Consider the following 68,013-nt stretch of genomic DNA (forward strand, 5'->3'; position numbering starts at 1 on the left):
CCCTTGGCCCCAATCCAGGCAGGCTTCTCCTCTTCCTGGAAGTGGGCTGGGGCTAGGGCAGGCCAGCCTGCGGCCAGGACTTGGGGCATCTGGGGCTGACCAGCACTGGGGGGCCCCCCCAGGCACTGGGAACGTGCCACCCGGTGCTTCAGGGCTGGGAGCTCTGGGGCAGCCTGCCCGGTGCTTAGGTCACCCAGCATTGGGACTGCCCAGCACTCTGGGGCTGGGGCTGCAGTGCCCTGTGCTTGGGGGTGCTGGGGCTGGCCACCCTGTGCTTGAGGGGACTGGGGGCTGGGGTGGTGGGGCCAGCAGCCGCGGGGCCTTGGGGCTCCAGCAGAGGAGGAAAGGGGTGGCAGGGCTACGGGCAGAAGGGTGGGGTGGGGCTAGCCGCCCATGCCATGCAACCTTAATTCTGCCCTCTTTCAGCAGTGCCCCAATATATCATGTTAACACACACACCTTTACACTGCCAACCCCACAGTTGATGAAAGGTACAAGTTCTTCATCTCCTTTTGATAACCCATTCTCTCTCACCCACAGGATTCCAGCTAATACAAAGTACAAAAAGGAAAGAGAGAGAGAGACACAATGACTCTATAGTTCAGTTGTTAGGGCACCTACATGGCAGGTGGGAGACCCTGGGTCCAATCCCCCTGCTCCAATCACTCTTTCATGATTTATCCACAGTGGAACAGCTTCAACAGAGAGACTGAGGGTAATCCACATGAGACTATCTCAGAGCTCAGTGATTAAAGCCCTCTTCTGAGAGGTGAGAGACCCCTGCTCAAATCTTTTCTCTCTCTCTACCACAGGGAGGGGAATTAAACCTGAGTCTGCACATTCCAGGCAAGTGCTCTAACCACTGAGCTACAAGTTGTAAGGTGGCCCACCACCTCTGGCCAGATTTTGAATGGGACCCAATCCAGTTGGTGTGCTCAAAGGGCACCTATTGGATTGGACCCCACACACAAGGTAAGCAGCCGAACATCTATCTTCTGTTTCATGATTCCCTCTGGGGTGTAGGTGGGAGATAGGTGTCTAGAGGTCTAGAAGGAGGCAGCAGTGTGCATGCTCCGAGGCAGAACCGTAGGTGCCAGGGGAACATTTACCCTGAAAACTTGGGCACTGAGTTTAGGCACCTACATGGTTCAGTGGGAGTTTTGTGGATTGCAGTGGAGCCAAAACTGGCATTTATGAGCCTGAACCCAAGAAATAGATGCCTAAAGCCAGGGTTTAGGTACCTAAGTACCTTTGTAGATCCCACCCTATCTCAATTATTTTCAATTCAGCAAAGCACATACCTATGGTTTAATACCACAGTCTGATACTAATACAAACACATGTAACTAAGTGAAGGACTAATCTGTGAGAGTGCTTTGGGAGCTGGAGGAGCAAAAGGGAAACCTTGTTTGACCTGTGAAGTCTATTGACATGAGAAATAAATGTAGCACTGACAAGGGATGAAAAAAGTAAAAATTAATGACTGGTAAATTCTGATACCATTGCAGATAATGCAGTTGTAAGATAAAGCCAAGCCAAACCCCCAGCAAACAGGAAAAGATCATCCAAATTCAAGAACAAGTGATACTCTATGAAGGGACAGGTAGGCCGGTAGTTATAACAAGTTGTGTGAGTTTAAAGGCAATGTTTACTATAGGTATTTTACACAGTAAGTATGAGAAACCTCTTTGCCAGTTGTCAACATAAGCTGATATCTTTAAATGCAAGATGAAGGTATGTTAGCATGAAGTTCTAATGCCTAGGTAGGAGGCGTTATTTTGGCCTTTTTTCTTTAAACTGAGGCAGCAGAAATGAATGTAATTCCACATATTTTTCTCCACTCTGCCATTTACTGAAATCTATTTTAAATCAAGGCTAAGAAAGAAAATTGAAATCCTAATTCAAATGGATAGACTAATGTTGTCATGTAACTGACCAAAGTTAACATAACATTTTACTAGTTGGACACAATTAAATGTTTTGATTCTCCATCAGACTTTCCCCTGCAGAAATTGCAGCCAGCATTATATGCCTCATGCAGTTATTTGGATGGAGGTCAGACATGAACTCAGTTAGGCTCAGTTCCCACAAGGGCATACAGGAGCATTTCAAACCAGTTTGGCTTCAGTCAAATAGAGTTGTAGAACAGTTTGTAGCCACTCTAAATAGTGTTCACAGCAAAGAGTCCTGTGGCACCTTATAGACTAACAGACCAACTAATTCACTGCTGATCAAATCATACAAGACAGAGGGCCAATGAACAGCTGATGTCATTTGCATGCAGAGCATGCAAGAAAGGGAATAATGATTCTGTACAATTTGCTGAGAGTGGTGACTTTGGAGCATCTTAAGTGGATAGGGCTTGGTTGAACCAACTCATAAGCACATAAGAATGGCCTTACTGGACCAGACCAATGGTCCATCTAGCCCATATCCTGTCTTGTGACAGTGGCTGGTGCCAGATGCTTCAGAGGGAATGAATCTCATCTGGCAGTTAGAGGTTTAGGGACATCCAGAGCATGGGGTTGTGTTTCTGACCATCTTGGCTAATAACCATTCATGTACCTATCCTCATATCTAATTCTTTTTTTAACCCACTTATACTTTAGACCTTTACAGCATCCCCTAGCAACAAGCTCCACAGGTTGACTTGTGTGTCGTGTGAAGAAATATTGCTGTATGTGTGTTTTGCTGCCAATTAATTTCATTGGGTGACCTCTAGTTCTTGTGTTATATGAAGGGGCAAATAAAACTTCCTTATTCACATTCACCACACCATTAATAATGTTATAGACCTCTATCATATCCCATCCTTAGTCATCTCTTTTTTAAGCTGAACAATCTCCGTTTTTTTAATCTCTCCACATACGGAAATTGTTCCATACCCTTAATCATGTTTTTTGCTCTTCTTAGTGACTTTTCCAATTCTAGTATCTTTTTTGAGATGCGGCAACCAGAACTGTACACAGTACTCAAGTTGTGTGCGCACCATGAACGTATATAGCGGCATTATGATATTTTCTGTCATATTATCTATCCCTTTCCTAATGGTTCCTAACATTCTGTTAGCTTTTTTGACTGCCATTGCACATTGAGCAGATTGTGACATACTATACCCTGGGGGAGCGTCTTGTAACCATGTTCCTCATTTGTATATAATTGTGATATTGCATGTAAAGCGTGCCATGTGAGGTATCAGGGAAAAGGTTATGATTGGCTGAAGGTCACTGTTCTATCTAAATATGTATATCATTAATGCATATGAAGTTATGAGAATGTGTTGTATGGTTGCCATGAATTTGCCATGTGGATTTGGGAAGCACCCAGATACTAACTCTCCAGAGCTAATGACTAGGGAGGTAACCAACACCCAGGGGAGAGGGTGCACTGGGGGGGTGGGGGTGGTGCTGAATAGTAATCACCAGCCATTGTCCAGCAAGGGAACTACAATGCAATAATTCATCTCCATAAGGCCACACCAGGGGAACTGCTCAGCCTTGACTGGGGACTCAGCAATGCCCACCAGACATGCCTGGACTTGTGGTCTCCAAGCACACGGACTAAGTGTATAAAACAGAACACAGTGGCCACATGCTGGGCCTTTCTCCTGCTCCCACCTATGCTGCAAGCAACAAAGACACTCAGAAGACTGAAGACTTCAACAGAGGAGAATAAGATGGGTGAGAAACACCAATTCCCTACGTCCAGTGCAATCCCTGAACAATAACTAAAGAAAGAACTTAATCTCTGGGAGATAAGGTGGGTTCTGGTATTGAGAGAGACTAGCTTTTGCACTTACACAGAGCTCTCCTTCACCATCTGGGAGTCACATGGAACTATAAAACCAAGTGGCCCCAACACAGGGCAAACAGAAGATACACCACAGAGCTCAGATAAGAAAAACAACTCTTTGATCAGAATAATATTCCAAATACAGTTATCAAAAAAACCCACACTCCCTCTTCCCATATACACTCCCAGGCAGGCACGTTCAACGAAACCAAAAATGATCTCATTAGCCCTCTCCTTTGTCTTGTCTTTCCCTCAGTGAGGCATGAAGAGTCTCTCTTTCATGAGATTTCCAAATAGTTTGTAAACCCCAGTTACAGTGTGTGTGTGGAGATCTGGGCTGGGGGAGCACTAACTGCAGACAGGTAGCCTATGGTCTTTTCCTTCTCACACAGAAGACTAGCCATTTGTTCATCAAATGAATGAGCAGTATATAGGCTGAGTTTTTTCCTTCCTTCCTCCTAGGTGGAATTCCTAGGTTCACGGGGCTCAGTTTCATCTAAACGTAAAAAAATCTCTGTTTTCATGAGTAAGCCAACTTTGTGAGGCCTGTTTACCCTCTTTTACCCCTTCAGATTATTTCTTTTAGCTAGACAGCCCTTCTTCCAGGTTTGACATTTCTGGCAGTTTAGTGGAACTAGAATAGTCTTTGGCTTACCGTGGCAAGGTGCTGTTATGAATGCAATTTACAGTAGGAAAGCTTTTGGCTCAGAGTGGAATTTTCACTACACCATAAATCTGACTTGTTGGGGAATCTAATGATTATTTTCATCCTTGATTGTTGGGATTAACACAGAACTGTGGTCTTAATCAAAAAATTCTCTGTTGTCCAATTATTTACAAAAAGGACAACAATGGGAAGTTTCACTATTACACTAGCAAGGGGGGAAAAGGTATCGATTTTTGAATCCATGGAATAATTGCCCCCCTGCATTGGATTTACTTTAATTACAGTTCAGAGACTGACTATATCTTAAATCTGTTCTGAAAATAGTTGCAATACGTGCCTTTACTTCTGGCCACCAACAGATGGCAGCACTTGAATATCAAAGTCCTCATCTGGGACTGAATCTTCAGTCCTTCCACAAACAAAATTCTCCCTTTAGATCAGGGACCTGATCGTGGGTGGAGTCTGCACTCAGCAAAAAATCTCCCTATTGAAGTCAAGTTTTGCCTGAATGTGGATTGCAGAATTAGGTCTTTGAATTGGCTGGTTGTGGGCAATTGGTAATTACCAGACAGCAATAACATTATAATACCAAGCATTTGCTCTTCTTCAGCAGCATTTATCCAAGGAGTTCACTTTACAAACATTAATTCCTCCCATGAGGTAATTAATCAGAACATTTTACAGATGTGGAAACTGAGGCTCAGAAAAGGCGTAACTGGCAAGTATTGTATTCCACATGTGACATTTTATGTAGCTTACAAATATATGGTATGGCTCATTTAGTAAATTGCACATTTACAAGTAATTCCTATATGACCATAGCCTTGGCTTCATCTTAAAGTCAATGCACTCCCCCATCCATCCCCCCCCCAAAAAACACAACAAAAAACAGTGGTAGGGGCAAGACATGGAGCTGCACAAAATTTGTCAGCTGTGACTGATGGTTACATGCTGAAAGGCGGGGGCTGTGTGGGGAGGAAGCTGGGATTGTGTCTGGGAACTGTGGCAGAGCAGAGATGGCGGGAGCAGCTAAGGGAAGCTGGATTTGTGGGGGTTTCCGGGGACAGATGGATAGCTTTGGGAAGCTAGGGCCAGCTACTTTTCTGCCGGGCGTCGAGGGGAAAGGCTGGGGTCACGCTCTGGGGAAAACTGGAGGTGGCCAGGAAGGACGTTGTGGGGAAGACGGGGCCAGCTGGGGTTGTAAGGACTGGGAGGACGGGCTGACTGGATTCAAGTGTTTGAGGGGTTCACTCGCTGGCGGTGGGGCTGGAGGGGAGCTTAGGGCCCGTACTGCCCCCCCCCCCGGCTGCTTTCCCTGCGCGGGCCCAGTAGGGGGCACAATGAGACCGGCCACGCGGCTACCGGCCCCAGCAGATGCTCCAACAGCTGCTGGTGGCCACATCGCCGGGGGGGGGCGGCCGCGCGCCCGGCCGCTGACATCCCGAGAGCGCGAGGCTCCGAGAGACGCAGGCACGCGGCAGCCTGGCCACAGGCAGAGGCCGCTAATGCGCGGCAGCCGCGGGCGCCTCCCAGGCCGTTGTCTAAGCTCCAACCCCGACTCAGGGCCTGCAGGCTGCGGGGAAGCCCCCTAAGGCCGCTGCGCTGCGCTGCAGCGGGCGGGGTGTGGGCGGGCCGGCTCCCTCCCTCCCTGCAGCGACGGGCTGGAGAAGGGGCAGGGGCGACGAGCGCTGCCCGGAACTGCCGCGACCCCCGGCGCAGTCTTAGCAACGCGCATAGCAGGCAGCGCCTGCGCAGTGTGAGTGGTGCAGCGGGGCTGAGATCGCTGAGGCGGGGATCGGCCATGCTCCCTGAGCTGCGGTCTCAGTTGTGGCAGGCAGCACAAGTCAATCGACGATCTCAGCCCACCGACAGAGCGCCGCCTCGCAACCTGTTTCGGCATCCGAGCGCATGCGCTGTAGGGACGCGTCGCTCCTCTCTCAGCCACTGTCACCAGACCCGAGAGGAGGCTCCTGCCGCCGCGTCCTGCGGGCGTTGAGGGGGGCGGGCAGGCAGGCGCGCGCAGGTGTGTGTTGGGTGCCGCGCGGGCGTTGAGGAGAAGGGGGGCGCGCGCGCAGGGGGTGCCTCGCAGGCCGCGAGGGGTGTCAACATGTCCGGTATGGGGGCTGGTTCGTGCGGCTCGGGCTCCGGGGCCTGTGGCGGGGGGGTCGCCGCCGCCGCTGCCTCCTCTCCGGGCGGGGGGGTGTCGATGTTCCGCTGGCTGGAGGTGCTGGAGAAGGAGTTCGATAAGGCCTTCGTGGACGTGGACTTGCTGCTGGGGGAGATCGACCCCGACCAAGCGGACATCACCTACGAGGGGCGGCAGAAAATGACCAGCCTCAGCTCCTGCTTCGCCCAGCTCTGCCACAAGGCGCAGACCGTGTCCCAGATCAACCACAAGCTGGAGGTGAGGGGGAAAGGACTGGGCATGAAGGGGGTGGAGCTGGGTGGCCGGGGGTTGAGTCGTTAGGGGAGGTGGGAAGGAAAAGGGCTTGATCGGCTGAGGGGAACTTTTTCCCAGTGCCCTGATTGCTGCACTAGCCTCCCATTGGATAGACTGGGATTCAAGGTGTCCGTTCTGCTGTTCAAAGTCCTCCCTGCACTTGGCCCTAGCTAGCTGGGACACCTCTTGCTCTCCTCAGCTGTAGCTAGGCCTCCCATGGCAGCTATGGGTTGCTAGACTAATTAATCCATAGACTAGTACAAAAACACACGACTTCAGCGGAGCTTTCTTAGAATATTTTTTTCACAACTCAAAAAAACAAAAACCCACCTAACCAGGTGAACGCGTTTAAGACTCTATAACCAAAAAAGCACTGTTCCCTATAGAAGGAAGCCGGGGAGAATATGTTTTAAAAACTCGAGGCACTCGGATGTTATGGTGATGTGCACTGTGTAAGAACCTGGATGTGTAGTTAGATTGACCACTAACTCTAGCTCTCTCTTTCCTCTGTATGATTCAGAAATAACTTAAATTGCCTTTTATGTGATCACTCCCTTACGATTAAGCTACAGCGTGGCCTATTGCAGAAATAGTTAGTTGACTGTAGGAAGAAAGCACCTTGGCCTTGGTTTTAATCCTGTTTCTTCCTGGCAGCAAGATATGGGTGTGCAGAATATCCCTTGGGTAGTAGCAGTAGCCGAGATGGAAAATATTTCAAAGTAGAGTACAAATTAATTCAGTAGATCGCGTTCATTGGTAATGAGCGAAGTTGTCTTCTATCTCACAGGAGTGCTTTCCAGACTGATGTTTATGGTTTTATTTATGTGTGTGTTGCTGTACATTAGATATGACAAGTTCCTGCTTGAAAAATGTAATGTATATAGCCATAATATGGTGGTCTACTGAGGAGTTACAATAGACAAAATCAACATGGATCGCATGTGATGGAAGTACTATTCAGTTTTATTGTACCCTGTGAAACAGGTGCGTTTTATGAGCTATTTGAAGGGGAAGGAAGATGCATGGCAAATATTGATTTGGAAAGCTGATCCACATATAATTACTGGGAAAAACAATCATTAAATCTTGAATGAGGGAAGAGAAAAAGGGAACATTTAAGAGAGGTTTAAGAGAGGTGCTTCAGTGCAGCATGAGAGGTGGGACTGAGACAGGGTATAAGAAGTAATGAAGACTAAAGGTGATATTGGAGTTGTGGAGTGAGTAGAGGCAATGTTCTTGATAGTGGGGGCAAAATTTAAAGCAGCGGTTTTCAAACTTTTTGAGCTGAGCCTCCTCCCCCAGTTTAAGTTACAATTTTTGGTTGCACCCCCCCCCCCGAAACCAAACAAAAGAGGTGAGTCAAGGGGTGAAGGTAGTGCTCCCTCCCAAACACCCCAGCTGCCAGATGCTGCTGCTTATCTCTCCCCTTTCCTCCCCCCGAATGTTCCTCCACAGCCTTCAGTTTGAAAACCTCTGATTTAAAGGCTCTGGTGGTATACAGTGGGGTTCGTGGTAGGGCATATAAACCCTGACAGAAATCTGGGTGTGCACCGTGACCTTGCATCCCTACATACACACACCTCGTCTCTGGGAGTGAGTGCTTGAAAAGTGAGGATAAGCTTCTTTATGTTAGTGAAATAATTTTCTATTGACCAATTACTTTTAATACATCTTTGATATATACAGTTGGTTTTTTTGTCTTTATCTTTTAAAAATAGCCATTAAAATGATTTATCTTGTGCACTGTAGTTTTCATGATATCAGTTTTGGGAAACCTTAAGTTTTAGAGACCTCTAGTTGAAATGGAAACTGCTTATTCGAAGGAACTGATGATACAGTTACAAGCTATGATGAGAATAAATGTCTTTGTCTTTATTACAGACCTTTAATCAAAAGACCTGGTGCTCAACATGAAGGATACAGTTTCAAATTTTGAAACAACTCACCTGGGTCAATATTGGTACTTGGAACATGATCAATAGACTCACTGCAGTTTAAAATTCATGTTACTCTATTGTATGTAGTAATTAAAACGACAACCTAGTAGCTGGCTACAAGGATTTAAAAGCACCTGCATATTTTAGTTTGAAGCCATCATTGGGGTCATGAAACTGCAGCAAAACACTGTTTGGTGAGGGTACCAACATTAGAGGGACAAGGTGGGTGAGATCATATGTTTTTTATTGGACCAAAATTGGTCAGAGAGACAAGCTTCCAAGCTTGCTGGCAGAGCTGTTTTGAAAGCTCGAAAGCTTTTGTCTCTCACCAACAGAAATTGGTCCAGTAAAAGATATTATCTCACCCACTGTGTCTTTCTAATACCCTGGACCAACATGGCTACAGCAACACTGCCTATAACATTTACTCAGATCACTTGTTTCAACTGTCATCTTAATTTTTACATGAGCTGTTAGCAGTAACAGAACACAAATCATGAATTCTGTTTTTATCTGGATATGAGTAATATTTTGATATTGAAGTACTACTGATTTTCTGAAACTAAGGCCCCTCAATTTGGTAGATACTTGTATGTGAGTTGTCTTATTGAGTGTGATGAGACTGTTTATTCATATTTTTGCCTGTGCCCATCACCATAGTATCTGTATAATGGTATATATGTGCAAAAGTGTTTGCAGGACTGTGCACCAACTGTATGTATAGAAAGGGTTGCTCTGTTAAGGTGGAAGGTGCTAATAGTGGTGCCAAAGTGCTACTTCTCTTCCTCCTCTCCATACTTTCCAAAAGGGTTTTCAAAGCATTTCTAAATTTATTTATTTTTTTCAATTCTCTTGAAATGTCAGTATTTTAGCATTGCATCTTAAACACGTCAGTAGTCTACTTACATACTATTTTGAAGAGTATAAGCAAGTAAATAACTAATGCCTGTATCATGTTATTTTGTTTCATTTTTTTTTTTGTTTGTTTGAAAACAGGACTCCCCTTTAGAGCTGTAGTGGTCATGTTATTGCCTTGCAGACAGGCAAACAGAGAAGTGCTGTTGAGTTGAGTATAAGATCTTGGTTTGTTTTTTCTTGTTAGTGAAGTTGCCCTTGAGGGCCACAGTTTAGTGCCTTGGGGGCCATGAATTGGACACTACTGCTCTAAGGAGTTTGGTACTTAAAACATGTTTTTATATTGCCAGCACTTAGATATTACTACAGTGAACGGCAGCAATATAAAATTTTAAGATAGTCAGTAATTTAAGGGTAAAAAACATTCCAGGGATGCTGTAGTAAAATAGGTACACCTCTACCCCGATATAATGCCACCCGATATAACACAAATTCGGATATAACACGGTAAAGCAGTGCTCTGGGGCGGGGGTGAGCCTGTGCGCTACGGCGGATCAAATCAAGTTCGATATAACATGGTTTCACCTATAATGCGGTAAGATTTTTTGGCTCCCGAGGACAGCGTTATATCGAGGTAGAGGTGTATTACAAACCCAGGAAATTCAGGTTATGATTACATTTAAAAGAAATCCAAATGGAGATGCACCGTTAAGACAGACACACAGACAACCTTAACTCTGCCCTATAGTGACAATATGCAATAGGTATACAATTATGATTAATCCATAATAGTGTCTGTTGTCCAACATTAGTTTAATCTGATTTGTAAAGGCATATTAGATTTATTTTCATTGTTTTTCTTCATATTAGTAAAGGGTAGAGTTCAGGTTAAGCAGATTAAGTAAGCCTCCTCTGGCTACCATCTTTCCAGAAGTCATCTTGGCTTCACTTTTACTGGGAAAAATGGACAATGGTGGTGGTTTTGAAAGAAGGTATCTTGACTGTGAATGTGTGGGGCCTCAGGCCCATTGAGAACAATAGGAGATGGTAGCCATTTTGAAATAGTTCAAGAAATTCTCAGTAGTACATTATTTATCAGTTTCTTCTGAAGAAGAAATTGTTATGAAAAATAACAGGGGGAAATGACCATTAATCATTAAAAAAACAAAACCCAATCTTTTACTGTAGTCCATGCATGAAATTTCAGTGAATTTTAGCTAATAGGAAGTTTCAAGTGTTGTTCCACTGTTGAGATCATTCTGGGTGAAAAGTGGTCTGAGATAGGGTGTTACATTTATTAAAGGATCTTTGTTTAATTAGGCTAATGGATTTATTTATAAATTCTTAAAATTTATTCTGTATTCCGGGTATATGTTGCGATTTTGGAGGTTACACTCTATTCTTTATATGTAACAAAGTGTTTGAATACCTGTACTTCCAGTACAAAACTGAATTCATCCTTAACTATGAGACTGTGACTTGCACTTCCATAAACTGTCTTTAAAAGTCCATACCAAAACCTCTAAGGTGCCCTGACAATCAATTGTACTTAAAGTAACAGAGGCCCCAATTCAGCAAAAACATGTCTGTGCTTAACTTTAAACACATGAATAGCCTCTTCTGCTTTCTCGTAGGCTTAAGTACTTTGCTGAATCAGGCCCATTATGATAACTGCTCAGCACCTTAAATACTCATATACAAATAACTTGTTAACTCAGCCAGCCAGGAGTATTAAATAATCATATATAGGTAACAGTAAGGTTTCTGTCTTACCAAAAAAAACCCAGAACAAACAAGCAGGTGTTTGGTTTCTATACAAACACGGAGTCCAGATTAAGATTAAATTACAGGTTTGGGGTCGTACTCAGCTAACGGTAAATCAAGGAACCATGTCTGTAATATTTATCTTTGTATTTTCAGTGCAGCCTAATAAAGAGCTCTAAAAATGTTGCCAGCATACATTCTTTTGAAATGTGGTTCTGAGTTTTCTCATTATTTAAAGAGACCATTTTAGATAAATCAGCACGCAGTTTTACTCCTAGATCTCTGTGTATGTTGGCACTGAATGTGATCTAGTCTTTTGAAATGTCACCTGAATCAGATTTGGTCAAGTTAACTTTATATCCAGGGATGTGACCTTATTTTGTGATGTGGGAAGTGGAGGTGAAGATATGCCTGAATTCTTAAATATCATCAATATAAATCCAGGTTCATAAGGATCATCAGCAGTATGCATGTTTAATTTATAAGTTTCTCACCCATCTTCGTGGCTGGTAGGGATTGTCTACACTTAATCCATATTCTCGTGCTTCTGAAATCCTAGAATTTTGTCTAAGAAGTTTTGTTTACATGACTTGTGCTTCAGAAATCAGTGTGTGTAAAAGACAATAAAAGAAAAGTTGAACTTCCAAAGAGTAAATGCTAGGGTGCTACTGTTTTATTTTTAAATTTTATTCACTGAATTGTAACATTTCTATACACTAGTTAATAACACTCTTAAAATAATGGCGTCAATAATAAGGAGTATAACAGTTTTTAGAAGGTATGGGTATTCTTGGAATACAATTAAAAAGAATAAGCAACTTGAAAAAATACTCCTGTGATACAGGCATAATATTGAAATTTCCAACAAGAGTTACAGTTGATTAAAAAGGAATTCTGAACTGTATTTTTATAAATAAGTATAAATAATATGATACAGTCAAGTCCAGAGTAAAACTACAATTATGTACAAAACAATGGCAGCAATCAGTACATAAAACAAAATAAAAACACAACGATAATAGCTTGCAGCAGGAACAGGTATTTCCATTCTAACAGTAGAGATGGAAAATATTTATTATAAATATGAATTTTAAGTGATCTCACCTATATCTACCAAAACAACCCTTGTGAAGTTTATATTTATTGTTAGCTTGTTTGTTATTAGTGTTCTACAAGGGAAAAAGAGTGAAAACTTGCAAAAAGTCATGTGTCTAGAATGGTTTTCAGCACAACAGACAAAGCTGATGCTGTCTGTCCCTTTAGTCCTCCAACCAATGTTTCAGCATGTTTCATCAGGACTTTCGACTGGACCTGAGGAACAAGCAAATCAGTACTAGTCACATACCATTTTTCATTGTGTATGGAAATATATTTAAATTGGGCCAAAGTGAGTCAGAAGTTAAGGGTACTTTCACTGCCATCTGTTGTATTTGTATGAAGTACTTTTACTTAAATGTTATTAAAGCTAGGGGACAATTCAATTCAACTTTATCTTTGTTTTTGTTTGGATTTTAGCATTAATTTAGGTCCTTAATATTTAGCTGCAGTGGTCTAAAATATTAGTATTTAATACAGCTGTTTGTATAGGCGTAGCATATTCTTCTTGGGGTTACAAGAATGGTGGAGCTCCTGTGTTAAACTTTAACTGAATGTTTTAACAGTTTGAAATCACTGAAACACCATAGTAAAATAAAGTTTGTCCTATTCTTTTATGTGGTTATGATAATCAGGACACAAATGTTATTTATAAATGTCATAATATTGTGTAAATCGGGGCTTGAAAAAATCCACTCATTCACCTGTGCAAAATGATAAGCATTCTCTGGAAAGTTGGGGAGCCTAAGGTTTCTTTTAAAAACATTTTTTACTGGTTATTGTTTTAAAGGTGTAGTGTTTATCTTTCTGAGGCTACAGACAGCTTGTGCATGGCTCCTGCTGCATCTATCTCTGCTAGGAACAGAGTGCAATTAACAAGACTCTGGTCAGTTTTTTAGAGAAAATCATGTCATTTTGATACTGTACTTTCTGAGAAGGTAGCAAAGAGAGGTGGGTATTGAAGGTATTCACTGGGAAAGAAGACTCAAATAATTGAGTCTGAGAAAGGAATAGAGTAGCTTCCATTGTCGCTTTTTTGGTGGCAGACTTGGGAGAAGGGTAGAGTAGTGGAGACTGTGGATGAAGAATATAGAGACAAAAGAGTTCTCTCTTCCAGCAGGTAGAGGAAGGTGACACTTTGAAATGTATCAGGTAACTATTAGTCAGGGGCTGATCCAAAGATGAAGCCCTCAAGCAGACTAGGTACACTAAAAATCCCAGCATCTTTGGGGTATGCTTCTCCTGAACACATTGCCTCAGGGTGTTTTTTAGGAGAGCCTGACTACACTCATTTCTTGTATCTGCCTTTGCTAAGTAAGTGTAGGCCTCAGACTAGTAAAGTCCTGATATATGTTGAATTTATTTTGTACTTGTGTATGTCTCCAAGTTGAGCCCATACTAATAACCGTATTGTTTCTGAAGTATAGTAGTTCCTTTGAAGAAAAATAGGTTAACCAGCACTCCTCCCTTCAAAAAATCCCAACCATAACAAAATGTGTGACATAAACAAAAATGTAGGCTATACAATTTGTATTGCCTTGTGTTGTGCAAGCCCTGTATAAAACTGCAATAGAAGGCACAGAACAGTTCCACTAATGTAATATGCACTGGAATGGGGAAGGGAAGGATTCATGCCCTGGAGGAACTCCCCAGTTTACAACATTGCTGCTTGATCTGCATAATAGGGTCAGGATTTGGGCTTTATGCAATTCATATCTCTTTTCAGAGTTTAAGACTAGAAGATATCACCAGATCATCTATGCTGACCTCCTGTACATCACAGACCACTACACAGCACCCAGCCACCCCTACGCCATCCCCAGCAACCAAAATTAGATTGAAGTATTACAGACCTCAGGACAGAGCCTAAACTATTGTGTGCTACAGGCAGAGAACAGAAAGGACTGAGGTGCACCAGTGCCTGAGGCTCTTGTACTGGCAAGGAATTGATTTAGTGAGATAATTGTGTTTGAAACAGTATTACTGTAAAAGGAGTCCGTGTGGCACCTGTCTAGCTGGATTGAGGCTCCTTGTGATGCCTAGTTACCACCACAGGGTTGGCTCAGTCCAGGCTCCAGCTTCTTAGTCCCTGCAGTGAGTCCCACCCTTGTGGGCCTGCTTACTTTGTTTATGGGGGGGCAAAAGTTTAGACACAACAGAGAACAAGTCCCTCCCTGGGGTAAGCAAAAAGTTCAGTGGCATCACGTTACTTGAAGGGTACCTGGGTAACAGCTTTACTGGACTCATAGCAAGGTAGCCAAGTCAGTCTGTCCCTACCAGGCTTGCCTCGGGGATTCTCCTTTTCCGACTGCAGCTTCCTCCTTTTAAAGCCCTCCTCCCTGCCAACCTACCTTAGCACACAGAGCCTCCATAACCCTTTCATGGAACATTATAAAGAGATTTCCTATCTGTCGTATACATTATACATCCCATCACAACAAAGTTAAAAAATACTACAAACTATATGAACAGATTATAGATAGAAAGTAATAACAACAAAAGATAGAAATAGAATTAAAAAATATTTGAAAAAAGATTAAAATGATATTACAAAAAAATCAGCAATTAACATGTTGCTTGATTTCCTTTTTCACACTCAGGAAAGATTGGTTTATAGTCTATTTCTTTTTTTATAATTTTTTGTTTTTGGTTAATGTTTGAGAATCTAGAAATTGTTAAAATTAAAATTTTGTTAAATTCAAATTTAGTTTGCAGAGTTGTTTTTTTGGAAAAAAGTCTTAGTTTTTACAGTTGTTATAGTTGTGGTATAGATTAAAGCTTAAGCCAAGTTTGTAGAATAGACACATCTTTTTAGTAAGATACAAGTAATATTAGTTAGTTGCAGGCCAAAAGACAATGAGTAGTCTGTGAAGGGTGTTAGATGTTACTAAATATAACTTATAAGAGAAGTATATGACACACAGTAAGTTTATCTACTGTCCTGAGCACACAAAAACAGTTGTCTCCACCTCTCTTAACACATGTGTCCTGATCCTGCAAGTTTGTGTCCTTTTTTTTTTTGTCTGTATCTATGTGAAAGTTATTGATGTTGACATTTTATAATTTTTTTTATTTTTTTATTTTTTTTTTTTTTTTTTTTTTTTTTTTTTTTTTTTTTTTTTTTTTTTTTTTTTTTTTTTTTTTTTTTTTTATTTTTTTTTATTTTTTTTTTTTTTTTTTTTTTTTAATTTTATTTTTATTAATCAATAGTATGTCTTAACTAAAAATTCACTTTTAAATAATAATTAATTAAATCCCTTTGAATGATGACAGAACTTAGTGTAAAGCATAAAAGCTTAATTAATCATAAAAGTAAAGGTATTGTTGAGTTAAAGCCCTAAGTTGGTGAATTACCAGCATTTAGTGTAGCTTCAGGTTAAGGAGTGGTTCCTTCTTCCCCTCCTGTCCCTTTTTCCCTCCTTCCTTCCCCTAAGCCTTCTCCACATCCTCCCAACTCTCCTTCCTATTCTCCTCTGTCAACCTCTCATCCTCTCTCTTGTAGTCTCTGTCTTGTGTTCTCTCTGTCTCTGTCTCACTTGACACTCTCTCTGTCTATGTCTCTCCCTCAGCTCTACCTCTCTTTCTCCTCTCAGCTCCTCTCTGTGTTCTCCTCTCCTTCCTAGTTTCTTCCTCTCTGCTAAAACAGAGCTCCTAATCTTCCCCCTATCCTCCCTCCCATAACCTCACCCCCCCTATCTGCCTCTCACTCATATTTAACCCTCACCATCACATCACAATCTGCATAACTCCTATGCATAACATATTTTCTATCTCTAGGTCCTCATCTAATCTATTCTCAACATCTGCTAGACTTCTCCTATCATCATCTCTCTCCTATCCATTCATACTCCATTCCATCCTGTCTTGCTGTTATCTGCTCCCTTCTCTCTGCTCTTCTCATCTTAGTTAGTGCAGTCTCTGCCTGCTTGCTTGATTCATGTGAAGAATGGTGCTGCAAAGATGTTTTGCAAGCATCCATTCAGAATGTAGTGAGTAGTTACTTTTAGCTGATGAGCTTCCAGTTCAAGAACGGTTTTGAAGAACCGGTTAAAGGCTTAGCGGTTTCCAGAACCGCCTTCCCCGACTTCAGCTCCTCCCCAAGCCTCCTCCCCCTCAGCTCTCCTCCCCCTCCCCTCCCTCCCCTCCCCTCCTTCTCCTCCCCTCTCTCTCCCCCCTGCTCCACCCCAGAGGAGTTTGCGGAAGCAGGGGAAAGCAGAGCACAGCGGCAGGGCCTGGGGCAGGGCGGCGGGGGAGGCAGCCAGGCCCCCGGAGGCTCCAGCAGCGGCCCCCCCCCCAGGCCCCCCCCCCCCTGCTCTCCGGCCCCAGCAGCCCGGCCCCCGCCCCCGCCCAGCCCAGCTCAGCCCAGCCCGCTGCCCAGCCCAGCCCGGCCCCGCCTCAGCCTGCTCCAGCCTGGCCTGGGCGCTGCGGTGCGCGGCCTGGTCCCGCGGCCCGCGGCGGCCCGGGCGGCGGGCGCGGGCGGCGCTCCTGCTGGCGCTGGGCCTGGCGGGCCCCCGGCGGCCCCCGCTGGCTGGCGCCCGGCCGCTCCAGCCCCCCAGCCGGCCCGGCAGCCCCCCAGCCGGCCCAGCCCGCCGGGCCCGGCCCAGTGCGGCCCTGGGCTGGTGTGCGCCGCCGGTGCCCCGGCCCGGCCCAGTGCCTGGTGCGCCGCTGGTGCTGGTGCTGGTCGCTGCAGCTGCAGGGCAGCTGTAAAAGAGAGCAGGAGTCGGCGAAGGGGGCAGGCAGGGAGGGGGGGAGGGGCAGGGTGGGTGGATGGGGGAGGGGTGGGAGGGGCGGGAGGGGGGGGAGTGGGGGCGGGGGGGGGAGAGGGGGGGGGGGAGGGGGCAGGTCCTGGGGGGGTGGGGGGGGGCAGCAGCTGGGGAGGGGTGGGGGGGCTGAGGGGGAGGGGGGAGGGGGGGGGGAGGGGGGCAGGGGAGGGGGAGGGCTGGGGGGGGGGGGGGGGGCGGTGGGGGGTGGGGGGGAGGAGGGGGGGGGGGGGGGGGGGGGGGGGCGGGGGGGGGGCGGGGGGGGGGGGGGGGGGCGGGGGGCGCGGGGCGGGGGCGGGGAGGAGGAGGGGAGGGGGAGGGAGGAGGGGGGTGGTTCACTGCCAACCTCATCACCACTTGATCTTTTGCATCACTTCACTGGCTTCCTCTTCTCTGTCACATCAGGAATAAGCTGTTTATAAACAGTGTCAAGGCCCATCACAGTCAATCCCCACCCTATCTATTACCCTCATCCAATTATTGAGCTCCCCCACCTCACTTGTGTGTTCCATATGTCACTGTTTTTCCATTTCTAAATTGTTCTTGTGTTCTCCATGCCATTCATCACACTTGCCCACTTCCCTAAATATACCCTCCTCCCTATCCCTCCCTCCCCAAATCCCCTCCTAAACCTCCTTCAAAATGCCTACAACACAAAAAAAACTTGACATACTGGCTGCATTTTGACTGCATTTGCGTATGTTATATTTTTTTATTGTTTGTTTTGTTTTGTTTTCTTGTTTTTGTCCATCTCCATGTATTTAATATCTAATTTTAAGGCCAGGTGTCTATACTTAGGTCTAGGATTAGCTGACATTTTGTAGGTGAAGAATGAGCTTGCAGCTGAGCTAGCCAGCTAAGCCAACGTAAGAAATGTATGGTATTTCAGATGGAAGAATTCTTCCTTCCATCATCATCTCTATCATTCTTGGGAAAGATTAGATTCAGGCAAAAAAGGGAAAAGGCCTCCTAGTGAGTGAGTGAGTGTCTACTGCAGCTGCTGCTTACGCAGCTGCTGCTGCTGCTGCAGCATTGCAGTGTTTAGTTAGTTTTGGTTTTGGCACATAGGACGGGGCTTAACGCGGTGTGGGCTGGTGTGAGAGATGGAGAGAGAGAAAGAAACCTCCGCTCTAAAACCCCAACTCCCCCCAACCAACAGCAGCCAGTACACACACACTTTACTACACTGGCACTTTTTTACAGTGTTGAACTTTTGGCACTTTTTTTTTTTTTTCCAAGTGAAAGAAAGCAGTGCTATAAAGTATAGTATAGAGTAAGACTTTAGACTTTGTTCTCTTCTGTCTCTGTTATTAGATGCTGTACAAAATACAATGCGGATTTGTCCATAACTATGGCTTCTACATGCTGTGTAGTAATAAAGTAGTAATAAATTTTCATTTTTTTTTTTTTTTTACTACTTAAACTAGGAAAAAAAATAAGTGGTGGACTGTGTGCTCTAAATTGATCTCTGAGAGAGGTCTGATGATGAGGTTGACACAGGATAAATAATAAAAAAAAAAAAAAGAACTGCAGAGTTGACTGAATAATGCTAGCATTTTTATAAAGCCCCACCTCCTTTCCTGGTAAAATGCTTATGGAACTATGCAACAATTTGAAATATAATCATCACAGAAATTAAAATAATTAATTAGAACATTGGCAGTTTGACTATTTTTCCACTTCAGAAAATGTATTTATACTAAGATGATTTGTTGATGTTATCTTATAAATGTTTGAAAATAGTAACTAAAGAAACCCATTTAATAAAAAATAGAACAATTTCTGTCTGAATTGTGTTGTCTAGAGAAGCAGGCTTTGAATTTTTTCAACAATGTTTTTGAATCCTTTGCGAAATAGCTTAGAATGTATTTAAACACTAGACTTTTAATTCCGAGATGATTTTGTTCCCTGTGCACAATAGGCAAAATTGTCATTTTTAAAACTTTAAGACTATTTTCAATGGGATAAATTTTCATTTATATCTTGTAGCTGTAAATGCCTTTTTAAGAAGTGCTGCTTAATTTCTGGCAAACAGTAAAAGTATGCCCCCCGCCCCCAAAACAAAACAAAAAAAACCCGTAGACTTACCAGAAACTAACTAAATTTTTTCTTCTTCTGGGTCATTGCCTTATTGCAGAGTCACTTAGACCATTCCATTGTTGATGATTCTGATGATGTGGACTTGCAGTTTAACTAAAATAAGATACTGGCATTTCAGAGTTAAAAAGTAGATTGATGTAGGTCAAAATCATGACAGTGATTAAAGCAGTAACTCATTCTGAAACAGAATGTTGCTCACGGGTGCTTTAGAAAGCTGTAACCTTGCAGAGGTGTAAGTTTTTTGGAATAGCAGTTAAAGTGCTTTTAGGGGTGACCATCAAACTGAAACACATACAATGTTTATAGTTCAGAAATTTCCATTGTCTACTAATGGCAGATGTTCTTTCCTGAGCCCTGAAACATCATTAAATCTCTGTCAACACTAATAACAGTATACTTAGCCCTTTCTACCCATGGATACTCAAAATACTTGTTGTATCATTTCCATTTTGAAGTTGGGGAAACTGAGGCACAGAGAGGTTAAAGGCCTCATGCATTACCCACTGAAGTAAATGAGACATTTGGATTTATTTCAGTGAAGTTAGGGCCTTAGCCAAAGCATCTTATCCAAATTTATACAATGAGTCAATAGCAGAGCTGAGAATAGACCCGAAAAGTGGGGTTTTGTTTTTGTTTTTTGGGGGTTTTTTTCCCCAAAAGAGTTCAGCATTTGGCCTAACTTGCTCCCATTGAAGGCAGTGGTAAAACTACCATTGACTTTACTGGGAACCAAGTTAGTCCAATACTGAGGGTTTGGCTACACTTGCAGGTGTGCAGCGCTGGGAGTTAAAGCTGTCTTCGTACAGCTGTGTAGGGAAAGCGCTGGAGTGTGGCCACACTGACAGCTACCACTGCTGCAGTGTGGGCACATTTGCAGTGTTGTTGGGAGCGGTGCATTATGGGAAGCTATCCCAGCGTTCAAGTGGCTGCAACGTGCTTTTCAAAAGAAGGGGGTGGGGTGGAGTGTGACAGGGAGTGTGGGGGAGGGGGAGAGAGTGGATTTTTGGAGCTGACACTGTGTCAGCTCCCTGCCTTGCAAATTCCGACCACTTCCCCCACACTCTTAAATGCAAATAGCCTTCAGACCAGATAAGCAGCTGCTCCGATGGACTCCCTTCCCCTCCCCGCCCCGCCGTGCTGTTTTTCTCCTCAAGCAAACACTAGCTGTGGACATTCATCCCCCTGCCTGCCTCATTCACAGCAAACAGTAGCTGTGTTTGTTTTTTAGAAAAGCAGCTCCAGGAGCCCCGAGTTCACAACAAAACAAAGAGAGGCATCATAACAAAACAAAGAGAGTTCTTTAGTTAAAAGCATTATGGGAAAATTCCGAAGGTCAGTTACAGCGTAGTAAGATTAATCACTGTTTACACTGGCATTCCAGCGCTGCAGCACCAGCGCTGCAGTCGTTATTCCCCAGGCAGACGTGGAGTACAGCCAGCGCTGTAGCCAGGGAGATACAGTGCTGTATGTGCCTTGCAAGTGTGGACGGTGAGTGAGTTGCAGCGCTGTAAAGCCACCACCAGCGCTGCAACTCTCCAGTGTAGCCAAGCCCTGACTGTCCAGTGCCCAATCCAATAACCTCACTGTCTTCCTTCTGTGCTTTCTGTAATGGTGCTAAACATGGGTTTTGTCCTGTTTCAATTGGTGTCAGACTTTTTATTGCTCCAGTTCAACATGAACCACTGCTGATAAGTGTTGGAAGAAGTGAGTCAATTTCTTAGCATAAATAGTATTCAGAGTGGCGCCTCCCATCACTTGCATGGCATGTAGGCCCTTAATAATGTTGTTGCCATTTTAATTTTTACTGACTGCCTCTAGTATTGATGGATTGCAGCACTACACGTATTTGTTTCTCAGTTGGATCAGCAATATGAGATCTCTAAATATTTCTTCCAGTTGGTTTAGTTCATTGTAATATGAATATATTTGGTTTTTTAACTAACAATTGTTGCTGGGACCTATGCTGCCTGACTACCTTGATAATAGCTTGCTATGATACTCATCTTATGTTGCATTTAATAAGGTTAAAATAGTGGAAAGTTTTAGTATCCTTTAAAAATGTTTGATTTTTCTGTCCAGTAGGTTGCCTAAAAATATGTAACATGTTTGTCAAGGGTGAAAATGATAGCAAGCGAAAATTTGCTTAGCCATACTTGTTTGCTTTAAGAGGTGTGCTCTCCATATTCCTGAGCTCCTATTGCTATGAAAGAGAAACCAATACCAGGCAAAATATTGCTAGTAAATCGTCTTGTAATTTTTTAAGGCTGTGATATGCCCGTTTTGTGCCACAGCGTACTTAATTGGTTTCCTTTATACATTCCTCAGTTTAGTTGAGAGTACACAAGTTTACTTCATAGAGAGGAAACCACAACAGTTCCTACTGTGACAAGCTAAAAGAAGTTTAACAAACAGAAGATAGGTTTATTCCTGTAAATACTGCAGTTAGAAAATATGCAGCAGGAAATTTGTTAATATGTCAAAATACAGGTACTTAATGCCTATCATTAACTGCATTGTGCACCAAGGAAGTTAATGAGATTTCTTTATGCACAAAAATACACTATACACCTCTACCCCGATATAACGCGACCCGATATAACATGAATTCGGGTATAACACGGTAAAGCAGCGCTCCGGGGGGGCAGGGCTGTGTGCTCTGGCCGATCAAAGCAAGTTCGATATAACGCGGTTTCACCTATAACGCTGTAAGATTTTTTGGCTCCCGAGGACAGCGTTATATTGTGGTAGAGGTGTACTTGCAGTACAGTTGCAATTTAAGGAAAATAAAGATTTGGCAGTGGAATTCCCAATCATTTAGAGCTCTTCCCTGCATCCTTATATGGCTGAATCAGCAGATTACATAAATGATTTGATATGATTAATAAATATATAAAGTAACCCCTTCATTGTGACTCCAGGACCAAACCTGCTGTTTTATCATTATAGTTGTTCAAATGGCTTCTCCCAAACTGTTTTGATCTTAAAACTAAACATTCTGTTTGTCATCCAGTACATGTTGTGTTTTTGTTGCTGCTACTCCTGATTGGTTCCTCTGAAAATTCCATGACAGTCATAGGTGCCTTTCATAACATGATATGACACTTTTCCTTTGACATGTAATTTGTAATATATATATTTAAAAAAAACTGTATTAAAAGATTGTTAAGGTTGTGCATGTAAGCTTAACTCAGCCCCTTTTTGTATATGCATTCTGATACAGCCTTTAATTGCAAGATTGTTGCAATTTCAGAGTAACTGCACTTGTATTCCCCCTCTGTGGTCCACCAAGGGCACCCACTTAAAAGTTTCTGGCTCCCCTGCTGTCACCTCTCTTGGGCGGAGACCCATGTCTCCTTCTCCCTCTTGACCAGGGTTTTTCTAGGCTTCACAGTTCCCTGCTTATACTGTGTTATTCCCAGCAAGCCAGGTGGCCTAAACAGCCAGTGTCTGCACTGGGGCTATAAACAGTGTTATTGCCCACCATAGTTTACTCTCAACTCTTTCTAAGCAAGCACATTTATTCTTAAAGTAAAAGCATTACAGCGAAAACATATTTAAAAAAAAAAAGAACCTACACAAATGATGATTAGCTTATCAGAGATCACCCCCAGCTCCAACAAGGGGTCTGGTAGGCATTCAGTCCTTCAGATCCCACACAGGTTACAAGTCCATAACAAGAACAGCCATGAATAAGTCAGTTTCTCCTTTATACAGCTTCAGCCTTTGATATTCAGATGCCAGGAACAGGTTCCCTCCTCAGGAGTAGCTTCAAAAGGTTGGGTCTGAGGTAGGAATTTGAAATCACCTCCCTAGGTATTGAATAGGAAACCCACTTAACTTTGTCCCAGAAGTTCCTTCTTGTTGGGCACATTGTTTAAAATACTCCTTTGAAGCTCATAACTCTTCCCAAGGTTTGTATTGACCCTGTCTCCACCTCACACACCCCCACTCCGAACCTCCCGGGAAGTTACCTCCACTCCTGCAATAATACATAAACTTTGCATTCAATGCAATAGACTTCTATAAAGTTTCTCAAAGATGTTGTGGGAAATTGAACTATTTATCACAATGATTAAATACTATTTTCCCCCAGAACCTCATTGGGATGAACAGTGCTTACTAAATCAATAGCTATTTAATATTTTTTATTCTTCTCATTCAGTGTGTGATCATGCTTTATTTACTGCCCACCCTTATTTACTGCCCTTTATCCAAACTCTGCCCTGAATACAGAATTATTAATTTCCTCATGGGCTTCTCTGTAGTAGTCTCGTAATATCGTAGGAGTTGGCAATGCTATGAATAAAGGGCACTAGCTACTAAGACTAATATATAATGCCGGGATCAGCAACCTTTGGCATGCGGCCCCTTAGTGAAATCTGCCGGACGGTTTGTTTATCTGCAGCGTCCACAGGTTCAGCCGATCGCAGCTCCCACTTGCCACGGTTCGCCGTCCCAGGCCAATGGGGGCTGCGGGAAGCAGCGCTGGCCAAGGGATGTGCTGGCCATTTATTTATTTGTTTTTATACTTTTAAAAAATAGTTTGTGTGTTTGGCATATGTGAATGAGTTTGTATATGCATTCTGATTCAGCCTTTAATTGCAAGATTGTTGCAATTTCAGAGTAACTGCACTTGTATTCCCCCTCTGTGGTCCACCAAGGGCACCCACTTAAAAGTTTCTGGCTCCCCTGCTGTCACCTCTCTTGGGCGGAGACCCATGTCTCCTTCTCCCTCTTGACCAGGGTTTTTCTAGGCTTCACAGTTCCCTGCTTATACTGTGTTATTCCCAGCAAGCCAGGTGGCCTAAACAGCCAGTGTCTGCACTGGGGCTATAAACAGTGTTATTGCCCACCATAGTTTACTCTCAACTCTTTCTAAGCAAGCACATTTATTCTTAAAGTAAAAGCATTACAGCGAAAACATATTAAAAAAAAAAAAAAGAACCTACACAAATGATAATTAGCTTATCAGAGATCACCCCCAGCTCCAACAAGGGGTCTGGTAGGCATTCAGTCCTTCAGATCCCACACAGGTCTTTCTATGGTTACAAGTTCATAACAAGAACAGCCATGAATAAGTCAGTTTCTCCTTTATACAGCTTCAGCCTTTGATATTCAGATGCCAGGAACAGGTTCCCTCCTCAGGAGTAGCTTCAAAAGGTTGGGTCTGGAGGTAGGAATTTGAAATCACCTCCCTAGGTATTGAATAGGAAACCCACTTAACTTTGTCCCAGAAGTTCCTTCTTGTTGGGCACATTGTTTAAAATACTCCTTTGAAGCTCATAACTCTTCCCAAGGTTTGTATTGACCCTGTCTCCACCTCACACACCCCCACTCCGAACCTCCCGGGAAGTTACCTCCACTCCTGCAATAATACATAAACTTTGCATTCAATGCAATAGACTTCTATAAAGTTTCTCAAAGATGTTGTGGGAAATTGAACTATTTATCACAATGATTAAATACTATTTTCCCCCAGAACCTCATTGGGATGAACAGTGCTTACTAAATCAATAGCTATTTAATATTTGTTATTCTTCTCATTCAGTGTGTGGTCATGCTTTATTTACTGCCCACCCTTATTTACTGCCCTTTATCCAAACTCTGCCCTGAATACAGAATTATTAATTTCCTCATGGGCTTCTCTGTAGTAGTCTCGTAATATCGTAGGAGTTGGCAATGCTATGAATAAAGGGCACTAGCTACTAAGACTAATATATAATGCCGGGATCAGCATCCTTTGGCATGCGGCCCCTTAGTGAAATCTGCCGGACGGTTTGTTTATCTGCAGCGTCCACAGGTTCAGCCGATCGCAGCTCCCACTTGCCACGGTTCGCCGTTCCAGGCCAATGGGGGCTGCGGGAAGCGGTGCTGGCCAAGGGATGTGCTGGCCATTTATTTATTTGTTTTTATACTTTTAAAAAATAGTTTGTGTGTTTGGCATATGTGAATGAGTTTGATCTCAGTATGGTTCCCAAAGGACTTAGGTCCACATCATGGAACCTATTGCCAATCAGCCACAATTCTTACTGATTGGCAGTCTGAACAGAGAAGACAAGGATTTAATAGATTGATTGTATGAACTAACCTCCTGCTGTTATAATTGTATTTTATAGCTCAAGTGCAACATTTGTGGCTGGACATTGGTAGAGCAATATATGAAAATTTCACTACCTATGATTTACCTATTTTTGAATAAATAGGACTTCAGTCTTAGAATTAAAATGCAAAAGAATATTTTAAAAATAATTTTTATTACATTAGTAGTTAGGATACATTAAAAAGGTGTATGGTGTAGGCCAGGGGTCGGCAACCTCTGGCACGCGGCTCGCCAGGTTAAGCACCCTGGCGGGTCGGGACAGTTTGTTTACCTGCTGCATCAGCAGGTTCGGCCGATCGCGGCTCCCACTGGCTGTGTTTCACCATCCCAGGCCAATCGGGGCGGCGGGAAGCCGCGGCCAGTACATCCCTTGCCTACACCTCTTCCCACCGCCCTGTTGTAGGCAAATGTCATGGAGGTAAAGCCCAGCCCTGCTTCTCTAGGTCTATGGCAAAATTGTGAGGGAAGCTATATTGTGCTCTTTGATGTTAAGACCTTAAAAAAGAAATAATCTGCTCACTGATGCTGTTTTTTAAACATCTTGTTCAACTATTATTTTTTCTGTTTGAGAGTAGAGTATCCACCACAGAGACATCAATAATGCCTATTTATTGGACAGGGTGTTACGGTTTTGCAAATAAATCACAAACTTTTTATTTAGAAAAGGATTTTTAAAACCATTGTAGAAGTAGATTTCTTTTGTAGAATCCTATTAATCCTAGAACAAGTTTTTAAAAATTACTCGGGGTTTCTTGGCATTTAGGGCAAATCCTGGCTTACCTTACCAACAAATATTTTCTGTTGAAGGCAGGGAGGCTGTGATTCATCCTATAATTTGAAAATTTCATTATCAGAAGAAATCTGTGTAGTCTCTGTGGATATGTGCTTTTCATTCATGGGAGACTATACAGGAATTTATGCAGAGGCTTCATTTTCTTTGTTGTTAACCTGTAATGGATTATGAAGGAAGTTCCATCCAGTCTCCAGAAGAGTGGTTGTGTTTGTGTGCTGAGAGTTGGAGAAGAAAATGTGTTATAAATAGAGGAATCCTTAGAGGGGTATGAGAGACCCTTGGAAAGAATCCAATTCCATCTTTATTTTACCTGTATGTCTGAAACCTTTATAGTGTAGCATGTGACTCCATATTGTAATAATGAGAAACAAAATTTGAATAATTGCACTCATTGTTGGAATCATGATATCTTCCAGGCGCAGCTGGTGGATCTGAAATCTGAACTGACAGAAACTCAGGCTGAGAACGTAGTATTGGAAAAAGAGGTGCACGATCAGCTTTTGCAACTCCATGCCATTCAACTTCAGTTGCATGCCAAGACTGGCCAGAGTGTTGATTCTGGGGCAATTAAAGCAAAATTGGTGAGTATCCTAGATTAAAGGAAAAAGTTCAAACTACACTTTTTTTTTTTGACTGTGTAAGTGGTGAAATGTTAATGTTGCTGGCACAAACTTATTTGAACACCAGCTTTAAAATAAACAAGTATATGTTACCTAGGTTTCTTATACTATTTCTTGTGAAGACTGCTAAAATGATGAGCTAGTAACCAACTATAGCTGGAAAAGTACAGTAGAGAGAAAAAGAGGAGTCCCAACCGGATGTCTATCAATATTCAGGGTTGCAGGCTGTTTGCTTTGAAATACATATGTAATAATTTCAAAGAAATTGTATTAAAGTTCTGCAGTGGGGAAAAATTGATTGTGCTTTTTTGTTTTTATAATATAAATAAGCTCTGAGAGTTGGTGTTTTAACTTTTGAAATATTGGAAATATAATTTTTTGTTGAAGGTTTTATTTGGAGAATGCAGAGAGGTTGATAGGCAGTTTTCTTAATTAAAGAGGTGAAGGGGGTTTGAATCTTGTGGGTTATTTTTAAATAGCTTTTTTCAGTGTTTTATTAGGTGTTAACAAAAACAGAATTTTAAATAAAGTCAGCGTGTGAATGAGTGTCAGTGTAAAAATCACTTTTCTTCTCAATCAAGTTTAAGTTCCTTGGAAGTAAAGATTGCTATTCTTCAGTGGTTCATGGAGTTTTCCTGGGGTAGAAAAGATCTTTGAACTTCTAATTTGAAAAGTAAGTATATCTTACAAAAAATAACCAGGACTTCTTTTTGCATTGTAAAGAAGCCAAAAAGAGGAGACACCCATTCCTCCTCCTCCCTCTCCATTCCACCCTGGAGGGGTTTTTTTGTGGTGAGGGTAACTACTAGAGATAAGACTGAAACTTTTTCAGTGGTCCTCCTTTTTCCATATTTGCAGACTGGGCCACCTCCCATCTCAGTCTTCTTGTTTAATTCAACAGATCATCAAGAAAGACTCCATACACCACTGGTGATTTGTGAAACACATTTTGAGAAATTATTTGGCAAATGCCACCGAATAGCCATTATTTATTTTATTTTATTTTATTTTCCTGTTAGCCTACTCTAGATTTTAACTGGTGATCTAAACAAGAAACATTCTTTCTCATTACTAATCACAGATAGCATGGTTTGAGGGTCCAGCATGAACAGAATTTTAATAAACAAAATAAAAATCATTCTATATAGGCTATATGAGTTGCAGGACTCTGACCTGGTTTCTGAACATTGTTTACACACTTTATAACTCTTACAACTCATAAGCCATGTTTGTCTATGACCATGTTGAAAATTGTTTCTCAAACAAGTTCAAGTTGTGAAGCCTCAACATACATGGAATGTTTTCCTGTTACCTTAATGTGTATTAAAATACAGAAATCCCAAAGGCAGAGTAAAGCAAACTCAAAAGATTAAAAATCTAGGCTTATGAGTACAGTTTCAACATATATAAATCCCTAAACAATATGGCAAAAGTTTACTCCTTAGTTTTAACTATGAACACAGACATTTTTGTGGCTTTAGTGCACAACTATAATATTTTTCTATTTGGTTCAGGTAGTTTTTTTTTAAATAGACAAGCTTCAGGATTTATCTATGTTGAAACTGTACTCATTAAAAATCTAGGCTGACATTTTGTCCTTCATTCAGTATGGTGCCTTGCCTCATCCCCTTTCTTATAAACCGTGAGACTTATCTTTTGAATTTGCTTTACTCTGTCTTCTGGGATTTCATAGAATTTTAGTGGCGAGAAACTGTCCTTTAAACTGTTTTAGCTATAGAAACTACAAAGGTTGAAGAGCTTGAGCAAGCAAAATTGGAGCTACTTAGATGACAACGAAAATTGAAAATCTGAGTTTTAGGTTAAAAAGAGCTTAAGTGGTGACCTTCTATCAGTCTGAATCTGGCCAGGGGAGCATTTTGAAGGGAGACCTTGTCAACAAAATGTGTTACTGGAAAATACAATGCTGCATATGTTAACCTCCCTCCCTCTGTGCCGAGTATACAACTTCTCTAACTAGAGCATGGGGGAAGGTTGATATGCAGCTTACTATGAATGCATATTTGACAAACTCCAAATTATGCAAAACGTTGGTGAATGAAAACCTATTTAAACATTCAAGGTTGCTCAGCAGTTGACTATATGCAGTTTACTCTACAAGCGCCTTTCAGATACGATCTGTTTTTTAATAGCCTGTCTGTGCTGCATGGACACGAAAGCTCTTTTGGTACTTTTTGTAAGAGTTTTTATAAGAGTTTGACTAAAGTGACTTTGGTCAAAATTGTATCTCCTCCTGTTTTGCAGTGCATTATATATATGTTTTTGCTACTTACATACGTATGTCCCAGTGGCTGAATACCAGATGTGTAATATATAGCTTGAAAAGTATTTTATAATGTTATGTAAATCTGAATTATAATTTAACTATCAGGTAAAACCCTTAGTTTAGGTTCAGAAAGGCTTAGAAGCAAACCTGTATTTGTTGTTCTTTGAAAAGCAATTATTTTTTCCACAACAAAATGTGGAAATCTTTATAGCAATCTTACTGTATTTCAAGCTTTTGTAGATCTTCCCAGTACTTATGTTTCGTAAGGAAATAATGTATGTAATTTTCTAACAAATAATTGTAATGATTTATTCCTTACAATACATACTTTGATGCAGAAATTGCTACAAAATAAACTTTTTTGTTTAATACCATACTTATTTTTGTGTCCTTCAATAAACCTAGTACATTTCCTTAATAGTGTTCTGACAGAATAAGACTGATATTTGCATTTATTTTATGGCATTTTCTAGAAGCTCACTTTGCCACTGTTTGCCAGTTTTTCTGATTGTGGAACTGTTTTCTTCTTTCTTAAGTCTATCCTTTCTGTGGATGAGTTGGTAAGTATGCTAGTTGCCTTCATCTGTATTTAAGTCAGTGCTTTTATTTTGTGTGGCAGAATACATATTGGCCTCTGAGACTAGAAAAACACATCTGGCTGCCGCCCCCCCCCCCCCCCCAGTTGGCCACATATCTGATATTGTTGACAATTTTTAGTTTTGGTGCCTTTTTTTTCCCAAGCCTGTGCATGTCTGTATTTGTTTATGTTTCTGGTTGTTGCAACTATTTTGGGATGATAGGGCCTGGTAACTTATGAAATTCTGAAGGTTGTCTGATCTTGCTACATAGAAACAAAATCTGAAACTGTTTAAGTATTTATTTAAAAATAACAATATCCAGCATGTTATGAGCAATAATTTTTGTACATTATCAATTTTCTCTGGTAATATATCAGTTTTCATACATTCCCCTCTCTCCTCAATTCCCTTTTTGTGAGTGTGTTGTTTTTAATGTAACTTTCCTATTTGTTAACAGTCCTCTGGTGCCTAAAATATGTAAGCTTAGTAGTGTACTTATAAGGAGGTGTGTTTGGTAGTGGTTCAGACTTGAGACTTTCACCTCTTAAACTTTGCAAGTGATAGACTTAAAGATGTTTAAATAATGTCACTGTTTTCATAGAATTATGGACCTTATAGCTACTATTAAACATTTGTTTTTATCTATTGAAAAATCGTTAAGTAATTGAGATCTGTTATTCTTGAGTAGAACTTCATATTTTTAATGTTGTCTATATTAAGCATAATTTTTCTCCTTTAAGGAATATTAGTCATGATATAAACACTAGAAAACAATATCTGCTTATATAGGCAAAATATAACTGATTTGGGAAAAGGCTGAGGTATTCTTACACATTAGGACACTAACCTGTCATTCCATCTTACCTCAATACATTTTATGTTAAGAATTAGCCATTTTGTAATGATTTGCTGTAATGTGTGGTTAGATGATTTTTTTTTTTTTTTTTTTTTTACAGCAGTAAGGAAATATCGTTCACTGTTGTGATGGTAAACATTGTTTTATGCAGTGTGTGACCTTTTAGTGCCAAACATTGTAAGTGTATATTCTTACATGCCACTTAAAGAATGGACAGTGTTAGAATGCCACTTAAAGAATGGACAGTGGATAGCACTGTGTATGTTTAAGGTTCAGTTCCAACTTTCATTTTAACCTCACCTTTTTCAATTGCATATAACTTCGTCTCACTAACTGGTTCTAGAATGTAATTTTCCAGCCTTTGATAGAGGCCAGAGGAGAAATTTTGGGGTGGAAAATTTGAGCAATTTTTTTTTGCGTATGTTTGAGTTCTATTCCTTGTTTCTTCTGGAAAGAAATATTTCACAAAGATATCTGAACAATGGTTCAAGTTAGAAACATCAGACTTGATTTGTTTTGTAAATATAATTAGAATATAAGGAATAAGCCACATTTGAAGAAAATCAATGGTATAGCTTTACACTTACAATCATTTAAAGTGGATCACTTCACACATGAACAGTAGAATTTTGTTATTGGTTTTTTAGTTGATCTAAAAATTCTAGATCACTTTAGAAAGTTAGCTTGTGGTAGTTGAGACTCAGAAGGTTGGAATTATGAGCTTCTTTTAAGAGTTGTCAAACCAAAATCCCTGGATCAAGGAAATTACACATTCTAGAAGCGCTTAATCTTTTCTCAAGTAAAACCAAACCAAAAATACCCAAGGAAATGCTATGCAAAAAATACCAGTAGTATAATGTTAGGGTTCAGAAACTAAACAAAAATGTCAGGTAATGCAGAGCTCTGTGCAGGGTTATAGCTGCATCAGTCCCAGGATACTAGAGAGACAAGATGGGTGAAGCAATATCTTTCATTGGACCAACTTCTGTGGGTGAGAGAGACAAGCTTTCGACATAACGCAGAGTAAAGATTGAATGTTCGATTTTTAATCTGTTCCTTCATGCATAAGCCTTAAACTATGGCCTCTTTCTCACATTTTATATGTATAGCATATCTTACAAATTGAGAATAAATTGTACAATCAGCAGATATATACTAGCTCAGATCTTTGGGAGTGTTGGGGCACCTTTGTGCTATCCTGGTAGTGCATCGCAACCCTAAAGCCAGCCTAATGGCTACATGAAGATCATGCCTGCTTATTACACTCCCCTGAGGTAGAGTTGCCATAATACAACAAGGGCATGCCCCTCGTTGCAGCCAGTATAAGGGATGTGGCTAGGGCATCCCTGCACCCTGGAAATTCCTGTAATTGCCCCATACCATTGGGAGGAAGTAAGTTAGACCAGCCCAAAGGCCAGTGTATAACCTTTGGAATGGGGAGGCTAGCAAGTATTATGCCTCACATTTAGAGGATAGATCTATCAGTGGCTATTTGTCAAGATGGTCAGGGACACAACCCCAACCTCCAACTGTCAGAAGCTGGGACTGGACAACGGGAATGGATCACTTGAAATTCCCCTGTTCTGTTCATTCCCTCTGAAGCACCTGGCACTAGCCACTGTCAGAGACAGGATACTGGGCTAGATGGACCATTGGTCTGACCCAATATGGCCGTTCTTATTACCTAACTTATCTATTTTAAATTCAGAACCTGTATTATACAAAAAGTATACATAGTGCATATGGTATCTTCAGTCCTTTGGTGAAGCTGGGAAAGGGTGTATGCTGTAGTTCACGATTGGGAGACATAAAGGAAATATTAAGCCAAAATTGTTGTCACTGTATTTTGCGCCTCTCCCCTCCAGTCCTTCTGACCCTGAGCTGACTGTGGCTTTGTGCCAGGTTGCTCTAGTTTGCACCTGGGAATCAACCCAGCATATACCCAGCTCTGGATCAGGAGGTTCATGGGGAGTGGCACAAAGGTGATTTAAAACTACCTTTATGCCCCCATCCTGAGCTGTGCCATGCATTTCTCAGTCATATTTAAGGATTGGGGCCAATATATGTACTATGGTGTGCTACTGCGTAATACAGTCTCCTTATTAAACTACATAACATGGCAATTTAGGAGATGAGAAATATACTAATCTTCATCATATGGGAAGCTCAGCATTCTGACAATTGTCTATGGCCATGCCACTATGACAGTAGCTGTGGCTGGAAGCCAGTTGGGCCAAAACCCATCTAACTTCCTAGATCAGATCAGTTTCATAAGACAGTGCAGGGTTAGTAGGCAGCAAGTGTGTTACAAATTGTTGTGAACTATAAAATGGGTGTCTCAGCTCAGTCCATGGTTTTTAGTGTCCAGCAGAGTTATAAAATTATTTTGTTTTCAGATATTTAAAATACTTGACATTAGCATCAATTACCTGGGTTGTAATTATCTGATGATACACTCTATTGCAGGGGTCCCTGAATTTCAGTGACATTTCGGCAGGGACGTCTCTCGATGATGCCGCTTGCCGTCGACAAGTGACGTCATCGAGAGGCGTCGCCCCCGAATTTTGGCGGCGACGTCACTTATCGACAGCAAGCGGCGTCATAGAGAGGCGGTGCTCCACCGCTGCAGTGGTCCTTCGTCTGGCGCCCGCCAGATGAAAAGGTTGGGGACCACTGCTCTATTGGTACCAGTATGGGGTAGTAGGATGGTGAGGTTGTTTGGGTTTTTCTTCCCCACACAGGAATGCGCATGGGGTGTCATCAAACATTTACAACCAATATTTGATGGGGACCACATGCTGAAAGAAATCTTTCCTGAACCCTCTGTTCTGATCTTCAAACAACCTCCCAGCCTCGCCAATCTCATCATCAGAAGCAAGCTCCCCACAGACTAGGACACACCAACTCAAAGCTGTACCAGATTCTGCAAGAACAATAGATGCAAAACCTGAAGACGTATCTTCAGTGCTATGATGATCAATACCCTCTACAACACACCTTTTAAGATCCATGGGTCCTATAAATGCCTATCACGACGTGTGCCCTATTCAGAGCATCAAATGCCCCAACACCGCCTCTGCAGGTAACACTAGACAAGCACTACGCTCTCAAATGAACTCACACTAAAAAATGATAAAAGGCAAAACCAACCTGTTACACATAGGCAAATACTTTTCACAAAGAAATCATTCACCTACCTCTCCAGTATGGGGTATGTTCAGATAATTACAACCCAGTGTAATCGATGCCAATATCAAATTGTATTTTAAATATCTGACAACAAAATATGTACGTTTTAGTGAAATTTGTATAGGTATTGCAATAAAAAATTACCAAAGGAAATAGTAGTAAATGTAGTAGACCCTATCCTTTTACTGTTCTACCTTTCTGCTATGATTTTTTTCCATTATGTGTAAGTAATCATAATCTGCCTTCATCTTTCAGTTTTTCTCTAAAATAATACCAATCATAGTTGAGTAAATTACCGCCCATATCTGTGCTCTGAGTCTTGGAAAAGATAATTATATATTTTCTCTGCATTTAGATTGAGGATTGTACAGTAATTTGAGTTTCCATAATTGTTTTAATTCTGAGGAATGGAGAGATAAGGGATAAGAAGATACTCTTAAGATTAAAAATTGAGCAGCCTCATATTAAATAAATCTCTTTCATACTAACTAATGTAGGTCTCATCATATCTGGAATACTGAGTCTTTTTGCTGAATTCTATGCATAAAGTTGCACATTTAGGCACCAATCCTGCAAGAATGCTCCACAAGTGAGGACCTTCACATGGACCCTTTTGGCTTTATTAGGGCTTTGCATGATCAGAAATCCTTTCATGTTGAGCAGTTTTCAGGATAAGGACCTGTGATCTTAAAGGAATACTGTCAACTTGAAGTCTAGTCACTTTTTAAAAGTAGTTTCAGGTACAACGCTTATCCGTGAGTCCCCCTGAAAGAAGTGGTTTTACCAGGCCATTTCTCTCTCTTGCTGGATGAAAGATCCGTATGAACAGCAGTTGAAATTGACAACATGCCCATGCATAGGAAACGGTGACACCAAATGTACACGGAATGCTGTCAAACGGCCAAAGTAAATAAACTGAGAAAAATATTTGTCTCTAATGTTTCAGTTTCAGTAAAATTTAGGTGTCACTTATAACAATAGTGTGTGTGTGTGGGGGGTGATTTTTATTTAATTCCATATGTTTGCTGCCAATTATATGCTTAAGTGTTTTGTAGATAGACATATCCTGAATAAAAAAATTCACAATCTAATGGCAGACAGAGGTTAGGGGAATGATAAACTTTTTATGTTCCCTTTAGTCAATGGACAGACAAGTTATTTTTAATTTTATGCTGTTGCTGATTTTATTACCAGGCTTGTGTAAGTCATAGACACCAATAGGCACATTTAGGATATTTTGGAAGAGCCAGTGAGGAGGTTTACCCCTGAATCCAATCTTAATTGACTGATTTTGAATGAAAATGGTAGCACCACCAACAGTCTCTTTTGCTATAAGAATATGTAGAACTAATCTATACCTAATTTTCAGCTGTTGGTAAGTTTCTTTCAAGAGAAATAAGTGATCTGTGTGAGGCTGGCACTTGTGGATCAGTTTGGACATAGTCTTTCTGTCTAATTTCAAGTCCAGGCTCTCTCTCTCTTCCTAGTCTCCCAGTTTTCCACACTTAGGACTGGTCTACACTAACGGTGTAAGTCGATCTAAGTTACACTTACTGCAGTTATGTAACTGAAGTTGATGTAACTTAGGTTGACTTAGCGTGGTGTCTATACCACGCTATGTTGGCGGGAGGGCATCTCCCATTGATATAGCTTCCACCTCTCGGGGAGGTGGAGTACAGACATTGACAGGAGAGCGCTCTCCCATTGACTTAGCGTGTATTCACCAGACCTGCTAAAATCGATTGCATCGATTGCTGCATTGATTGCAGCAGTGTCAATTTAGCCAGTAATATAGGCATGGTGACTTCAGTTTCCATTTTGATGATCTGTTTGACCCCTTAACTGCGTGTTTCCTTTCCTTTGAATCTTCATTTGACCCACAGTCCTGGTTCAACTTTCCCACTCACCAAAAGGGCTGTTCATTTGACATGGTTTTCATTAAACACTGCTTGCTCGCTCGCTCTTTCTCTCTCTCTCTCTCTTCCAGAGTTCCGCTCTCTGACCATCACTTGGTGTCTTTAAGCAAAACCCATCAGTCCTTCTCCTCACCCTTTGTCACTCAGCCTTTCCATGCTTCCAATCCATCAGCACTGACAGCTTAGTTGCTCTCCTCCATTTTTTCCCACTGATATGGTCATTGTCCCTCTCTCCCATACAAGATCCACCCTGCCAGCCCCCTTCCCTGGATCACCCCCAGCATCCGTTTCTTCTTTTCCTGCTCTTGCACTGTGAAGCAACATTCTCATCTGCTCTCTTCCTCTAACCTTCCTACTTGCCCCTGTAACCCTGTCACATCCCATCTCATGATCTCCTCTACCTTACTCTTCAACTTAACCTCTGCTTGTCTCTGGCTCTTTCCCCTTACAATACAAATATACCGTAGTCTCTCCTGCCCTTGATCGCACTTCCCTTTCCAACTACTACCACATCTCCCATCTCTCTTTATCACTAAACTTATTGAGCTTATAATGTACAATCTGTCTGGGGTTTCTCTTTGTAATTCCATCCTAGACCCTGTCCAATCCAGCTCTGCCTCTTGCACACCACTGTATCCACCCTCAACGAAGTCTCTGATGCTACAGCTCAAAATTAGTACTCCATCCTGTCACTCAGGCCGATAATCAAGGTGTCATCTTTGAGTTGGACCTCTCTGTAAGACCTCACATCCAGGCTATATCTAAACCTTGCCAATTCTTTCTGCATAACCTCTCTTAAAATCCAACCTTTTGTATCCATCAACACAGTTGAAACTCTTGCCAAAGCTCTCACCCTCTCTTGTCTCAATTGCTGCAAAATCCTTTTCTCTGGTCTTGACCAATGCAGTCTTGCCCCATTCAGAATACTGTTGCAAATATCATTTTTTTAGGCCATTGCTTTGACTGTGTTACTTCCCTCTTTGCATCCCTCCACTGGCTCCCCTTCTCTATTGCATCAAACATAAGCTGCATGTATTCACTTTCAAAGCCCTTCACAGTCAATCCCCAGCCTACCTATCATCTTTCATTAGGTATTGAGTTGTCGACATCCACCTCTGATTGGCCCATGATGTCAGCCTCCATCACCCACTTATTATATTTTCAAATAAGCACTATGTGCTTTCTTGCATACTGCCCCGCAAGCTTGGGAAGTACTCCCTGTAAACATCCTCAAAGTTCCTTTGCCATGATGCTTACAAAAAGCTTGACAACAGTTAGGCAATCGTCTGTATACCAGCAGTCCTGTCACCCTGACCAATATTGTCTCATTGTTTCCTTGTATTCCCCATCTGCCTAAATCCATCTTTTGTCTCTTGTCTTCTACTTAGATTGTAAACTCCTTGGGGCAGGGACTGTATTTTAGTTTTGTGTTTGTTGAGTGCTAGCATAGTGGGGTTTCGATCTATGACTAGGGCTTCTGTGTACTACAACAATATAAATAACAAATAGTAAATTAATATGTAGCATATTACTGCCATTGGAAATTAAACTCCAAATAATTTCCAAAAGTAGGCAGGTCTTAACCCTGGCAAGCATGACAACCAGTTCCTTTCAGAGATACCATCACATAGATATCGTCACCTGTGTGTGTTTGGCATATATTTTAAAGGCCTTGTTTGACTATCTCTTAAATTTACCACACATTTGATAGCATAAAGGTAATTTGATGTAAGGCATAATTTGTTGATGAAGTGATAACTAATTTTATTTTTAATTTTTGTTTTAAATTGATGACTGTATTACATAGTGTTTTGTCTAGACGTCTTTAGTATTGGTGGTGTTTAGGGGAGAGATTTTCAAAGGCACAAATAGGAATTAGGTGCCTGGCTTCTACTTACTTTCTATAGAGTTAAGCATATAATTGTCCTTTGTGCCTTTTGAAACCTTCCCCTACGTCCTTTATTTAAAGGAAAAGGATCCTATGATGTAAGGAAAGTTAATCCCAATGTAAGACAATTTTGTGGCTCTTTTGTAAGAGTCTTTATAATAAAGGAACTATAGCTTCAATACCACAATACTTTCTAGAGGGAGTAATGCATTATGTAATGCTGCAGTTATTGCATGTTTATTTGCAGAAACGTTTAGCACTGTTCCTGAAATGACTTTAAGAAAAAAATGGGTAGTTTTTATTTATTTTTTTTTAGGAGAGAGAGCTTGAAGCCAACAAGAAAGAAAAGGTGAAAGAAGCTCAACTTGAAGCGGAGGTGAAGTTACTGAGGAAGGAAAATGAGGCACTTCGTCGACACATAGCTGTGCTTCAGGCTGAGGTTTATGGGGCAAGACTGGCGGCCAAATACCTAGATAAAGAACTAGCTGGAAGGTTTGTACAAGTAATTTCAGGTCCACACTATGATGATTTTGCTATTTGGGACAAAGGCCATCTTTTTGTTCTGTTTATACAGTGCCTAGTACAGTGGGGTCCTTGTCCATGAGTGGGACTCATAGGGGCTACGATAATACAAATAATGGTATATGAGAATCAGAATTATGGAAGGATTAGGATATGTTTAACCTTATGGGTCCTCTGTTCCCCCTGCTATTGAAAATAAACCAGGCTTTCACTATGTCCATTGCAAACTGTAACCAGCCCCTTGGAAGCATCTTTTAGGAATATGCATACTTCCGGCTAAGCCTTGAGCAGAATATTTCGGGTCAGGTTCCTGCCCCATGTAAGAAAAGCAAATGTCTGTTCTTCAGGGAGAGAGAAAAGAAACCCTTCCGTCTCTCCCCATAGAAAAAAAGTTTGTTTCCCTTAGCTCCATGAATGATCTAAGGTGACTACCTCAGTAATAGCCTAATTCCAAAGGTATGTTTAAAGAACCAATATTTATTCCAAAATAAAAAGGGAATTTAAATGTAAAATCATGGCTTATTTATATTGTGGTAAAACTTAAAGGCTCCACTCAGGGACAGGACCCCATTTTGTTTACTCCTGTGCAAGCATTTAGGAAGACAGTGTTCCTAGTTCAAACAGCTTAAAATCTAAAAAGACAATAATCCACTGAAAGGTATGGGAAGGGGATTGAGCAGATAAACAGTAGTGAGAGTGATGATAGGGACACAATGTTAGTTCCTTTTATCTTTCAGAATGTTTAGAAACTATCCCTAACTACCTCCTCTACAAAGCTATTGTTAGTCCTCTTTTTTGCATTTTATTTTTTACCCTTTGTCTATTTTTTATTTCCCCAGTTCTTTGTTTTAAAAAGGATATTAAATTATCCTATGTGCCAAAGTACCCCTCTATTATGATTTCACCCACTGTCCACTGAGACAGTTCTCCAAGGCTGTCCTCAGAAACAATTTGGGCCTCTTGGATTGCAGGGGCAACCCAGACGGTTTATTTTTCTGCCATTATTGCAGCTCCAGCTGTTGCCAGGCAATGTTTCTTGCCCCACACCCAGGGAAATGGTTGGAGGTTTCTACCCCAAATGGTTGCCTCCAGTGTGGGTTTGGGCTTCTGAGGCAGGGTCCAGAGTTGGAGGAGTTGAGGGAAAGAGAGGATTTCACTAGATAGGGAAAATCTTGCCGTTACAGTTGATTTAAGCAAAAATCCTCACCTTACAAGCCATATGTACTTGTTTCAAGGAACTGTGCTGAGTACTGTGAGGTAGGTACATACAGCAATCCACAGTCCTGAAACTTTCAGTGAGTGCTGTGTGTGTACATGCTCAGCACTGTTGCAGTTGTACTGGTTCGAGCACATAGGTGCAAGTTACAACACTGCAGTTCACTAAAGCAGATAAATTGTGAGTACTGAACTACCTCAGTTTTCAGTTGTGATGTATTGTACACACTCTTTTTCTTCTTCCTCATTTTGTAGGGTCCAACAGATTCAGTTACTAGGTCGAGATATGAAGGGTCCTGCTCATGATAAACTTTGGAACCAGCTAGAAGCAGAAATACACCTGCATCGTCACAAAACTGTTATTAGAGCATGTCGGGGTCGTAATGACCTGAAAAGACCAATGCAAGCACCACCAGGGCATGTAAGATGAACTCTGATATTTCTTATCTTAGTGAACCTGCCTTCCCCTCTTTTCTCCACCAGTCCTTCACAGCTTTTCAGGGAGAACTAATATGTATAATCCTCCCTCTTCATGCTTGTTCTGCTGTAGTTTGTATTCGCTTGTATGTGGTGACATAATACCGAGTCATTATGATGTTACATATATTACAGTGAATTAAAGTGTGGTTTTATCTTGAGTAGTGACTCTGCTATAATGGCCTGAGTGCACCCTGCAGCTTCCATTGATTTCCCTGGCAGCGATGGGTGCTCAGCCCTTCTGAAAATCAGACTACTTCTGTTTAGGTGTCAACTTATGGCTTTAGGAGCCTAACTTCAGGCACATAGGTTTCAAAATGTTGACTTAATAGTGTTCATTGTCAAAGCATCTTTATTAGGGCTGTGAAGCAATTAAAAAATCGCGATTAAACGTGTGATTAAAAAGATTAATCACGATTAATCGCACTGTTCATAATACAATACCGTTATTTCAATATTTTTGATTGTTTTCTACATTTTCAAATATATTGATTTCAATTACAACACAATACAAAGTGTACAGTGCTCACTTTATATTCTTTTTATTATAAATATTGCACTGTAAAAATGATAGAAGAAATAGTATTTTTCAGTTCACCTCATACAAGTACTGTAGTGCAATCTCTTTATCAATAAAGTGCAATTTACAAATGTAGAATTATGTAGAAAAAATAACTGCATTCAAAAATAAAACAATGTAAAACTTTAGAGACTACAAAGCCATTCAGTCCTACTTCAGCCAATTGCTCAGACAAACAAGTTTGTTTACATTTGCAGGAGATAATGCTGCCCGCTTCTTGTTTACAATGTCACCTGAAAGTGAGATCGTGGTAGTGTTGTAGCTGGCGTCACAAGATATTTACATGCCAGATACGCTAAAGATTCATATGTCCCTTCATGCTTCAATCACCATTCCAGAGGACATGTCTCCATGCTGATGACGGGTTCTGCTCAAAAATAATCCAAAGCAGTGCGGACCGACGCATGTTCATTTTCGTCATCTGAGTCAGATGCCATCAGCAGAAGGTTGATTTTCTTTTTTGGTGGTTCGAGTTTTGTAGTTTCCGCATCAAAATGTTGCTCTTTTAAGACTTCTGAAAGCATGCTCCACACCTCATCCCTCTCAGATTTTGGAAGGCACTTCAGATTCTTAAACCTTGGGTCGAGTGTTGTAGCTATCTTTAGAAATCTCACATTGGTACCTTCTTTGCGTTTTGTCAAATCTGCAGTGAAAGTGTTCTTAAAATGAACATTGTGTGCTGAGTCATCATCTGAGGCTACTATAACATGAAATATATGGCAGAATGCAGGTAAAATAAAGCTGGAGACATACAATACTCCCCAAGGAATTCAGTCACAAATTTAATTACAGTAACTCTTTGCTTAACGTTGTAGTTATGTTCCTGAAAAATGCTACTTCAGGTAAATCCAATTTCCCCATAAGAATTAATGTAAATGGGGGGGGTTAGGTTCCAGTGAAATTTTTTTCGCCAGACAAAAAACTAATATATACGCACACACACACACACACACACACACATATATATATACACAGTATAAGTTTTAAATAAACAATTTAATACTGTACACAGCAATGATGATTGTGAAGCTTGGTTGAGGTGGTGAAGTTAGAGGGTGGAAGAGGGAGGGATATTTAGCAGAAAAGGGAATGCTTTTCTGCTAAATGATGAACTAGCATTTGGCTGAGCCCTCAAGGGTTAACATATTGTTGTTAATATAGCTTCACACTCCACAGGGCAGCATGAATGGAGGAAGGGGAGACAGCATGGTAGAGCGAGACAGAGAGACACACCATGTGTGTGAGAGACGCGCATTGCCCTGTTAAGTACGCTGACTCACTCTAAGTACATTGCCTTTTTAAGTAGATTAGCAAGTTGAGACAGCAGCTGCTGCCAGCAAGCTCCCTCTGTCCTGAGCCCTGTCGTGTCCTCCCCCCACTCTGTGGAGATAAGGTACAGAAGTGGAGGCAGGGAGACATCCCGACATTAGCACCCCTCTTCCCCACACCTCTGCACAGCAAGGAGGCTTCCTGGGAGCAGCTCCAAGGCAGAGGGCAGGAGCAGCACATGGCAGTGTGTGGAGGGACAGCTGAACTACCTGGCAATTGATAGCCTGCTGGGCAGCTGTTGCACAGGGAACTTAGGGGAGCGGGGAGTTGATAGGGGGGCTGCCGGTCCACCCTGGTTCCAAGCCCCCACCAGATAGCTCCAACGGGCTGCTCTTTCTGCAAGCAGTGGACAAAGCAGGCAGCTGCCAAACAACTGTTATAAGGGAGCATTGTGCAACTTTAAACAAGCATGTTCTCTAATTGATAAGCAACGTAACAATGGAACAGGGTTAACCGGGATGACTTTAAGTGAGGAGTTAACTGTAAAGTATTATTTTTTTAACAAGCATCATCAGCATGGAAGCATGTCCTCTGGAATGGTGGCCGAAGCATCAAGGGTCATAAGGGTGTTTAGCATATCTGGCACATAAATACCTTGCAATGCTGGCTACAAAGGTGCCATGCAAATGCTTGTTCTCACTTTCTGGTGACATTGTAAATAAGAAGTGGGCAGTATTATCTCCCATAAATGTAAACAAACTTGTTTATCCTAGCTATTGGCTGAATGAGAAATAGGACTGAGTGGACTTGTAGGCTCTAAATTTTGGATTGTTTTGTTTTTGAGTGCAGTTATGTTACAAAAAAAAATCTACATTTGTAAATTGCACTTTCACGATAAAGAGATTACAGAACAGTACTTGTATAAGGTGAATTGAAAAATACTGTTTCTTTTACCATTTTTACAGTGAAAATATTTGTAATAATAATAATATAAAGTGAGCAGTGTACGCTTTGTATTCTGTGTTGTCATTGACGTCAATATATTTGAAAATGTAGAAAAAACAGCCAAAAATATTTAATAAGTTTCAATTGGTATTCTATTGTTTAACAATGCGATTAAAACTGCTATTAATTGCAATACATTTTTTTAATTGCAATTTTTTAGTTAATCGCGTGAGTTAACTGCGATTAATCAACAGCCCTAATCTTTATAAAAAATCTGAATAACAAACTTAATTAGAGTTGGGGTGAACTCAAATTCATGGTCAAAATTTTTAAAAGTGGCTCGTGACTTTGGGTGCCGCAACTGGATAAACCTTAAAGAATCCTGTTTTTTATAGAAAATACTCTTTTTGAAATAAAGCCTCTTAAAAGCATCTCAACTAAGTCACCTAAAATCACTCATTACTTATAAAAATATTGGGCCCTGTAGATTTTCGGTGCAGTTACTTTTTTTTTCTCATAATGTGTGATAGCAACAACAAATTTAACAAAATATAACAGGAAAAGAAGTATCTTGATATATTCTGCTTTTATGAGATTTTGAGATTGACTTTTGTTGTTGTTTTCTTATCTCCTGCTGGAATAAATGATCAGAAATGCTTGAGATTGTATACTGAATGTATTGACTAGATCACTGTAATAATTAAGGGATGGTTTCATAAGTTTTTTAATTTCACCTGTGGTCAAAATATAGTTTCTAGTATTGAGTGGTAGACCCAACTAGCTTTCCAAACTAATGACTTTTGTGTGGTCTGCCTCTCTTTTCTGGGGCTGACTTTTGTCTCATCCATTTATTGTTACCACAGGAACGCTACCTCCAATCAGGAGTGTAAGATGAGTAGTCTCTTTTTTGTTTCCATCATCAGTTCTTCTTCACAGTTTGTCTGGCAAAGAATATTCTATGTTTGGGTTGGCTTGTACTAATGTAACTTATCTGCTGCTGTGTATATTCTCCTTCTGCATGTGAAAAAACAACCATAAAAGTACCTTTTAGTTCATATGTTTATATTTATTCTTTTTTGTGTTAAACTAGGAACCAGATTCCTTAAAGAAGAGTCAAGGCGTTGGTCCAATCAGAAAAGTTCTCCTTGTTAAAGAAGACCATGAAGGACTAGGCATTTCAATCACAGTAATAAATATTTATATCTATTTTCCACCTTCTGTCCTCATTTACAGTTAACTTTTAGGTCATTGCTATAGCTGAGGGAGAATAGTTTAGGTGATACTGTAGCATGCAGTGATGCCAATTTTTGACATTTGGACAGATTGGAGTATTACAAGTTAAATAGTAATCTACTGGAAAAAACACTTCAATAGAACTATTTTTATATACTGTTGTCTATGAACAACAAAAGTAGTTTGTATCATCACCGTTCATGTTTTATCCAATGTAAGAATTGCTGTTGGAAATGTACAGAAATATTAACTTGAAATGTGACAATATTAAATTTAGCAGGATTATTTTATAAAATATAAGGAACAGTGAGTCTACCCCTTTTAATATCATCATCATCACCACCACCACCACCACCACCACCACCACCACCATCTCATGTGCATTAGACTGCATGTATAAACGAATGCAAATCATTTTGAGTTCTAGAATGTGCAAGATAGCTGAAAAATATCTGAAACCTCAAATATTTTTTTAAACGTCTCACTTCAGAAACATGCATTTAAAAAAACTCAATAATATTCCATTTCTGGGCATAGACTTTATATGCAGGTTAGTTAGTGGAGAATTCTGACAACCAATGGATATAATCTTGGCAAGCAAAGAGAAAAATCAACAAAGAATCCTGTGGCACCTTATAGACTAACAGACGTTTTGCAGCATGAGCTTTCGTGGGTGAATACCCACTTCTTCAGATGCAAGTGGACCACTTGCATCTGAAGAAGTGGGTATTCACCCACGAAAGCTCATGCTGCAAAACGTCTGTTAGTCTATAAGGTGCCACAGGATTCTTTGTTGCTTTTACAGATCCAGACTAACACGGCTACCCCTCTGATACAAAGAGAAAAATGAGGTTTTATAATAGAAATGCCTCACAGAATCTTGGCATAGGCCAGCTTCTTCAAATTTCGGTGTAGACTTCATACATCCAAATAACAGTGGGCTGATTTTCAAAGGCTAACTCAGTAAATGCAGCAGGCAGGGCTGGCTCTAAGTTATTTGCCGCCCCAAGCTCAAGTGGGGCTGGGCTTGCAGGCGGCACTGGAAGCGGAGGGAGTGATGTCACCTTCTCCCAGCACTTGCAGGGGCTTTACCCCCTCCCCCGCCCGGCCGCGCAGAGAAGCCCCGATATAAGGGGTGGCACAAGGCAGCGCAGCAGCCAGTGCGCAGATGAGGCAGCACAGCCCCAGCTCCCCGGCTGGACTCGCCCTCTCCTCCCCAAGTAGCGGCTGGGCCCTGGCAACTCAGCATCCCGGGGCTAGGGCTTCCCCTTCCCGCTGTGGTCGGGGGCGCGGCGCCCTCGCCCCATCTAAGTGGCGCAGCTCCGAAAGCACAACTGCCCCGAAAAAAAAAGAATGGCCAGAATGCCACCCTAGAAATGTACCGCCCCAAGCACGTGCTTTGCTGGTGCCTGGAGCTGGTCCTGGCAGCAGGTACCCAGTATCTTTGAAAGTCGGGTCACTTTGACTTAGATATGTAACTTTTAAGCAAGTGAGCCTGAAAATACTGGCCATAGTGCCTATATTTTATTGCATCCTGGAAGTAGCTGCTAAGTAACTGGCACAGTGTCTGATGTATAAAAACATTTTTTTTACTTTTACAATCTTGTTTCATCAATTTGTATATCTGATTTAAATATTTTGTTTTCTGTTAATAATCAGAATTACCGCCATTCACTCTTTGAGTATATAACTCAGATTTGTTCACCTGTCTGGGGGCGGAGAGGGGGAATTAAAGGAATCATTAAATAAATGAAAATGTGTAATTTTCTATTGTGAAAACTGAAACAAAGACTTAAAAAGCTATCAAGACATTGCTTTCCTGCTAACAGCTATTTAAATAAATCCATCTTTTTCTTTTTTGTGGTGTTAGGGTGGGAAGGAGCACGGCGTTCCAATACTAATCTCTGAAATCCACCCTGGTCAGCCTGCTGACCGATGTGGAGGTCTGCATGTTGGAGATGCCATTCTAGCAGTAAATGGAGTGAATCTGAGAGATGCCAAACATAAAGAAGCAGTAACTATTCTTTCCCAGCAGGTAACTTATATTATCCATCAGTATGTGGCTATGTCTTCTTTCTTCTTACCTATTGAGTTGCTTGGCATTTTTAAATTTTCTTTCAACCCCAGCACTTGTGTTTAGATAGTGTTTCCTGCAGCTGTATCACCTTATGTTTTTATGCTCTTAGATATTGCTTTGATGCGCTTAGATAGGCTGGATCAGTACTTAGATTGGAGCCTTCCATCTAAATGTGTAAAGGAGCATTATTGATTATTATTTTCTCAGTACTAAACTGTTAAAACCATATTTTATCCAAAACCTGAAATATTACTTTTATTGGAAACGTTGCCATACTTTCTCATGAAAATTGTAAGTTAGCCATCTCATGTCCTCATTCTTTGTGGGCTGGACTACATCTCCCATGATGCACCATGGCCTCCCTTGATGTACTTGCCTTTCCTCTCCAAATAATTAATAGATTTACTTAAATTCTTGGTAAACTTGTTCTTCACTAAGCATAAGTTTTGCAGACTTGGGGATCATACACATTCATAGCAAAAATGTTTAATTCCTACTTTAATGCAAATTTCAGTGCATCCTAAACTATAGAGCTATTATTGCACTTTGAGTAAGTGGTTAATTCATATATTTTCCCAAAGCATTTCAGATATTCAACAAAGTATACTTGTTAGCAGTCCAGTTTAACCCCTAGCCATTTTGTGAAATAAGTACATGATAATCTTTATTGTATTCTAGAGAGGGGAGATTGAATTTGAAGTGGTGTATGTTGCTCCAGAGGTAGACTCAGATGACGAAAATGTAGAATATGAGGATGAAAGTGGACATCGCTATCGCTTGTATCTTGATGAATTGGAGGAAGGTGGAAATTCAGGTTCTAATAGGAAAAATGCAAGTGCAGCTGTCAAACCATCAGAAGGTAAAACTTCTTTTGCCTAAATGTTAAAAGCTGAAACTTCATTATACAAACCTGTTTGACTGGAATTAAGAATTTTTAATGAATTTCATATGCCATCATGCAGCCAACTCACTTGGCTTTGTTAGGTCTCTCTGAAGTTCCTCATTCAGTCATCTTGGGTAGCCTAGATAAATCTGTATGATCTGCAGGTTTTCACTTTCTCTTAACCATGTTCCCATGCGAAAATTGACTATTTCTGCGTTTTGTTTTCTGACTCTTGTCCAGTCCTAATACAGTGACAATTGGTTCTTCTTTGTCCACTGTTTTGTAGATGTGTTCAAATATTTCTTCTAGATTAGAGAAGCATGATTTTCCTTTACAGAAGCAGTGCAGATTTTCCTAAAATATTTATCTATAAGTCTTTATAGTTCTATTTTTTAGTTATTTTAATGAGTTTTTCTGAAGTAAAGCTCATTGGTTTGTAATTCCTCAGATCACCACAGCACCTGTTAAAAAAATTATTTTTAATTTGCAGTGTTTGATAAGAAACCAAGTGTTGATGGACATGAAAATGGAGACCTAGGAAATTCAGTTGAAACTCCCTTAGAAGAGACTGCACCCAAACTAGCTGATTCTGCTGAGTCCTTGCCCTAAAGAAATCGACTGGCCTGATCACTTCTTCAGGAAAGATTGATAATCAGTTTAGACTGTTCCAAATTTTATATACCATAGTAGGTTGTAAAAGGACTATTAAAAATCAAAGGAAACCTGTATTACTGTTGCCTGAAAAAAATGGCGGTTACCTCAGGGCTTCTTTGTGAGCAATTCATAACGTGTAAAACTCTGTTCTTCTGTGACACACATTAGTTAACACATTGCATGTAAAATGGATTTTCCTTGAACTGTAAGCACCAAAGCATGTCGTTTCCAAAAGATAATCTTAATGCATTCAGCTTTGGATCCTATTGATGTCCTTGAAGGGTGTAGAATAAAATTGTAGCCAGCTTTATTTTGTTCCTTTTGTCACTGAGTAAAAGCAAAGAATTAACAGCACTTTGATCCAAACTAACCTTTAACTGTTAAAAAAGGGAGAAGTGAATATTTACCACTACATCCCTGAATTTTCCATTGAGGTTTTTTGAGCTGCAATTAAAAAGGGGGGGCGGGGAGGGAAAGGGGGAACAAAAAATGTCATGACTCAGATTTTCACATAATAGCAAAAAGCAAATGTTTTAGTTTAAGAAAACAAAAGTGGAAAGAACAACTGTTGAGTATTGTAAATTCTGATCTCCCAATACACAATCATTTTACATCTGAGGAGATTTTCAGCATTATTTAATTTCTTTAAACAATTTATTGCTAATCAATGCTGCACTTAAAATATTCTCCAAAAGTATTTAAACAGAGCACTGTTCTATTTGTTTTTTAAATGCAAAATTAGTGTAAAAATAGCTTACTGCTTGTTCAGAATTATGTCTGCCCTTGTGCATTGTATCTGAGCATCATACAGTCAGTATTCGTTATTGAATGTATACTGTTAGGACTGATATGAAGTAGTTTTATACATTGAGTTGTTCATCATGGGCTTGATCCTGTGAGATGCTGAGTACTTTTGGATGGGTACTGAACACGCTCAATTCCCACTGAAATTATCTTTAAATCAAAGGGAGTTGAAGACACGCCATATCTTGCAGCAGGTGCTCAGGGCCATGAAGTATCTGGTCCTAAATGGTATGACAGTCCTGTTAGCCTATAGCATTTTAATTGTTACTGTTTAAATGAAATACTGTTGCCTTCCAAGAGCAGTTATATCCTAAAATAGATAATTGATGTACATCTAAAGGCCCAAGGCATGTTTGGAAAATGGTGACGTTAATGGTGGTTTTCTTGGCTAGTTTCTCATACTGTATCTATAGAAATTTTAGTGAAACACAATATGCTCCATATGCAAACTATAAAGAAGTGTAATAGCTTTTATTAACCCAGGATAAAGCACGAAATGCCCTGCTCTCCTATTTACTGCTATGCAGCCTGTTAAACTGTAATGTGAAAAGATGAGATTTTTGTATTTTGAGAGTGAAACTAATGTGAAATAACAGCTTTGCAAATGTTACTGTATTGATGTACATAAATAGAGGAAAAATCTCTGAGGGCCTTTAGAGGAATATCAATTAATCTAACGTTTAATGTTCAAAACTTTTGATGTAGAACACAGTTCCTTATCCCTCTGAGGAGCACTATATATATGTTTATAGAGGTATCTTTAAAGTGTATATACTTTATTCAAAGATTTTGCTATTTATAAAACCTTTAACTGTTGCTCTTTTCATGAATTTTTGTGCATGGTTCCATTCACTCAAAAAGCTGTTTCATTTACAGACAATTTTTTGTTTGGTAAAGCATATTAAAATACTCTATAATATTGCCTCTAAGCATATGTTAATATTTAAAAAATAGGGCTGAATGCATGAGACACATATCACCAGTTGCTTATGAAGCTCCATGTATTACATGAATTGTTCAGGTGCATTTTAGCAGATGAATTCATCGCTGTAATGTTGCATCCAGACATTCATTGTGTCACATCTACTGTCATTCCAGTAAGGTGTACTCTGAAGCTGAGTGTAGCATGGAGCTCATTGTATTTCTCTGTCAGAGAAGGCAGTTCAATTTTCACTTTTTGGGTGTTCCCTCTCTGTTTGAAGATGTTAGACATGGCCTTCTGTCATGTCTAGGGAAGCTGCGTAGGGATAGTTATCTGTGGGAAAGAGAAAGTCCCTTCACCCCCTTGAAGCACCTAGAATCTCCCATTTCAAATACTTTTGCCCACGTCCAGTTTGAGGTTGGACAGGGTTGCTGAAGTCGTTTTCCTTCCATCCCCACTCTGCCTGCCTGCTGCTTTGATCATCCTGTAGGTGAGATCAGTGATAGAAGTGGTGTACTGTCTGGGAAGATGACCAGCATTGACAAATTAATGCCAAAATTCCCCCTGCCCCCCATGTCAGTTTTTCTGACCTTTTGTTTGGGAAGCCCTGAGTCGGACAATATTGCTAGGACTTTCTGTGAAAGGATAGTGTGGTTGTACTCCATACTTCCTGCTATAACACTGCAGATTTATTGTTGGGATAGTGAAACTATTAGAAGTTCTTTTTTAAGGCAACAGTAGTTTAACAACAAGTTGCAAAATCTAAATGCAATCTATAAATACATTACTCTGTTTTGCCAATAACTGGAACACTCAAACCCACTGCTTCCCAGGGGTTGATTGAGTTGGACATGAAGAGTTTCCAAGGAAAGTAAGATTTTCATTTTTTATTTTTAAAAAAGTATAGAACATTGTTTACTTGTATATATTTTACTTCAGATAATAAAACAAAGCTCTTAAGAGAATAGAGTGCAGCTTTGTGTGGATAATTCCTTGGCCATATTTTTTAAATCTTCAGTGGAATAGCTATCTCTTGGTTTTTTAAAGGAGAATGGAGTTTGAAGGGAGATGGGACCACTGCTTACTAAGAAACAAGCTTGATGGTAGTAAATTAACTTGGGTCATAAATTTGTCTTTTTGTATTTCTGTGGTAGAAGTGTATTTACTACAGTGGAGAGGGTTTGTATGTATCTCAAACTTACCACAGATGTGTTGATAATGGATATGGTGAGCAATATTCAAATGTTATTTATTGTATAATGTATCCAAACACCCTTCCATCTTGGGTTGGTCTCATATCTGTGGAAGGTGTAACATTTTGCAACAATTGTATTATACCTAGTTAAGCTGAGTTTCATATTTTTTTATTAGCCTGTAAATAAAGATGGGATCTTATGCATTACAGTTGTTTCTGTTCCTAATTTACAATTAACATTTCAGGTTTTCTCTGTTTTATTTATAAAATGTGAATAGGCAGCAAACAGCATACGTGATCTGCTTCTGCTATATTTATTGTTTTACATCCAGATACAGAGTATCGAGCCCAAAAGACATTGACAAAAATCAAACTCCTTAATATAAAGATTAAAGCTAATACAATCTTGGTCAGTGAGATGTAACAGCAAATTAAAAAAAAAGGGAGATGGTGGTGTAGGAGACCTCTCAAAAATAATTAAATTTGGGAGATGTTTCTTGTTGCAGTTTTTCTATACTGGGATGGGGGAACAATCTGATAAACACCAAGTGTTCGGTTATAATGCTATAAACATCTCATAGCCATCAGCCAAAAAGATCTGCAAAGATCCAGACCATTGAAAACCAGTCAAAGGATTAAATCTTTGGGCACCATTGAAAGCATGAATATATCCTTTTCTATTTGATATGGTAAAAGAATAACAGGTGGAATGTGTGTGTGTGTTTTTGGTTTTTATACCATGGGGATACAGTAGATGCCATCCCTTGGAACGTTGGTAATTTCTAGTAATCACTTAAAATTAATTTGTATTAAAGCTTTTCAGTTCACATTTGAAGAGCCCCTAACTAATATTTGCTTTATTACAAAATAGTTCTATTATAAAAATATTTAAAATTTCCTTTTACTTATCCCTGAGTTCAAGCTCTTCTATTTCCCCTGTAAGAGCTGATATCCACAAAAACCTGAAACAGCATTTTTCTGTGTGCTCTACACTGCTTTGTTTTATTACTGTAATGTCTAAGAACCAATCAAGAATGGGGCCCCATTGTACCAAGCATGGCACAAACAGAAGTAAATAGACCCTGTCCCAGAAAGCTTACAATCTACATAGAGCAGATAGACGCAGGGTGGGCAAAGGGGTAGAACACATCAGCAGAGTGAACAATGTGATTGCACAAAGCATGTTAGTTCCACAGAAGAAGCAGAGGAGAAGAGACTGAGGGAGGGAGAGGGTTGGATTGGCAAACAGCCAATCAGCACATAGCAAAGGAAGTACAACAGTGTTTCCCAAACTTGGGATGCCGCTTGTGTAGGGAAAGCCCCTGGCAGGCTGGGCCAGTTTGTGTACCTGCCGCGTCTGCAGGTTCAGCCGATCGCGGCTCCCACTGGCCAGGGTTCGCTGCCCCTGGCAGGTTGGTCCAGTTTGTGTACCTGCCGCGTCTGCAGGTTCGGCCGATCGCGGCTCCCACTGGCCACGATTCGCTGCTTCAGGCCAATGGGAGCTGCTGGAAGCAGCTCAGGTCGAGAGACATACTGGCCACCGCTTCCAGCAGCTCCCATTGGCCTGGAGCAGCGAACCGTGGCCAGTGGGAGCCGAAATCGGCCAGACCTGCGGACACGGCAGGTAGACCGGTCCGGCCTGCCAGGGGCTTTCCCTACACAAGCGGTGTCCCAAGTTTAGGAAACACTGACGTACAAACTGCAGAAAGTTGTCTGAAGGTCCCTGCTGTGGCTGCTTCTGCAGCTGCCCCATCGGCTGGAGTCTTTGGCTGGTTCCTCCTTATAGTTGTCTCCCAAGCCCACATGTCACGGGCAGAGAAGAAGCATCACTTGGGTCCTAGTTTCCCTAGACTGGTGCAGGGGACCTCCCTGACATATTTCTGGGCCTCAGAGGTGCTGGGAGAAAGGGTGGCTCTAGTGGATCCCATTTTACTCTGCCCCCACATTCCCACCCCAGTGCAGGAGTCCCTGCTTTGACTTCTGCAACTGCTTCTACTGGCTGGAGTATTTGGCTTGTTCCTCTGCAACTTTTTCAGGCAACATGGCAGTGGCAGTGAGGCACAATCTAGGTCCTAGTTTCCTGTGGGAGGAGGGGTGTGTGGAGGATCGACTCTTGCAGGGAAAGCTGCACTGTAGACTTGAAAAGATTAAGTGATTTTCAAATAGTTCTAACTTTTTTCCTTAGGCCCTTTCTGTTCTGGACCTGTCTTTGCAAACACAAAGAAATTGAGGGTTGGTAATGTAGCAGGCCTGTTTGTAGGATGGGGATGGTATTTTTTGCAGACTGAAAATCTGAATAAGGATGCTACAGTATGTGCACTGAGTAGTGAATCTTTAATATTACAGGAATGCAAGTTACTGGTAAACTTATGGCTGCCTTTAACAGAAAAGCATTAGTTCAATTTCTTTTCCCTCCCTTCCCCCTTTGGCAAGTTGTGGCCATGCCATGTGAAGTAATTATTTTCCTAGTAGGATCCATGTTAGCAGCCCTGTCATCTCTGTGCTCGGTTTGTCCCAGCCATAAAAGCAGCACTGTATCTGTTCCTGACGTTCCCTGCATCTGCACGCATGCACGTGTGGAGACCTGTGCTGGAAGCAGCAGAGCTCCTAGCCCACATCTCTTGTGCTAATAGTCTCTGGGGTAAAATTTTCAAAAACACTTAATCCCATTTTCAAAACTGACAATCACTTAGGAGCCCATTGAAAATGGGACTTAAGTTCCTAAATCATTTAGGAGCTTTTGAAAATGTTACCCACAGGCTTTAGCTTTTTCAGACATCATATAGTTATTAGAGAGACAAGGTGGGTGAGGTAATATATTTTTTTTGGACCAACTTCTGTTGGTGAGAGAGACAAGCTTTTGAACTTACACATAGTTCTTCTTCATGCGACCTGGTAGGACCCATGCTAGCAGCCCTGTCATCTGTGAAGAAGAGGAGGAGCTCTGTGTAAGCTCAAAAGCTTCTTTCTCTCACCAACAGAAATTGGTCTAATAAAAGATATTACCTCACCCACCTTGTCTTTCTAATATCTTGGGACCAACATGGCTACAACAACACTGCATTCCCTATAGTTATGCCAGCCTTATTCACAGAGCACTGAGGACAAGGGTATCTGTTCTCAGTGAATTGCACTGAGGAAAAGCAGCACAGATGCAAATGTTTGGAAGACTATTTATAGAACATTCAAAAGGCATGTCTGCAGTCCCTATTAAAATGTGTGAGAATATCTGGATTATTTTTAATGAAATAATGCAAAAATGGTAACGTTTTTTAAACCATCCTCTCAAATAGGGATGATTTGTATTAGAGACCATACCTAGGTCCTCACCTCTCCCACCACACTGATTGTCTTCCCAGCTTCATGACCTTTCTTCAACCTTCCTTCTCCCTCCACATCGAGCACCCTAACCCAGCTCTCCACTGTTGCTTACCCTCCTCCTAGCCTGATAGCCACTTTCACTTGCCTACCTCCTCACTGCAGTCACTACCAGATCCCTGCTGGTTCACTTCATCAATCACATGGGCTATGAGTGCTCAGCTGACTGCTTGCCAACTGCTGGTTCTCTGCCAACAGGTTAACAACCAGTAATGAAGAAGCAGAGCTTTTTTTATAAGTGTTTTTATAAGTGACTACAAGGCACTTCCGGTATTTCAATAGACACCTTTTGATCAATCAAAATAAGTGCCAGAGATCAGGGAGGGTCTCTCTTGGCAGGGAGACATCTGGTGACTTGCTTGTTTAAGGAAGGTTAACAAACTTGTTACCAAATATATCTGTAAATCTTGGCAGGTCCTTGCTGGATTAAATCTTAATCTTCCTGGTAACAGCATATTAGTGCACGTAAACTAGTATATCATGGTGGGGGTGTCCTGTGAAGGTTGACATCTGAGGGTACTTCTAGTGGTGAGCTCCAGCTGGTTTGCACCAGTTTGCACAAACCGGTTGTTAAATTTAGAAGCCTTTTTAGAACCGGTTGTTCCAGGATAACCGGTTCTAAAAAGCTTTTAAATTTAACAAAGGCTCGGGCAGCTGTCCACCTGGCCCCCAGCCCCAGCTCACGTCCCCCTCTCCCCTGAACGCTCCGACCTCCTTCTCCTCCCCCTCCCCTGCTTCCCGCAAATCAAATGTTCGCGGGAAGCCTGAAACAAGGAGCAGGCAGGTAAGCCGGGCGGGGGGGACGGCGCGCGTGGCCCAGTCCGGCTCCACCTGAGCGGCTCTCCCTGGCCCCGGCCGAGCGCCCCAGCCTGGTCCCGGCCAAGCACCCCCAGCTTGGGCTGGTCCCGGCCGAGCCGTTCTGACCCGGCCCGGCCCGGGGAGTCGGGCCCCGCGGCGCCGGTCCCAGTGTTGGCCGAGCGGCTCTGGCCCGGCCCAGCTTTGGGAGTTGGGCCCTGTGGCGCCGGTCATGGTCCCGGTGGAGTGGACCCGGTCCCGGCCCCAGGCAGTGTGGTAAGGGGGCAGGGAGGGGGTGTTCGGTGGGTTGTGGGGGGGTGATAGGGGTCAGGGCGGTCAGAGGGCAGGGAACAGGGGGATTGAATGGGGACAAGGGTCCCGGGGGGCAGTCAGGAAGGAGCAGGGGTTGGATGAGGTGGTGGGGGCAGTCAGGGACAGAGAGAAGGGGTGGTTGGATGGGGCAGGGGTCCTGGGGGCCATCAAGAATGAGAGGAGGGGTTGGATGGGGCGGCAAGGGGCAGTCAGGGGACAGGGAAGGGGGGGGATGGGTCAGGGGTCCCAGGGGTGTGTCAAGGAACATGGGGGGTTGGATGGGGCATGACCCCCCCCCGGCGGGGGCACGACCCCCCCCCAGGAGGCATGACCCCCTCATGAGGTGAGGAGGAGGGAACCTGTTGTTAATATTTTGGCAGCTCATCACTGGGTACTTCCCTTCTCACTGGATAAGCTTTTCTATGTTTTAGAATCAGTTTGCCTAAGGGAAGGGAAACATTAACCTTGAGGACACTGAGTGTAAATAGATTTGTCCTCAGCCGTCTGTATATAGAAGCATATTTGCCTTAGTAACTTCTCTCCTAACACAAGGCTTGCTCCAGCTCACTCCCTCTTGACCCCTCCTTTCTTTGTGTGTGCGTGTGCACGCGCGCGCGTGCATGTGCATTGGCCTGTTCTTTCTCCCTCATACTGGGTGGAAGTTTTTGGTTGGTTTCTTTTTTACATGCCCTACTTTGCTTCCTGCTAGCTACTTCCCATCTTAGCCTGTGGTGACACAGCTGCCTTCTCCCTGAGACTTGTGGCATGAGGTGGAGCAGGCCAGAGCAGAAAGATGCATCCCCAGGAGTGGAGAGGTGTGGATGTTCTGGACTCAAAGACACCCAGAAACCCTCTTCTCCCTGGCACAACATCTCCTGTTGGACACCAGGTGACATCCACCTGGGGATTTGGTAGCTTTGTAAAGGCTGAGACAACATACATACATGGTGTATTTAATTGTTCAGGCTATCAGTGGGCTGAAAAAGATATCCCTTTTCATCCCTTAGTTGCCCAAAGAGTGCTTAGTGATCTCTTGAGGGATACATTCTAGTTACCACATTCATATTTTTGAGTTCCTAGATGCTACAATGATGAGTGCCATTGAAATAACTACAAATAAATAATAGCTGTGGGTGCATCTCAGATTATGAACATGGAGGCTATTCCTTCCAAACATGGAGGTGAAGCTACAAAGCATCTAGCTACAGGAGCTAAGTACCAGTGCATTCAGAGTGTGCACCCTGATCTTGTAATTGGCTCCACATAGGTGCAAGGGACTGCCTAAGTGGAACCAATTATCGAATCAGGGCCTCAGTACTTAGCACTCGCGGTTTTGGGTCTTGAGAGTACAGATGAGGTGGACTTTCTAGAAGGAAACTATCAACTGACATAAAGATTTCTGTGTAGGCAGGCGTGTGAAAACAGCATCATTCATTCACAAACATGTAAGTTTTACCTGAATGCTCAGCTCTTCCTTCCTCAAAAAATGAATGAGGGTAGGGAAAAATTCCAAAATTTTGTTTGGTCCTAAAATTGTTTTTTCTTCCAGATAATCTTAAATACAGGCAAAACATGTCTGAATTGATTTTAGCTTTTTTGAGAGAGAGACGAGCTGTGTGCTGTGAACAAGATCCATATGCATTAAGGTAACCTAATGTGGTTCTAACAACTTGAGAGAGTTGATTAAATAGGAAAAGGGCAACTTTATTTTATGCTACCTCCATGGATGGGAACAAAAACAAAACTTGTCAATTTCTGTAAGTAAATAATTGGAATTTGTCATCAGAATCATAAATATCTGTTAATGCTTGCCAACATAATCTCCATGCTAATATGCTAAGAACTTGGTGTTTTAATTTGGTATCACAAGGGGGCAGCAAGTTCCTTTAATATCCTTTAAGCTAACTTGGGTTAAAGGATTTTTTTTAAATGCAAATAAATATACCACCACTGTCACTTTTTTTTATTATTTAAAATTTTTAAACAAAGCTTGTCCTTCAGAAATTGTTCTAGTAATACATAGTCTTTGGAGATAGCCCATTTGGAATCCAAGATGTAATAACCTTATGATAAGGGCTACATGTGTAAGTCACTGGTTTTCCTATAGCTGTAAGATCATATTAATTATTAGAATATTTACACTGGTGTTTGAACATGATCCTCCAACGACATACACACAAATTGATATGATCTCAGGCAGGGCTTAAATTCAGCCAGTGTTGTCTGGAGTGGAGCACTGCTAAATATTTTAGCCCTGAGCTCCAGCATCACTCTCCACTGTGGGGCTAAAGCCCTGAGCCCTGGCAGCCTCCAACAGAGAATGGGGGTTGGGGAGCATGTTGGGCTCCAGGAAATACTCTGAGAATTTAAGCCCTGGTTTCAGGTATCACAGGATAATGGTGTCAGTGGAGGATCATGTTTAAACATCAAGGTAAATATTCTAATAATTGTTAATACGATTTTTCACTTGTAGTGGAAACAGTGACTTTTGCTATTACATCTCTGTGAGTGAACTTAGTGTTCGTCAAAGCGAGGGACCAATGGCACTGGTAAACCGCAGTCGGGTACAGGAACAATTTGTATAGTGGGGGTGCTGAGAGCCACTGAACCAACCTATAATCCTGTATATGATGGAAACCACTTCAAGCCATGGGGTGTGGCAGCACCCCTAGTTCCAGCACACAAATCACAATTGAGGGCATAGAATATTTCCAGTCCTGGGTGCTCTCTGGAAGCAGAGACAGCCAATTGTGCCAAACTGTATGGTGGTTTTGGGAGGAGGACAAATGAAAACAAGGCAGGGACCAGACCACCATCATGGTAGTTTCACTGCACCCTGATTCAGGATTTGAAGCTAACTCTGTGAGGGAGAAAAGTTAATTCAGTCACCTTTGAGAGCACTGTGCACCAAATCCCCCAAAAGTCATTATTTCATTCTCCATTTCTGCCTCTGGGGAAGAGTGAATAATGTACTCAGTTGCCAAAGAACCGGAATGGTTCTGAATCAGTTTACTGTACGCTTGGTTGTAAGTAAAACTCAGGTCTTTGGATGTCCATTGTTGCTTATGGTTTCATGCCAATAAGGAAAGAAGGCTGAGAACCATGAGGGATGGAGTATGACAAAAATTATCAGTCAGAATGATACCAGTCAAAATGAATTAGAGCTTATAAATGGGCATCTTAATAAATGCCATATGCCAGTGTGTGTAAACACGTAAGGCAGTAGGGTAGTTAGTTCAGCAGCTCTACCAAAATACCCACTTATTGTCTAACTTGGATGGAAAGCTCCCAAAAGGTCCCGGTCATGTCACAGTGCTATGTATGCCTGAGTCTCTCTAGAAGACAAATAGTATGAGCAGTTCATATTCTTTTCACTGCTTAGTATGACTCACATTTCCATAATGCAGGAACCACACGTTTCCAGGTCACCCCATTCAAATTTTATAAAACTGTCTGTCAGAGCAGATGGTGTTACTTAAGGATAAAAAGCTTAGGCATACATAGGAAGACAAGCTGCCTCTTTAAGTAAGATCTGCTACTTGTTTTAGGCATCTTGGTCTTATCACCTAGGTTTCCATTGCCTGCAGGACACACGGTTTTTCATGGATTTTTTTTTAAGTCCTTTACATCTTCTGTGGGGAACTGGATTTTTTTTTTCTTAACTGACACCCCACCCTCTGGGTGACCATGGACAAGTGGTTGTGTGTCTCTTTGCCTCAGTTTATCCATCTGTAAAATGAGACAGCTGCCTGGCAGAAGGTTAGTTAATATTTGGACAGTGCTTTGGGCACTTGGGAGAAAAGGATCTGGTTTCTAGTATCTGTATAAAGTATTAATGAACCTGATCAATATGTTAGCTTAATTTTTCCTCCCCTTCTCTGATGATGAATGGTTACAATACCACCATCCTTTCTGCCATCTTTCCCTCCTAGATTAGTCTCTTGGCTCCAGATCCTCAGGTGCCCAACTTCTATTGATTTCAATGGGAGTTGCTGTCCACTGAAGTCCAGATCTTCAATGGGAGCTGGGCACCCAAATACCATTGAAGGGCTGGGCCTTAGTGTTCATCAAGGTCCTGCCAGCTCCTACTTTAAGCAACTTCTAGTAATCTACATATCCCATGAAGCAATCAGCCTAGATGTCCCACTCTCTGTATATTTGTCTTGTTTTGTACTTAATTATTTTTGATGGGTCCTTTAAACTGTAGGCTTTTGGGATAGATCACCTGCCCTACAGCAGTATATACACTTTTAAGGCTAATTACTTCCTGTTGTGATCTGATATGATTGACTAAAGAAACCCCCGATTTCTGAATAATTTGTGACAGATGGTATCCTTTTTCATTCTATTTACTAGCACAAAGTTGTGGTGATGAGCATCAGATGTTCAAATCCATGGTTCTTTTTAAACTGAAGGATCACTGTGGATCAGAAAAAGAGCTTTTCCAGTAAGGCCAGCTGAAGTTTGGAGTGACTAGCTATGACGTTTCAGGGTTCCCAAATTCTGTTCAGAATGTTTTCAGGAAGCAAAAGCATTGTCAGTGATATTGTGCTCTGTAGGTCAGTTCTGATGTCACTGTGCTGACAAATGAAATCATAGCTTAACTACAAAAATTGTAAAGTGAAGTCTCAAAAAAGCAGTGACAACCTGACTAGGACAAAATAGTTGCATCTTTCATGGACTACTTCTTGCAATGATTGTTTATAAATAACCAGGATGAGCAACTGGGAAATATCAAGCCAATGAGAGTTATCTGTGGTGGTGGATAGATATATGTATGTTTTACATTGCTCAAGAGACGCTACTAAAAACATGATACTGAACAGCTTCTGCACATATCATACAGTACATTTGTTTGTAAGTTTGGAAAGACAAACTTGGGTGAAAGTCTCCACAGCTACAAAAAAATGTAGGTGAAAAAACCCCAATTATTTTGTCCAGACAATACAATAAGATAACACATAACAAGCCAGACATTTGGCTTCCTTCCTTATCACAAATGGTGTGACTTTCTCAAAATGAAAGATGCCTTTCCCCCCCCCCTCGCATCCTTATCTGGTTTTAAAAGCAGCTTATCTGACTGCTTTCTGCATAGCCTTCATGGTTTGTGGTGCTGTATTAGGGGATTTTAGTAAAAACCAAACACCAGTAGATTTTTTTTCTTTGTTTTAAGAGGAGAAAAGTGACTTGTGGAAATGGCACCTTCTCCTGAAATATATTTGTGTTGTGGGATTATTCAGAGTCAATTGTTGATGTCAGGAACTAAAATAAATTGCTGTCTTTTAACCCTACTAGTCCTGCATTGTCCAGCACAACTATAAGAAAATAAGCTGCATTCTGTTCTAGCACTTGCATCAATAGCAATGGTTACTACAAGAACTAGGGGTCACCAAATGAAATTAATAGGCAGCAGGTTTAAAACAAATAAAAGGAAGTTCTTCTTCACGCAGCGCACAGTCAACTTGTGGAACTCCTTACCTGAGGAGGTTGTGAAGGCTAGGACTATAACAATGTTTAAAAGGGGACTGGATAAATTCATGGTGACTAAGTCCATAAATGGCTATTAGCCAGGATGGGTAAGAATGGTGTCCCTAGCCTCTGTTCGTCAGAGGATGGAGATGGATGGCAGGAGAGAGATCACTTGATCATTGCCTGTTAGATTCACTCCCTCAGGGGCACCTGGCATTGGCCACTGTCGGTAGACAGATACTGGGCTAGATGGACCTTTGGTCTGACCTGGTACAGCCTTTCTTATGTTCTTATGTTCTTATGTACTGTTTCAATTGCAAAGACAAAATTCTGCCCTCGTTTGCACTTGTCTGACCCCATTAAAGATGGTGTAAGACGGCAGAATTTGAAGACAATAGGGTTGCACAGTCATTGTAAGAAGAATTCAGGCTGTAGAATCTTTATTATGGGTGCTGATGCACAAGAAGGAAAAATCCAGTGTGGCTCCCAGATTCCAGGCTGAGTTTGCAGAGTGAGCAGATAGAAGAGCAAATTTTACCTGGACTCAGCGAGATGCTATAAATAAGGAGCCCCATGATGCTATTTTTACAGGGGCACTTTTCAGACTAGAGCTGCACTTTGATTATGTGAACGTCTATCCCCTACGACCTGTCCTGAGCCCACACAGGTCACCAAACTGCTACCCAGAGCTAATTACTTTGGTCACTGCTGCCCGAGACCAGATTTGAACCAATTTCCTGGCAGTGAAAGGCTATGTTTTCTATTACATTGCCAATCCCCTGTGCTGTCCGCTCGTCTCCACAAAGCCCCCTTATTTAAAGACAAAAGGTTGGACCCAAAGATCAGTGATCTTTATAACTTTGTCTGTGCACGTCTGAAGGCATGTCACCAGGGCACAACGCTGTTGGTTTAGCCTGCTCAAAAGGCAGCCGTATGAGTTTCTCTTGGGTGATGCAAATGCTTGAACTGAGTCATTCTTATCGCTGTCACACCTCCACAATGTGGTTCTCCAAACTCTTTCGAAAATACTGACTGAAGCCTCACACCAGACACTGGCAGGGAATTAGCACCTCTGTTTTACTGGTTAGAAACTGAGGCACAACAGGTTAATGGCCTGATTTTCAGAGATGCTTAGCACCCTCGATGCTCACTGGGAACCCTTCACTGCAGATGTAGCTCAGGCCCCTAGTCAGGTGTTGTCCCCTAACCCCCATCCTGTCCATACCTAAAATCCTCTTTCCTCAAGTTGGTGGTGTTTTCACCCAGGGTTACCTGGCATGGCAACGGAGAGTGAGTTAGAGCTTGAGTTTCAACCCACCCAGTTTACAGTGAAAACACAAAAGTGCTGCTAGATTAGTCCTCCAATGCTATCCCATAATTCCCCAGGTGTGTCCAGAAGGACAGACAAATTCTCCTCTAATTCTCTGCTAAAGAATTATACAGAGGCTCAACATACTCCAGCCCAAAGACCTTTGGGATTTGTCCCTAGATTGAGGAGCCACAGCACCAGTGAGGCCACAGTTATGTGTGGTGTGACTTTGTAACATCATTGTTCACACCCAGGCTAGGCTAACCCACTGAAGCCAATGCAGGATGAAAGTACTCAGCACCTATATAAATCAGGCCATGAAGTGTCCTTGTGGCTTGCCCAGCATCATGCAGCATCTTATTTCCCACTGGCTCAGTTAGGCCAGTGTGCCAGCTCAAGCTGAAAGCTGTTCCCCTCCCCATACAGCCGCCCACCATAGAGATTGCCTTATTGTATGGCTGGAAACAGGAGTGGCAAAGTTCACTGATCAAAACTACCGCAGTTGTACAAAACAACCCCCCCCCCAAAACAAACAAAAAAAAACCCCTTAAGTCAGCCTTTTGCAGTTGCACTTGACCACAGCAATGCATTAGTCTTTTGACAGGCAAGTGGGGTGTGTGGAAAGAGGAAAGTGCAGTTTGAGAAGGCTCATTTCCCGTCCATGTCTCAAACAACTGGGGTGGAGAACAATGGCTTGGGTTTTGTTTTGGTTTTTTTGCTTAAACGACGTCTCCCATTGGTCAGGGGAAGGGTGCCTTTCAACTCAGGAGGGGCCAGCCACAGAGCCATTTCTCAACTGTCATTTTTTACAGTTGTCAATAAGGTGGAAGCAGCTTTTCTTTTTGGTGCTTCGATCTCAAGAGGGATTCTTTAATGCACTTAGTTGCAAACTGATATGAGCAGTTTCAAGCCCAGACCCTGCACCTTAGAGGAGGCAAAGTTTTGCCACTGGCTTCATCTGGGCCCTGGGGGGGCTGTGGCTCAGTTAATATTGAATTTACTGGTCCCTCCTCATGGAAGTGACTGCTGCATGCAAGAGGCTGGTTGCTGAAATTCTGTTATGGCAGCTCAAATTCCAGGGGGGATTTTTATTATTATTATTTATTATTTATTATTTATTAAATTATCTTGGGGGCTGGGAAGCCTTGTGGTTAGAGTGAAAAAAAACCTCTGCAAGCCCAACCCCTCAAGGATACAGACGTTTCATGTCTAAGGCTATTTTTTTTCACTTGCCGTTGTCTCTACCGCTCTGTTTTCTCCATGTCCTTAGTCTCAGGCTACTGCTACACTAAAATGAGACACTCTAAGACATAGCAGGTTAAATTCAACCCTAGTGAAACGCTCTGGAAGTCATTGTAGTAAGACCAGGGATAAATTTGGCCCCAAGCAAGTGGCTCAGACCAGGGTATAATAAATTGTTCAAAGCTAGAGTAATAGCCAGTGATGCTGCATCTCAGGCGTAATTCTTAAATGTATCCAGTTCAAAGTAATGTTAACCACACTCTGGCCGCAAATAGCCCTGTCTGTCAAGTGCAGCTCTACGGTGCATGAATATGTCTTTTGTAAATCAAGTTAACTAGATGCAGATTACACTGTTATGAGGAGTGACATGTCAGAACTGGTTAGCACAACCACAGTCAGGATATGGCGACCACCCACGAGACGGTCTGCATTGATTCCACCACATGGAAGAAGGCACAGACACGTGATATGGGTTTTAGCCAGGCTGCAACTTTATTAGTCAAATTACATCCAATGTTCCCAGCGGTGACAACAACCCAGTGCAGTCACTTACACCCCATAGATCCTTTGCCAATTTGGGGGCACCCACCGCAGGGGGGGCCCTATCATCACACTAGCAGGGTCTCTGGGTGTCTCCACTCACCTGCTAGCATCCATTCCCCCTTATGGGGGTTGAGGCAAGATGAGATCTTGATCCTAGCCAGCACTGCCATCAAGTGCATTGATGAGTCGGTCCTCCCAGGTAACCCAGGCCCCTGGTTCCCATTGCTGCCAGGGGGCTAGACACGCTACCCCATCTCATAAGGGGTTGCTCCCAGGATATCCACTAAGTTACCTTTTTGATCTGTAGCCTAAATCAGCAAGTTCCTACAATTTGAGCAATTTTGGCTTGTGGTCCTTGAGCCACCTTCCCACCGCACACCCTGTAGTTTGAGAGCCCACCTTGAAGAGTCGCCCTTGGCTGATGTGAGCAACTCACAGCCCCAGAAGGCCCTGAAAAAAACCCACAGAAAGGCTGCCCTAAAGAGTATAGCTTCACCTCTCTCTCTCCCCCTCCCCCAACAGTAGACCCAAGGAAGAACCTCAACTAACGGCCTAAGGACCATGAGGTTACTGGCTTCCTGACATTGCTCTGTATCTCGGCAGCCAAGGCTCTTTTCTACTGCATCCTGTGGTTCAGGAATCCCTGACCCACAGACCTGCAGTAAAAGGCCACCCTGGCAAACCGCTTAGCTACAGCGAGCCCATGATCCACCAGGTTTGGTGTTCTGGTATAGGTCAGGCCCTGGGTGGACCTTCAACCTCCCTGAAATGCCTCAAATGCCATCATGTGTCAGCTAAAAAGGTGTGTGTGTGTGTGTACACGTGCTCCCTTGGCTGCAGATCCTGCTTCTAGCAACCAAGAGTCCATAGGGACACCACCAGCATCCTGTTCTGGCACGTCCCTGGCCTCCGGGGCTAGTGCTCTGAATCAGTTGACCTGCAAGTGAGAGAGCATCGTCTAGGCCCAGGCACATGCGTAGGTTTGCCAACCCTCCTGGATTGGCCGGGAGTCTCCCAGAATGGGCTTCGATCTCCTGGGCTATTGAAGCTAATCTGGAAGATTTTAGGACCCTAAAAGTCCAGTTGGTGGCGCAGTGGCGTTATGGCAGGCGCCCTACCTGCCCTGGCTCTGCACCATTCCAGGAAATGGTCAGCAAGTCCCCCTAGTGCCTAGGCACAGGGGTGGCCAGGGGGTCTCTGTGCGCTGCCCCCACCCCAAGCACTGACTCTGCAGCTCCCATTGGCCAGGAACTGCCCCCACCCCGAACTCCCTCCTACACCCCCAACCCCCTGCCCCAGACCTGAGCCCCCTGGCAACCAAACTCCCTCCCAGAGCCTGCACCTCCACCCCCCCTCCTGCACTCCAACACCCTGTCCCAGCCCCTTTCCACACGCCGAACCCCTCAGCCCCAGCCCAGTGAAAGTGAGTGAGGGTAGAGGAGAGCAAGCAACAGAGGAAGGGGAGATGTAGTAGGGGGCGGGGCCTCCGAGAAGGAGCAGGGCAGGGGTGTGGCCTCAGGAACAGGCAGGGCAGGGGCGAAGCAAGGATATTTGGGTCTGTGTGGTTAGACAGTTGGCAACCCTCCACATGCGTGGCAGTGAAATGAATGTTGCGTGCACATTTCTGTTTGGTAATGTTAATTGTTAAACATCCATAGACAGAAGCAAGTGCTTGGAGAGTTTTAGTCCTATTCAGGATTCCAGGCAGGTGGAGTCACTCCTTCCCCTCCCTGTGACGCGCTGCTGTGCCCCATCCTAGCAAGTGAAATCTCTCTTCCACAGGCCAGTGGGTGAGACATCAGCTAGACCAAGCCCTGGGGTCCTGCCCCAGAATCATGCCAGCAGCAGTGTGCAGTCCCGTTCCTGCCAGGGAGGCCAGAGGAGACAGACGAACTTCTCTTTAGAGCATAATGTGCACGTTACACAAGCCTGGGCCATTTGGGGCAAGTAGGCCTCCATTCCAGGGGTGGCTCTGCTCACCTCAGCACCTGAGCTGCATGCCCCAGGCCTACCTGAGGGCACCCAAGGAGCGTGAGATGGAAGAAATTCCAGAGTTGAGCCCTTTCCTCCATCCAGGGACCTGATGAGGAGTGTGCAGTTCCTCGTGCACTCCCTCTGTAGCCAGTCTTGGGGGGCGGGCGGTACAAAACCCCGCTCTGACTGGAAGAATTCAACACTGAGTGCTGTGTTTGAGCCGGACTGATCTGCAAACGCAGAGATGGACACTCAAAGCTGTGTGAGGCAGTCTGATAATCCAGACATTGGCTAGGAAAGGGGGCTAAGCTACCACCTACATAAATGCTTTGGCTTGAGGTCCCAGTTAGGATTTAGGGCTCACAGGAGCTGCCTTTGGAGTCTCACAGTTAACAGACCAGCCTGCAAAGGCGAAGGCTGCATCATGCTTTGGGGCCGTGGCTCAATCTCCTGGGGCTACCATGTTTAGCCATAGCCCCAGCGTGGTAGAGACACTAGCAGCCAGGTGGCGCCTTACTCAACAAGTAGAGTCATGAGAAGGAAGGGTTTGGTGGAGGGGAAAGTGTGGGAATGTTTCTGCCCAAACATTGCACCAGCCCAATTAGGCTAACTGCCAGCTCAGTTCTGCACAACCTCCCTTGCAAGTCCCTTCCTGCAGTTCATACCAGTGTTTGCTCACTGCATGGTTCACAGCAGGGCTTTTCAAACACCGTGTCTTGGTTTCCCTTGGAAGGGGTGGGGCTCAGCAAGGTACAGGAAGAGTATTTGCCTTCCAAGTGCAGACGATTGTCCTTGCCCAGCTTGTTAGAATTGAGAAGGCTGCATTCTCCTGGCCAAAGACTTGTCAAGGGATGAAGCAGAGATAAAGTGGAGACAGAACCAGCCACTATTTTGGGGGGGGGAGGAGGGGAGAAGCAACTTGTATAACCTCTGCCTGTTGTAGGAACTGCGGGATTTATGGGCACTGGCAGCCACCAGCACTCGGTGGAAAGTTATGAACACAGTATGCTTAGGAGCGGCAGTTCCCCATTGTTGGGGTAGGATAGACATGATACAGGATCTGCAGGCGAAGGGCCTAACTACAGTAAGGAAGTTTGCCCTAAGAGTGCAAACCCCTGCGTGCATCTGCCTGAATCAGGGCTGTAACCCATTAAATTGCAGTAGGAACAGCCTTGGAGTTTATATTTGGTGTGGAAATAGACACTCCTCAATAAGTGTTTTATTCTATCTGTCTTGCTGACCACATCTCAGAGGGACAAAGTCACCAGCAGCAGCATGAACCCCAGACACACTAGCTACTGCCAGGGAGAGGAGGGTTCCAAAAGTGCCAGTGTCTATGTTGTGCCTAGGTTTAGGCTGCAAGCATGGCCAGTGCCCCACAGGAGATGAGGGGAGACCACACACATGGGGAATGCTCAGATAAAAAGGAGCTGTTTGCTAGGAGCAAGAACTACACCAGGGAGCGCCTGCCCCAGGCCCAGATCAGGACAATCAACTCAGTCCCCACGTTGCCGTGCTGGAGCTGTGATGGGCCCAGGGTAAGATCCAACTAGACTAGCATAAGCAACAAAGAGTCCTGTGGCACCTTAGAGACTAACATATATAAGGTATTAACCCACGAAAGCTCATGCTCCAATACGTCTGTTAGTCTATAAGGTGCCACAGGACTCTTTGCTGCTTTTTACAGCTCCAGACTAACACGACTACCCCTCTGATACTAGACTAGCATAGCAAGCCAGAGGCACTAAATAAATTTCACCCCACAGGTTTGGGGGGTGCACTTGAGTTTGCTCCTTGGGGAGCATTTGGCTAGGGTTAGGCCAACCAAGCTCACAACCAACAGTTGCTGCTGCAATTAATTCAAGTCCCACAGGGCAGCAAACAGTCCCTTATGGGCATGGCCCACAGCCCGAGGCAGTCAGGATTTCCCACTAGGGCTCTGCCTGGGCCATGGAGCTCAGCCCTGTCTTCCCTAGGAATTCCTAACCCTCACTGCCCTAGCACCCCGAGCCCCACAGGGTAGGCTGAGGCAGCCCTTACCTTGACTTGGGACCTGGCCTGAGCATGGGGCACCATGAAAGCGAGTCACTGCAAGGGAAAGCGATATAGGCATGGTCCTGCTGGCTTGCAGAGCTGCTGGCCCAACTGCAGCAGCAGCAGCAGGCAGAGCCCAGGGAGGCTGCCCCCCTGCGGTCCCATCTGGGCTGGTGGGCGGCCAGAAGCCAGCAAACAGGAAGTGGCCCTGAGGATGTATCTTATCATGGCTCCAAATCTTGTGCCAAGTTCCATGAGATCTTATGGCTCCAAGTCCTGTGAGATCTCAAGCTTACCCCAGAAGTCCTGTGGGGGTTGGCCAGCTTGTTGGACCTGGCCTGTGCGGTCTTTTTTGCCTTCTCCCATAACGAGCCACCAAATACGCCCCCACTAGGCTTGGGGCCTCTTGGCAGGGCACTTAACACAGCATTCCATGATGTAGAAAGTGCAATGGTCTTTGGGTACCAAATGCATAGCATACATGTGGCTTTATAGTCTGTCCCCGCTCAGTGCCCAGAACTGCACCTGGGAAGTAGTGACTGAGAAG

General features: G+C 42.5%; 1 protein-coding gene and 1 long non-coding RNA gene across 3 annotated transcripts; one reads left to right on the forward strand and one right to left on the reverse strand.

The window, feature by feature from the left end:
• Positions 1 to 6,014: 6,014 nt before the first annotated feature.
• Positions 6,015 to 50,614, forward strand: GOPC (golgi associated PDZ and coiled-coil motif containing). Its single transcript, XM_039532039.1, has 8 exons — positions 6,015 to 6,863; positions 26,720 to 26,884; positions 37,951 to 38,126; positions 39,627 to 39,792; positions 43,733 to 43,828; positions 45,746 to 45,910; positions 46,631 to 46,811; positions 47,326 to 50,614. The coding sequence occupies exons 1-8, from the start codon at positions 6,567 to 6,569 to the stop codon at positions 47,442 to 47,444; spliced, it is 1,365 nt and encodes a 454-aa protein (XP_039387973.1). The 5' UTR covers positions 6,015 to 6,566; the 3' UTR covers positions 47,445 to 50,614.
• Positions 12,313 to 22,404, reverse strand: LOC120401804. 2 transcript variants are annotated; one of them, XR_005596748.1, is made up of 3 exons: positions 22,337 to 22,404; positions 19,399 to 19,503; positions 12,313 to 12,766 (listed from the first exon to the last, which is right to left on the reverse strand). It is a non-coding gene; the product is annotated as an uncharacterized LOC120401804 (long non-coding RNA). The 2 variants fall into 2 exon arrangements; XR_005596747.1 differs by having other exon boundaries at positions 22,310 to 22,374.
• Positions 50,615 to 68,013: the final 17,399 nt, after the last annotated feature.

This window comes from Mauremys reevesii, linkage group 3 (genome assembly GCF_016161935.1).
Source record: "Mauremys reevesii isolate NIE-2019 linkage group 3, ASM1616193v1, whole genome shotgun sequence".
NCBI lineage: Eukaryota > Metazoa > Chordata > Testudines > Geoemydidae > Mauremys > Mauremys reevesii.

What these genes read in the sequence shown, in the direction of transcription:
- GOPC (XM_039532039.1), top strand. Translation starts at nt 6,567, where the DNA reads ATGTCCGGTATGGGGGCTGGTTCGTGCGGCTCGGGCTCCGGGGCCTGT. An exon ending in GGGCAATTAAAGCAAAATTG is followed by an intron (nt 26,885 to 37,950) that starts GTGAGTATCCTA and finishes ATTTTTTTTTAG; the next exon opens with GAGAGAGAGCTTGAAGCCAA. An exon ending in GACTAGGCATTTCAATCACA is followed by an intron (nt 43,829 to 45,745) that starts GTAATAAATATT and finishes TTGTGGTGTTAG; the next exon opens with GGTGGGAAGGAGCACGGCGT.